This window comes from Gossypium hirsutum, chromosome D10, assembly GCF_007990345.1.
Source record: "Gossypium hirsutum isolate 1008001.06 chromosome D10, Gossypium_hirsutum_v2.1, whole genome shotgun sequence".
Classification (NCBI taxonomy): domain Eukaryota; kingdom Viridiplantae; phylum Streptophyta; class Magnoliopsida; order Malvales; family Malvaceae; genus Gossypium; species Gossypium hirsutum.
This window is the reverse complement of record NC_053446.1, coordinates 19,295,273-19,367,361: the sequence shown is the minus strand read 5'-3', so window position 1 is coordinate 19,367,361 and position 72,089 is coordinate 19,295,273. Positions and strand designations below refer to the sequence as shown.

General features: G+C 33.1%; 2 protein-coding genes and 2 non-coding genes across 4 annotated transcripts; 2 read left to right on the top strand and 2 right to left on the bottom strand.

The window, feature by feature from the left end:
- Positions 1–37,737: 37,737 nt before the first annotated feature.
- Positions 37,738–37,843, bottom strand: LOC121222784 (small nucleolar RNA R71). The gene has a single exon (XR_005920155.1). It is a non-coding gene; the product is annotated as a small nucleolar RNA R71 (small nucleolar RNA).
- A 7,059-nt stretch (positions 37,844–44,902) lies between these two features.
- Positions 44,903–45,009, top strand: LOC121222914 (small nucleolar RNA R71). The gene has a single exon (XR_005920284.1). It is a non-coding gene; the product is annotated as a small nucleolar RNA R71 (small nucleolar RNA).
- Positions 45,010–54,250: 9,241 nt separating this feature from the next.
- Positions 54,251–55,654, top strand: LOC107914544 (protein DETOXIFICATION 53). The gene has a single exon (XM_016843486.2). It carries the CDS (start codon positions 54,254–54,256, stop codon positions 55,652–55,654), a length of 1,401 nt encoding a protein of 466 aa, XP_016698975.1. The 5' UTR covers positions 54,251–54,253.
- Positions 55,655–63,566: 7,912 nt separating this feature from the next.
- Positions 63,567–64,917, bottom strand: LOC107914543 (expansin-A4-like). The gene is made up of 3 exons (NM_001327109.2): positions 64,650–64,917; positions 64,261–64,573; positions 63,567–64,184 (listed from the first exon to the last, which is right to left on the bottom strand). Exons 1-3 carry the CDS (start codon positions 64,807–64,809, stop codon positions 63,881–63,883), a joined length of 777 nt encoding a protein of 258 aa, NP_001314038.1. The 5' UTR covers positions 64,810–64,917; the 3' UTR covers positions 63,567–63,880.
- Positions 64,918–72,089: the final 7,172 nt, after the last annotated feature.

Genomic DNA, 72,089 nt, shown 5'->3' with positions numbered 1-72,089 from the left:
TTGGAACTAGAGTGCTCAGCGGGAGCTTAGTGGTGTAAATTGAGCTAAGTGGTTGTTTAGATAATTGTAATGCCCCAGAATTTGACCCAAGAAGTATTGGGCCTTGAGCAAGGGAACGGTTAGGAAACTGTACACAAAAGTATGTCTGCTTTAGTGGTTAAGGGTCCTGAGAGGAGTTGGAAAAGTCTTGGGTTCAAACCTGGGCTTTAGCAAAACTTTTGGTTTTAAGTGGATAAAACCCTGGATGTTTGGATGTTGGCCTTTTAAATTTTTGTGTTAAAAAAATATCATAATGAAGCATGTGGTCTAGTGGTTGTGGCATCATTAAGGTTACAAAGGAGCCTGGGTTCAAGTTTTGGCTCTTGCAATTTATTTTGTTCTTTCAAAGGAAACTAGACTTTGGCCTTTAGACCTTTTTATTAATTGAAGATAAAGTGTGACATAAAAGAGCTTGTGGAAAGCAGGCAAGTTGCGTGTTGATCTATTGAGGGGGGCTTGGGTTCGAATCCCATTGCAAGCAAAAAGGATATTTATTTTTCTAGTATGAGGTGGCAGAAGTTTGTGGTGGTTTCGAACTCTGTAAGATGAATTTTGAATTGGTCATGGGGTGATTGTTGGAGCAAATTATAAAGAGGATTAAGGGAGAGTTTTGTGGAGAGAATCAAGGAAGTGGAGGTGTGTGGGAGTGTTTGTGCCGGATGGGTAGAAGGGAGCCTAGGAACTTCAGCTAGGGGGTTTCTTTCCTCATTTTTGGTCAGTTCTTGTCACTATTTTTGGACATTTTTTCCCTTTTCTCTCTAGTGCCGAATTGGCAATTTACCACTCCTCATCTTTGCTTTTTAGTTTTTATAGTTCTTACTTTTGGAATTGGCCATTCCTTTCTCTATTGTATCAATCCCTGTCGAAACCCATCTCTTCTCTATTTTTCTCTAGTTTCGGCCAACTGCCTGACCATCCCTTCTTGACCATTGATTCTTTTGGTCAAACCTCTCACCCTAGTCTTGGGATTCTTTCTCTTCTTCGGTTTGTGACCGAAAGTTCTTGCCCCTCTGTTTCAATCCTGCAACGGCTCTTACAATCGGTAAGTGATCAAAGGCTACTTTCTGGTTTTCTTTTAAAATCGTATGCATCTGTGTTCTTCTTTTCTTTTCTAAAATCGAACAACCCCTTTAACCAGTTGTTATTTCATTCTTCTTGTACTGCACCCTTTGCATTCTAGGATCTTCCTCGAGGAGTGGCGAAGTGTGAACGGGTTGGAGGAGTCACACTTTTGATCTCAAACATCTGGTAAGGTAATATGTTTCCCTCTTGATTTTGAGGATGGCCGAATATGCCCTACCATTTTCTAATCGGTTTTTGACTGTACTTTAGGAGGCAGCAAAGGCGTGGCTGGTTTCTGAATAGCGAGCGTTGAGGGATTAAGGTCACCCCTATTCAAACAGGGTTAGGTGCTAGTAGATCTTAGAACAACTCCGCAAAAAGGTTTGTAATCACACTGTCTCTTCTACGAATCAGCAAAAGCTGAAAAGCCAAAAGTACGGTAATTTAGGCCACATGGGCGTACGAACACTCGTGTGGTGAACTGAGCCCACAAAACATGGTGTTGGATTATGAAGGCCACCACTAGCATTTTCGTGCTCTTGGGCCATTATGGGCCTCGTTTGGCTAAAATGGGTCATATAGGTCCAATGGGCTCGTGAGCCCCACATGGATAAAATCCACGTTAAATGATAAATACTGGATTAGACTATTTAGTTCACATAGTCGTTACTGAATTTGGGCTAAAGTGTGGGCCCACTTGGGCCCATTTGTACCGTTATGACCATTTAGGTTATTTGTGTCACTCGATGTGCCTGTAGGCTTTTAGAAAGGTTATTAAATGATCGAAATACCCTCGAAGGGTAAAATTACCATTTTACCCCTAACTGACGAAATGACCGCTACACCCCTAATGGTAGGTTGACTAATGTATGTATAAAAGTTATATGACTGATACTGAGCATGACATCTTGCATTCATGTATGTTACTATGGCATGTCATCTTACATGTGGTTGGGTTAATATTGACGGAGTAAGTGTATGGCTTGTAGTCGTTCTGTTCAAGGCTTACTGCCTTTCTGTTTATGGCTTTTATCCGTTCTATTAACTGGCAGTATTGCTGTAATATTTATGGCTTTAAGCCATTTTATCTACGGTTTCGAGCCATTCTGTTGACTTAGTGTCGCAACTAGTGCTAAGCTTGGTGTGTTGGCTGAGTGGGTCGATTTTTCCCCACATGGTGTGTTGGTTGTTACGGGTGGTGTATTGGTTGTATTGGGCTAGACTGTTGTCTGCATATCTACATCTGATACTGATTTTGTAATGGGCTTGGGTCCACCTGGTTCTGTTAATGGGTTAAGGCTCAGCTGATACTATGCATGTGATGGGCTCAGGCCCAGTCTGTTTTTGCTTACCGTTTATCTGACTGTTTGTATTATAAGGGATTATACACTGAGTTTTCACAAACTCACCCTTCTGTCTAGTTGTACAGGTAATCTTCAGCTTTAAGCGATTTGAAGCTGCGAGAGACTCGGAGGTGGCCACACAACCGCTGACGCTCTACTATAGCATTTTTATTTGAATTTTATATTTTGGGTTTTAATTTTGTTATAAATCCTTTGAGGGATTAAATTTTTAAAAGGGCTTTAGATTTCCTTATCTAAAACTGCTAAACACGAATTTTCAAAATTAACAACTATTTTTCTGAAACACTTAAAAATAGACGTTTTTACATTTCAACCTTTAGTAGCTTTCGCGATTGGAGTAACCTAAAGTATCAACGCCAAACATTAAGTAAACATTTTTGACAAGGTGATTTGCTAAACTTGAGCAAAAGGTTTTAAACATAGAAATAAACTTTTAATGACAAACTCAGTTATTTAGCCAAAATGTTTGGGCCGGGTTTGGGGTGCTACAAGTATCATGTATGTATGTGGTTATTATGTATGCATTTTGGAATGTCCGCATTGTGGTTATTTCACTCATTCCCTGATCTTGTTTAAGCTCACCCACTCTTTTTAACATTTGTATATTAGTAACGGCTCTGTGTGAGCAGTGTGGTTGTCCTAGGAGGTGATCCAAGGAAGACTCATTTATTCTCGTAGGTATTCTTTTAGTTATTTTTGTATTGGGAAATAAGGCAATCTGGTAGACTTGTTTAGTGCCATGATTCTTTTGGATTATTTACCGACTTTGTTTGATTTTAGTTTTGGAAGTTTGTGAGTTTATATGTTTTCTTATATTCATGAACTTTAATAATGGCTTATGTATCCTGTTTGGTCACATTCTGACGATTTGAACTGTTAAATTTAGTCGTTGAATGATTATTTATTGAAGTAAGTGATGCATGGTGCTTAGAATCTATTTTAGAATGAGTTAATTGCGTATGTATGCTACATTTTTATGTCCAGGGGCAACGGTATCGATATTAAAGATTTAAAATCGATACCTTTGTGTTTTAAGATGTGCAGAGAGTCAGAATGGAGATTTGGTAGTGTTATCTTTGCTTAAGTATCGATACTCTAGGTCAAAGTATTGATATTTCATTACAGGTACTGATAATTTTCAAGACTTTGAGATTTAGTCGAGAAACAAACTGCAAGTTTGGTATTATTTTTCTAGGTGGTACTGATACCACACAAAGAAAATATCGATACCCTAGTGCCTGTATTGATACCTATAGACACATTCTAAGAATTTTGCTAAATAGACCTTATGCATGTTAACGCTCGTTTTTAGGATTATTTATGGTATGACTTGCATGTAACATTGATAACTAACAAGTATAAAAGGCTTTTCATTTAGAACGAGCTTTTACTTTTTATATGACATGAGATTTTGTGTGACATCCCGTATTCAGGCTTGGCGACTAGGCCAGATATAGGGTGTTATATTTGGTGGTATCAGAGCTATAAGTTTAATAATACTCGGACCTAAGTAATTTTTTTATGTTGTGGGGTTACGAAACCCAAGTGATTATATTATTTCATTTACTTGTATTACATGAGATATCTTTAGTTGTGATGCATGTGGGGCAGGAATGGGAACACATTGCCTTAAATCCTAAATTTTGCTGACAGCAACGTGACTTGGATCATTTCCCACCACTCACACTATTTATTTGTTTTTTATGTGCTAGATTATTAGAATATGCCTCCTAGACGTGTTAATGTGAGAACTACTGCTCAAAAGGATGATACATCTTCTACACCTCCTATGCCGCTGTGTAGAGTAAACATACCTGACGAGGGTGTAAGCCCTTTGATGGAAGCTATGATAGGAGCGTTTCAGCGGATTGCTGGTGCTAACCCTGCTCCTGCACCTGTTAATCCTGCGCTAGTTAATCATGGGTTGCCTCTAGAACGTCTCAGGGCGTTAAGTGGTAAAGTGTTTTCTTGAGTTGAAGGTACCGATCCAACTGTAGCTGAGTACTAGTTGGAAGAAGTTGAAAGGATCCTCGAGAAGATGTCATCTACTGACGAGGAAAAGTTGGGGTGTGTTGTGTCCTTACTCGACGCTGAGGCTCATTCTCGGTGGATTACGGTTAGGAGTGGTACTATTACTTATAGATTAACTTGGAGTTACTTTCTCAAGGTTTTTAAGAGGAATTTTATGGGCGAGCAGTATATGGAGGCTCGTAAGCGGGAGTTTGTGGATTTGGTTCATGGTAATCTATCTATGGTTAATTTTGAGGCTAATTTTGTACGACTTAGTCAGTATGCACCTAAGTTGATTCTTTCTAAAAGGGACTTTTGTAAGAGGTTTCGTTTTGGGCTAAATTGTGAGATTCAAGTTTATCTGGTAGCTCGAGTGTGGAGATGTTTGATGAGTTGGTTGAGGGAGTTAAGACAGTTGAGAAGACCTTAGCTGAGCCACCTTGTTCTATTGTTGCTGATTCTGGCAAGAGAACTTCTGATGGTGCATCAAGATGACTTCCTAAGAGAGGGCATAATATTCATAGTTCTGGTAGGGGTGCAAGACGTGGATCTCAATCGTGCCATTCCAAGCAGCAGAGTAGCACTATGGTTAGTGCTAGTGGTTCAGCGGGTAGTTCTAGTTGGCCACTTTGTGCACACTGTGAGCGTAGGCATTCTGAAGAGTGTCGTAAGTTAATAAGTGGATGATTTAAATGTGGTTTAAAGGAACATTTTCTAAGATATTGTTCGTATAAGGTTGAGGTTTTACAGACTCAGAGTTCGGCACCTATTTTTGCACCTGTTAGCGGTCGTGGTCGTGGTAGAAGTAATGGGAGACCATTTAAGCATCGAATTGTTGCTCATACTGTGGCTACACAGGTTGAGTCCGGAGGTCCACCTTGAGTTTATGCTCTTAAGGGGCTGGAGGGTCAGGATTCGAATGACGTCATTGTAGGTACTTTCACTTTGCAGTCTACTCCATTGTTTTCCTTAGTTGATTTTGGATCGATGCATTCGTATATTTTTAGTGAGTTGGCATGTAAGTTAGCAATCCTTGTTGAAACTATTGGTTTTGGCATGATTGTCATTAGTTCTTTTGGTGATAGTGTAGTAGTGAATAAAGTTTACTGTAGATGCCCTCTTATGATTCAATGACATTTTTTTCTCTATTTATCTTATGGAATTTTCGTTTTATGGATTTGATGTGATACATGGTATGGATTGGTTAATTGAACATAAGGCTAAGTTTGATTGTAAGACTAAGCAGATTACTTTGAGAAATAACGATGGGTTGCAAATTGTTGTTGGTGGTGAAAGACTGGGTTCTATGTCTAATGTGGTTTCAGCTATGAACGCTGAAAAGATTATGGGAAAAGGTTGTAAGGCTTATTTCGCCTATGTGATGAATTCTATTAGTAAGGAGTTAAGAGTTCAAGATATTCGCACTATTAGGGATTTTCCTGACGTGTTTCTAAAAGAGTTACCTGGTTTACCACTGGATTGAGAAGTTGAGTTTAGAATTGAGTTTTATCCTGGTATTGCACCCGTTTCCATTGTGCCCTATCCCATGGTACCAAAAGAGCTTAAGGAATTGAGGATTCAGTTGCAATAGTTGCTTGATAGGGGGTTTATTCAACCAAGATCTCCGTAGGGTGCACCAATGTTGTTTTTAAAAAAGAAAGATGGTATGATATGGATGTGTTTTGATTATAGGCAGTTGAATAAGTTGACAATTAAGAATAAGTATCTTTTTCCTTAAACTGGTAATTGTTTGATCAGTTCCAATGTGGAACAGTGTTTTCAAAGATTGATCTTAGATCCGGGTATCACCAGTTGAAGGTGAAGGAGTCTAATGTGTTGAAAACTACTTTTAGGACTCGGTATGGGCATTATAAGTTATTGGTAATGCCATTTGGATTAACTAATGCTCCTATGGAGTTCATGGATTTGATGAATCGAGTGCTCCATTCGTACTTGGATCATTTTGTAGTTGTCTTTATATATAATATTCTGGTGTATTCTCATTTTATGGAGGATACGACCAGCATTTAAGGGTTGTTTTACAAATTCTACAAGATAAGCATTTGTATGCGAAGTTAAGTAATTGTGAATTTTAACTTAAGGAAGTGGCATTCTTAGGTTATATTGTATCGGTAGAAGGGATTCGAGTAGATCTTAAGAAGATTGAGGTGATCTTAGAGTGGAAGTCGCCTAGGAGTGTTACTGAAGTTAGGAGTTTCTTGGGTTTAGCTGGTTCTTATCGTAGTTTGTTGAAGGGTTTTCTCTTATTGCTACACCCTTACCGAAACTACTTAAAAAAGACGTGGTGTTTGAATGGACTGAGGCTAGGCAGAAGCGTTTTGAGCAGCCTAAGAAAGTTGTGACTAAAGCACCAGTGTTGATTCCCGAAACCTGGAAAGAATTTTGTGGTTTATAATGATGTCTCGTATTTGGGTCTTGATTGTGTGTTGATGCATGAGGGAAAAGTTGTGGCTTATGCTTTAAGGCAGTTGAAGAAGCATGAGTAAAACTACCCTACTCATGATTTGGAGTTAGCAGCTGTTATTTTTTGCATTTAAGATTTAGCATCATTATTTGTATGAGGAAAGGTGTTTTATCTACACGGGTCATAAGAGCCTAAGTACCTCCTCACTCAAAAGGAGTTGAATTTAAAGCAAAGGCATTAGATTGAATTGTTAAAGGATTGTGATTGTGTGATAGAGTATCATCCTAGCAAGGTGAATGTAGTTGCTGATGCTTTGAGCAGAAAGTCGATGGCAGAGTTGAGAGCTATGTTTGCACGCTTAAGCTTGGGTAGTGATAGTGGTTTGCTAGCTGAACTTCAAGTGAGGGAAACTTTATTGCAACAAATTAAGAAGAAGTAGCCTTTAGATGGAAAGTTATTGCAGAGGATTCAATGGGTTGAGCAAGGTATTAAGGGAGATTTTGATGTTGATGGTAATGGTATCTTTAACTTTTAAGGTAGGTTATGTGTGCCGCATTATGTATGATTAAGGCAAGTGATTCTTATTGAGGTGCATAGTAGCCCTAACGCTATGCATCCCGGTAATAAGAAGATGTATCATGATTTTAGAGAAGTATATTGGTGGCCTGGTTTGAAGAGGGATGTTACGGATTTTGTAACTTAATGTTTGGTTTGTCAAAAGGTGAAATCTGAACATTAGCTTCCTTTGGGTTTGTTGCAACCGATTATGATTCCTGAATGGAAGTGGGGAAGCATCACTATGGATTTTGTTTCGGATTTTCCTTTGACTCCATCAAAGAAGGATTCAGTTTGGGTTGTAGTTAATCATTTTTCGAAGAGTGAGCACTTCTTATTTGTGCATACTAGTTATTTTGTTGAGATTGTTCGTCTTCATAGGGTTCCAGTTTCAATTATTACAAATAAGGATCCACAGTTTACTTTGAGGTTTTGGAAGAGTTTGTAAGAAGCTTTAAGATCGAAACTTAGTTTTAGTACGGCTTACCATCCCCAAACAGATGGTCAGACTGAAAGGGTAATTAAGTTTTAGAAGATATGTTGTAAAGCTGTGTGGTCGAGTTCAGTGGTAGCTGGGATCGGTATTTGCAGTTGGCAGAATTCACTTACAATAATAGTTTTCAAGCGAGTATTCGTATGACATATTTTGAGGCATTGTATGGGAGAAACTGTAGAAATCTTATGTGCTGGACAAAATTATATGAGAGGCGAGTTGCTGAACAAGAGTTAGTTCATGAAACTGAAGAGAAGGTAAAGCTAATTTGCAGTCGATTAAAAGCAACGTCTGATAGGTAGAAATCCTACGCAAATTTGAAACGAAGAGATATAGAGTTTCAATTTGGTGATAAGGTGTTTTTGAAAGTGTCACCTTGGAAGAAAGTTTTGAGGTTTGGTTAGAAGGGTAAGTTCAGTCCAACATACATTGGACCTTATGAAGTTTTTGAGAGGGTTGGTTCGGTAGCTTATCATCTCAAGTTGCAGCCAGAACTTGAGTGAATTCACGATGTTTTTCATGTGTCGATGTTGCAGAAGTATCATTCAGATCCGTCGCATATTGTGCCAATTGAGGAAGTTGAAATTTGAGATGATGTTACGTATGAAAAAGAACCAGTAAAGATTTTAGCTCCTAAGGAGAAGGTCTTGTGTAATAAAAGAGTTTCGTTGGTTAAGGTTTGGTGCCAAACCACAAGACTGTAGTGGCTACTTGGGAAGCTGAAGAGGTAATGAGGCAGCAATATCCTTATTTGTTTAGTTTAAGTAATTTCGAGGACAAATTTTTTTTTTAGAGAGGGAGAATTGTAACACCCCAAAATAGGGCCTAGGAGTTTTAGGTGTATTTTAGGAATTTTAGCTCTAGAGTGCTAGGAATTTTGTAGCATGGTAAATAAAGATTACATTCCACTATGGCATCTTAACTATTAAATCAATTTTTGAAAATGTGCTCTAGAAATCTTTAATTTTAGGAAAATGACTGAATTCAAATATAGTAAAAACTGTGAGTTTTTAAGAAGCAATTAGCCCAGATTTTTAAAATTCAGCCTATTTCTTCCCCAACACAAGCTTTTTCGTCCCTTGCTAATCCCTTGCCCACCCATTTGTTTTTACTTCCCAAACCATGGCACTTTGATTTCCTCACATTCCCAAGCCAATTACCTTCATAAATCCCTAACAAAAACACTCAAAATATCCATAGATTCCATCATCTTCTCCAAGTGTGGATTTTTTGGATTTGAGTCAAAACTCGTCTAATCTTCCATCGAAGGTAATATTTCGAATTCTTAAAATTAAAGTAGTAGCCATTGAATCACAAGTTTCTAATAAAAGCCGAAAATGGAGTCATTAATGGTGGATTGAGAGATTTTGGGTAAAACTGTGATTTTAAAATGTTATCTATTACTTTCAATGTGATTAAGAGGTTTTTAAACTTCCATTGAAGTTTTGTTAATGATTTCTTATGTTTTAATAAAGTTTGTGAAAATTGCCTAAAAGTTGTCGAAAAATGTTGATACCAAGAACTGAGCATTTTAGTGTAATTCAAAGGTTGGGAATTAGGTGTAGACGATTAATACGATGAACATAATTCGTTTTAGGCAAAATGATTAAGTGTAGACCGAGTTATGAGTATTTTAAGTTTGTTATGTTAATGGTTTTGAGCTCATTGGTAACTCAACTTAGGCTTGTGTTTTGTTTGGTTTGAGTTAATCCTTTGTTGTTATTTGACTGTGTTTATTTCATATGTATGCTGCATTTTTATGTCCAAAGGCAGAGGTATTGATATTTGGGATTTAAAATCGATACCTCTTTGTTTTAAAGTGTGCAGGGAGTTAGAATAGAGATTTGGTATCGATACCTTTTCTCAAAGATCGATACTTAGGGTCAAAGTATTGATATTTCATGACAGGTATTAATAATTTTTAAGACTTTAGGATTTAGTCGAGAAACAAAATGCAAGTTTGGTTTTGTTTTTTGTAGGTGGTATCGATACCAAAAAGAGAAAATATCGATACCCTAATGTCAATATCGATACCTACGACATCAAACTTCCCGAGTTGCAACACAGTAACTAGTATCAAGTTTCTATGCCCTTGAATGGTCTCCTACACACTCACTAAGTACATTAGCCCACCTTTAGGCCTCATTCAGCCCCTAAGGTCAATAAAAGACTTAAAATACACTTTTTATTGGATTTAAACTAAACTAAGAAAACAGAACTAAAATATCATGAAAATGTTTGTATTCAAGCTCCTCAAGTACAAAAACTAGTTTAATTTGCTACACTAAATTATAGCAAATCAAACTCCCCCTTACTTAAAGTAATTACTTATCCTCAAGCAAAGCAAAATAAAAACAGAAACATAAAAGACGACCCTTAAACAAGTATGGTACAAAGATTGGTTTTAGAGTACATAACGAGGTATGTTCATGTTTACACATAATCCTGGTATGATATATAAACAACATACAACTTTCAATATCAAACACATAGGTTCAGCATATTACAAAGTATATAGGTATTAAGGTTTTCAATTATATATATCCATCAATATATCTTATAGGTAATTTGATTATCATAGTAGAATACAAACATTCATAAACGCAATCACTTAATATGATGTCAATTTATGAATAAGTCTACCTAGGTCACATAGGGCTTTTCGGCTTGCAACGTTCTGAGGCTTAGGATAGGTATGGAGTTCAAGAATAGGAAGCATCAAAATAGTTTCAAGCATGAAAATAGTTTGACACATCGTATTTGTAACAGCCCGATTTTGGGGCTAGATGGAACAGTCCTCGAAAATCCCTAAAGGGGGGAGAGTTGTAACAGCCCGATTTTGGGGCTAGATGGAACAGTGGTTTCGGGACCACAAATCCGACAAGGAAAAATTTATTTTAAAGTTATGACATGGGTTGCATTATGATAGGAAGGTTGCATGAAAATACTGATATGGTAAAATAAGGAAATAAAGTGATAAAAAGGGTAATTGAGTTATGTCAACATTGGAAAGTATATTTATGACATATTAATCCAAGAAAGGATTAAATTGGAAAAGTGAGAAAAATTTTATTACCCAAGAGTAAATACTCAAAAATTGAGGGGTTAAAGTGTAAATATGAAAAATTTGAAGGACCAATAGTGTAAATATTTTAAGGGTGGAATAATCTAGAAACTAAGAAAAATGGATGGATTAGGACCAAATTGAAAAAGGTAAAGAAGTTTGAGGGACTAAATCACAATTTTACCAAATTAAGTGATGACTCAAGGATGGAATTTTAAAAGATCATAAAGGGCAAAATGGTCAATTAGAAGAGAGAGAATCTAGAAGATAATGATGATGTTGGAGATATTTTAGATTAATAAATAAATAAATATTAGTTTATTAATATTTTAATTTGATTTTTTTAATGATATTATTTTATTATTATTAATTTATTTAGTATATATAAATTTGGAAAGAAGGATGAAAACCATCCATCCATTCCCACCATTTTTGCATGCATTAACGTGAGAAGAAGAGGGGAAGAAAGAAAGCTTTGCTTTCTTTACAATTTGGTCCTTTCACCAAAAATCTACCATTTTCGCTTAGAAATCAAAAGAATTTCCATATCCATCAAGAGATAAAGATAACAAGGAGACTATGGGGAGCTAGAATATCAAGTTAGATTCAAGAAATAGAAGCTGGAGAAGGGAGAAAATCAAGTTAAAGATTGAAATCAATGGCATAAGGTAAGAACATCAAGATTTTTATATACTTTTGAGTTTGATATTATTGAAAAAGTAGGAAATTAATGTTAAGGTAAAGTTTCATTATATAAGGTTCTATATTCTTGTTATGTTAGTAAAGGGAAATAAGAGAAAGTGATGGAAAATATTGAAGAGAAAGGAAAGGAAAGTGTTATAAATTTAGTTATCAACATTTTACACTAAAATAGTTTTGAAACAGCAGCAGTAGTTTGACTTTGAAAATCAACCAAAAATCGTATAAATTGAATTAGAGGATGAAAAAAATATGAAATTAAATCTTATTGAGTCTAGTTTCTCATAAAAGAAACGTTGGAAGTAATGAAATTGTAAATTATGAGATATAATAGGTTTTGTGAGATAAGGTCAGAATGATTTCGGGTTCCCCTGTACTGACTTTAGAAAATCATCAAAAATTGTAGAAACATAATTAGAGGATTAAATTAATATTTTTAAATCCTTGATAAGTCTATTTTCAATATAAATAAATGGTAACATCGTTTGAATTCTGTACGAGGAGATAATTAATTTTTAGTGAAGAAGGGTCGGAACTGTCAGACAGCAGAACAAGGATGACTTTAAAGAATAAACTATACTTATTGGCTAAACCAAAAATTATGAAAATTTTATGGTAAGAATATATGTGAGTCTAGTTCTAGATAAAATTAACGGATATTAATTTTGAGTTATGTAGCTCAAGATATAAATAATTTAGTAACTATGACTCTAGTTGACAGCTTTAAATGAATATATAAGTAAATGGTGAAATTATAGATAATGTTATCTATAAGCATGTTATATACATTAAGGATGTGGAATGCAGAGGAGAAGGAGGAAAAATATATGATTATTCAACTAGCATGAGTTTTTATTAAAAATGACCAATTTATATGTTTCAAGGACTAAATTGAATAAAGGTGAAAATTTAAGGGTAAATTTGTAAAAATGTCAAAAAGTGACCAAATTGCATAAAATGATTTTTTTATTATTTAAATTAGTAAATTGAATAAAATTTTAATTTAGATCAAGATTGGGTAGAAATTCGAGAAAAATAGAAAATTTCTAAAATGTTCCTAAATTTTGGTATTTCTGCAATTTAGCCTGGTAAGTTCGTACGAACTATATTTTGTTTAATTTCAATTGAATTGAACGCTATTTGGTAATGAATATAATATATATGTGTGTTTTATATTGGAACTGAATTATTATTGGTAATATGTATAGTTATTAGATGCTTTGAAATGATTATCGGAAGCTTGTTGGAGATATATCACATTATCCATTGGTTCTATCAGTAATTTTGGATGATTTGATTCTGGTTATTATGGCGTGTATAAGTTAATTTGGTTAACGTTAGCTCATTAATGTTTTGATTTTGATTGGTTATAAATATGATGTTAGATAAAAATGAAATGTCTGAAAATTAATTAGTAAACTCCGGTAATGCCTCGTACCCTATTTCGGTGTCGAATACGGGTAAGGGGTGTTATAGTATTGTTCCCTATTCTTCCCCCTTAGTAACCCTTGTCTGCTCACCGCCTTATTTCTCCTCTCGCCTTTTTTATTCCTCCACATAGGAAGTTACAACATAATATAGCAATTACGGCTAGCTCGTGAGATTTTGTGCATAAATGACTAATTTTTTTCTACTTCTGTGACTTTATCACTTTTTAATCTTTTCATACATCTCACTCGCAATGCTTTTGTTTTTGACATACTTTTTCTACTCGTTTTGACTATTCTTTTTGAAATTTTCTTTTGTATTGCGCATATTGGATAACCTATAATAACTATATCACTCTGTTTCTTCCTATTTCACTCTGCTTTCACAAAATCCATCGTGATATATCTACTTAACCCTCAATACATACAGCTAGAAGTCTAGTTGTGAAGTTCAAGACCAAAGAAAAAAGGTAAACACAAATTAACATTTTTGGCTTGGGTTTTGTATGAAGGTTCATGTAACGATATATTTTTTAGTGGTGTCAAAAACAATGGTTTTGGGTTCAAAATTTCGATGTGTCAGTTCATAAATATTAATTATTTAATATTTACGAGGTCCTTAGGATCATATTAAATTATGGTTAAGAAATTTTAACGTTTAGCCAGGCAATTAATGAAAAATAACTAAATCATAAAATATACAATAGTTAGTTTATATTAGTTAAAGGAGTTAAATAGTTATAGAATAAGGAAATGGTGGACTTTTATAGTAAATAAACCATATAGAAACATAGTGGACAAATTTGAGCATAGCTTTATGATTTATTAAGTTATAAGGGCAAAATAGTAAAATAGAAATTAAGGAAAACATAAACTAAAATCAAAACAAAAATGATCACCATCTTCAAGCTTCTCATCGATTTTAGAAGGAAAAACACCATTTTTAAAGAGCAAGGTTCGACCGAGCTAGGTTTAATACATGTAAGTCCATTTTTCATTTGTTTCTTATAATTTCCATGTTTTTCAGATTGTTGCAACTAGGTATAGCTAACCCATACTTTTGTTTTTGAAATTGTTAAATATTTTAGAATGTGCCATGGATAAGTTTAAGGTGTTTATGAAAGTTTGTGATAGATTATTAAGCTTGGTTGTCAAATAGGACTATTTTGAAAAGTATTTTTTGTTGATTTTAATGCTAAAGGATTAAATTTTTTAAATGATAATATGTAAGGAAATTATTATGAAATTATGGTATATAGAAGGTTGTATAGGGGCTTTAGATATTCGGTTGGTATAAGTTGTGTTCAAATGAGGTTAATTTTTTAATTTTTGGATTTTGGATTAAATTCTATAAAATGTAAATGTTTAGGGGAAAATCTGTAAAATTGTAAATAAGAAGTTATATGTATTAAATTTAATAGTATATGAAATTGAGATTAATAATACAAATAAATCATACTATAGATCAAGAACAAGTTGGTAACCAAGGAAAAAGGAAGGTTGTTGAATAGTCCCTGGACTTTTGCCATTACTATAGTTTAGCCCTGGTAAGTTCGTTTGGTTTAGTTTAATTTATTTTGAAATGTAATTGAATGAGAATTTGGTTGTTGAAAACTTAATTGATTTTTTGATGTTAAATTAGAGTGAATTGAAGAAGTAAATTCTTGGAGCGCTAATTAGCTATGATATCTTTTGAGCTAGATGAATGTAGGATAGGGTATGATTGGTATACCAATAGTTTATAATGTGCACAGTACGAGATTTTTGTGTGATGAGGAGATGATACCCGAGTAGTGTTTATTCACAGAGTATACCAAGGTTCAGTATTTGTTGCAAACTATCAGGTTATACTACAATGTTTCTAGCGTGTTACTGAGGGCAAAAGTAAAGCCTTCGGGTTTGGTACTTCGTGTCTAGACGTGTTTTCGAAGGGATGTTAGCCTACGAACTAGGCACTTGCTGCCAAGGTGTGTTTTCAGTTGGATTAGCTTAATTGAGTGTTTGGCGTATTTCGGGTGGATAACTGTGTTCTCATATCCGTATATCGTTCATTGGGAAATATTTTCCAGTGTTAAATGATTTGTTATCGAATTTTTGGAAAGTTATTCATGAATTCTTTATATCAGTGTGGCTTGATTATGAATAGCCTCACATGATTATATTTGAATGTATCTCATACTTGATTGTGTGTAACTCACCTGTTATGGATTGTGGTTGACTGGAAACATTGATTATTATTCTTGTTATTAAAATTTTTATGTTGTTTTGGTAAGTTTTATTTTTTTAATTATCGAACTTACTAAGCTCTATAAAAGCTTACTCATGTTATTTATTTTGTTTCCTACTAGATAGCATTTTTTGGAAATCGGGCGATCGGATCAACCCTAAGAAATCACACTATCCAGAGATCTTTTGGTAGTTTTTGGACATTTACTTTTTGCTTATATGGCATGTAATAGATGAAATTGTATAAGTTTTTATTGTGTCATATATGTGGTAATTGTTAGAATTATGAAATGATGTTTATGTTTTGTAATAGCTATATGTGATCATGTTCTAGACATTGTGTGGTTATGGTATTGTTTTGCTATTTGGTCACTTGGTATAAATCTTATATAGGTCGTTAAGTTATGGTATATTTGAATGTGAATGGATGAGTAGAGAAACGGTAAGTTTTGACTTGAATGTAAGGTAGTTTATGAGCTTAAGTGCAACTAATTGATATATGCTTCTGACATGATAACATAGCTTTAATTTTGGATTCTTTAGGTGTTTGAATTGTGGTGTCAATGATTGCACATTGATTAGGCACATAGGTTGATTGTTTTGAGATGTTTTGAGTATATTTGATTGTGTTTTGAAGACTTGTAAACATGTGTTTTTGGTATATCTTGAAACCTAAGCAAATGAATAGAAAGTGGCTTGTTTTAGGGGTAACCTAGGCAGCACATGGCCTGGGCATTGGCTGTCACACGACTGTGTGCCATACATGGCCAACCCACACAAATGTGTCATTATTTTTTTAAGTGTTGGTTTCACACGGTCTGAGACAAGGTTTGTGGCATGGCTGTGTGTCTCAAGTTAGTATGTAACACGGCCTGGTACACGGCCGCATGACCCAACATCGAATACACACATGGGCTGGCACACAGCCTGCGACACGGCCACGTGACCATAATTTGAATATGCACACTATTTGGCACACAACCCGCGACACAGCTGTTTGGCCCTATTTTGAATACCCACACTGGTGGACACATAGACTGGGACACGGCCGTATGTCCATACTTTGAGTACTCACACGGTTTAGGCCGATGACCCTTTTTTTCCAATTTTTTCCAGATTTTTCTGTTTTGTTTCAAAATGACCCTTGATTGTTTTCAAATTATTTTTAGGACCCCGCAGGTTCAATTTAAGTTTCATAAATGTATTCCACACTTGATGAAATTAAGTTATTGAATGTTATTAGATAATTTATATAATTGTTTCTATTTGATTTTAAATGTTCTGAATTGTACTGTAATATTTCGTAACCCTAATCCGACAACGAAAACAGGTTAGGGGTGTTACAGTTCATCAAGAAGTGTTTTTTAGCTCAAAATAGGTACTAAAGATTGATAAACAATGTTAGCTTTTTGGCTCTGGGTGTATTCCAAACAATACCTTTAGTCATCCCTACGTATCTCAATTTCACAAATTTAATCAATCAAACAATCACAAATTCAACTATTTATCATACATACTAGCATGCTCATTTTCTTGTATTCTCTATATCATTTGGTATATTCAATTAGTCACTACCTAGTTACAGTGTAATATATAGAACTTAGTAGTCTAATAATAAAAAATTTAAAGTCATTTACCATCATGTCAAATTTATAGAAAACATAATCAACCCATATACATAATCCTAACTAATCACTTGTATTTCTACAAGCTCAAGCATAGATTTGACAATAAAAAATAAAAGGAAAACATGAAAATAAAAACAAATTTCCTATGTTACCCCCACACTTTAGAGAACACATTGTCCTCAATGTGTAGTTCAAAAAAGATAAGGAGAGAGGTTACCTAATTGATTATGACATTTCTTAAATCTACTGGTGGGTGCTTCCTTCTTTTTTTTTGTTGTTAGCTCGAAAATTGTGCTTCTATCATTTGGGGTTCCTATATAGAAAACTTAAAACAGAAAAGAAAACAAGTAAACATTTATTGTTAATCTTACTCCTAAAATATAAAATTAACTAAAATTTAATACAGTCCAAAAATAAAAACTAAAGTTTAGTTTAGTCGGCATCTGAATCATCAAAATGGGGCAATTGCCCCTCTCCATAGGTGCCTTTCCCTTTCTAGAGATGTATCTTTGAGAACTGCCATAACCGGACAGATGTGTATGCTGGATCGGGCTACGGATGATGGGCCCCTTTGGCATGGAATACAACGGTTGGAATGCCGCCTCATAACTCCCTTTGGAAGCTTCACTCAATAACCTCGTCCCCCTCTTCTTTGTCATCTTCACTCTTTTTGTCATCAAATCTTGTGTTGAATGATCCGAATGTATCCAATTTTGGCGGGTAGTTTGGTTCTCTGCTATTATTTTGTCATGCAAACTCTTGGTTGATGAGTCCCGATTCTTCCATCCAGTAGATCATCCAATCTATCTTCTTGGTGTCACTCATTATTTCTTTTCAAGCATTTGTTCTTTCTTTCTTTAATGATGCGGGGACGTCCATTTTATAATTTGTTCTTTGGTTCCAGCCTATAATTTTCTTTCTTTGAAGCTCAACATATTGAGTGTATATGGAATATTCGATCAAACTCTTTTTTGGCTTCATGAATTCTTATTATCTTCCATTGGAACTTTAGTCTTTCTGCATAAGGCTGTCACAAGGTGACAAAAGAAAACCCCAACCTTTTGGCCACTAATGCATCGCTTCATGTTTCGATGCATCCATCTCCTGACACATATTTGTTTTCTCTAAAAAATTTCATACAACAAGATAGCTGAAAAGGTGTTTACGTTAGAGGCATTCAATGCAAGTGTTATTCTAGTACAAATAAGTTGCATCCATATCTTAGCTATCGAGAACATAATTGCCTGATTAAAATTAGTCGATAATTCAGTATCCAGTCTATGGTTCCATATGCCTCTTCCTTAAGTTCAATATTTTACAACGTCATACATTTCTATGCTCCTAAATGTGTTTAGAATAATATTATCTAGGAAGTCATTTGCATAATATGAGGCGTTGTAAAATTTACATATTTCTTGAGGAGTAAACTGTATTTCCTTACCTCTTACAGGAATGGTTTCCCATATTTCATCATACGGTCTCCTCATCACTTGCTCTCTAAAAGAGGCATAGAACTCTTGAACTATCGGGATAACCGCATTTTCTTTAAGAGTGACACAAAATCACTCTAATGATACCGGACTAATGTCCAAATCCCATTGTACAGAACCATCATTGGCTCGAACCCCTTTTTTTGATTTTTTTTCCTTGTAAATCGAGAAAATAATTCTCAACATTTGGGTTTTGAAATTTTAAGGGGTTTGAAATCACCAGTGGTTCTTGTACCATAGTCTTTCTAGATTTGAAACTAGAATAACTAACAGAGATCTAGCAATATTTAATGAAATAGTAAAACTGAGTTAAGAACCCTTAACCTCAATTGATTGTTATGGATTCCATGAAGAACTTTGTTGTTATTTCCTTGAGCAATATGAACTGTACCAAATGAAAAAACAAGAAGAATAAAAAGGATTTCAGTAGAAAATCAAAGAGGGGCTTCAAGGAAAGGAAAGGTTTCGGGGTTTATGAAATTTAAGGGTTTTAGAGAGGATTAATATGTTAAGATGAGTTGGATTGATACTTAATATGTTTTGAGGTTTAAAATAGGGTTTAAAGGTTAAAAACCTAGTAAAATTAAGTTCAAAAATGGTGGTTTCCGCATCGAGTCGACCCTACAAAAAATTTTAGCGATGTTGCTACACAAGGGTTCCCTGTCATGACACCCCTAGCAGTTTGCCAATGTTGTGACAGCAGGGTTTGATGTCATGAAACACTTCGAAATTTTTGAACCCTAGCATATACTATCTGCATTGTCGTGACACAGAGGTGTCGTGTCGCAACATCGGGCAAATTGGCTTGATTTGTTGATTCTATCATCAGTGTTGCAACACAGAGATGTCGTATTGTGAGACCAACACTGATTTAGCCCCGATTCTCATTTCTCAAAATGTTTCGGTTTATAATGAGAAACAATTTAAATAAAAACCATATTCCAAACTACTTGTTAGTTAACAATACAATAGTATACATAAAATTTTTAATTTAGTTCAAAAATGTTAAGTTTTGCTGTTGAATTCGTCCGTCAGCTCTGTTAGTGTACACGTGGACTCTTTTTTGGTTTCGTTTCTGTTGATATCGGTCCAACATCCATCGTGCCATTCAAATTTTCTTCATTTATCTCGCTCCTTAAATTTCCTTTTTCATACTGCGTTTAGCATAGAAAATACTTTTCGCAAATCGAAGTTGTTAGCCACATTTTTAAGTATTCTATAACCTCGTGGTCCTAAATACTTTTGAAAGGTCTATTTCTGTGGAGTATTCTCGTATATGTTTCACATACACTTTCAATTTTTCTCCTCTTAAAGTTATTAAAAATCCTTGTAGTACCTAAAAAATCTTCCAACACTAGGGATTTTTCAAAATTTACCTCAAAATCTAGAGTTATGTATTCATCCCACATCTTATACTTAAGTTGTTCGATTAAGCCCTCTTTCAATAGTTGTATTAACTAAGTGTTGATTTTATCATACAATAAAAAGTAGGTATTGTTTAATTCCCTTTACTCTAGCTCTTTGTTTCTTGGTAGGGTCATTTGGTTAAAATTAACCTTTAAGTTACTCAAAATTTATCAATACTTATGGTCCCTAACTTGATTAATATTGTAAAATTCCCTAGTTTTTTGAATTTTTGAGGTTCTTGATTAAGGATTATTATTTTATAAAGTTTATCCATGTTGAATGGGTCTTCCTTTATATAATTCCCAATTTCTTCTACAAGATTTGAAAGCTTTAGTGATCTCTTTATCGATTCCATAAAAGTTAACATCTCACAAAAAGTTTAAAATAGGGGTGAGGCACTTACCTCGTCATTTAGAGCTTGATGTTGTTTATCCTTTAATTTTGATGAAACCGGTGTTGTCATAAGATAAAATTCAATATTTGAATCAGTTGTTTGTTCCCCTATTGACTATGTTTTACGTTGGACACACTTTGTAGCATTGTTTCTTCTTTGAACTCACTGGGCTCCTTTTATTCTCCTAGCTTAGGGTTTCTTTACTACTCAAGATTCTACCTTCCCCAAGAACTCTTGTTGTTGGGTTTTCCTTTTCATCTCTTCTTTCACCCGAATTTTGTTTCGACCGGTGTCAAATTATATTTATGTTCATGCCCCTATCACAGTCTTGTAGGCCTGTTGAGACTTCACCTCTGATTTGGCTCACTTCTAACATCAACAATCTCTGATTTTCCTAAATTTCCCATTCTTCGTAGGCTCATTCTTCATAAATTTCATCATCATAATTTATTTCATCATCAGACCACATGTAATCGAATTCATCCATGATTGGTTTTGGTGGCTACTTCTGCAAGAATCTTTACTCTTTTTAAGTGTATGGACTAGGAATTCTTTTGAAGAAAAGAAGAGTGTTAGTAAAATTAAATTAATGGCAAGAGAAAAGAATTTAGACTTCATATCTATAATTTATTAATTTTCTAATTATTCTATTAGAACGTAAAAATTAAAATCAATTCAGTAATGTTGCCTCCCCAACAATGGCGCCTACAACTTGACAGCCTCCGGACGTACCAACATCCGGAGTGTGAAAACTGCAACTAAAATATATGAAATCAAGGCAATGACCACAAGTATATAGGTTAGGTTGTAATATTGGTTTTACAACTAAATAGGTGAGTACTCCGAGAATCCTACCTAAGAGAGGTAAATTATTAGATTAATTCTAAGTTAAACGTATATAGATCTAATTATTATTTTAAACAAATTACATTATGATAAAACAGAAGATAAAAAGTTTTGGATTTTTATAAATAATGAAATAGAAATAACAAAATCCTAAACAAAAAGGACTTTGAAAAACTTATTTATAGACTTAATCATTCTAGGCATAAGTGATTAGCTCGCTTCGATGGTCATAACTAATTCTTATTTTGTGTTTCTACTTCATCAACTAGTCATTACCCTAGTAGGATCTCTCGATCTTCTACTAAACTAATGAGTCGGTTGGAACTACTTACCTCTCGACCTCACAGTCCAAACCAGTTTGTGGATAAGGTGTTCAAACCTAGATAATGAAATAGAAAAAACAAAAACCTAAATAAAAAGGACTTCGAAAAACTAATGAGTCGGCAAGAACTACTTATCTCTCGATCTTCCTCTCCCAAATAGTTGATCTACTAAGAAAATCCTACATAATAAGCAATTAATCACACTTCCACAAACTAATCCCCATAAGAAAATTAGTTCCTCATGGATCTCATGAACACAATAAACTTGATGATAAAGATAAACATAAATAGCAAACCAAGAGAAAGGTTTAAGAGAATCCTATTTGTAATTGATAGATGAAGTACAAAAAATCCACTAGAGTTATCGCGTTTATAAACCACATTCTCCAAAGAACACAAATAAAAATAAGCCTAAATCCTAAAAGAAAGAAAAACTGAAAACTAAAGTTACGAAGAAAACTTAAAGTATGAAAAAGGTTGTCTTTCACGAGTGCTAAATGAGCCTATTTATAGAATTAGGGTAGCCATCATCCTCAAACTTGATCAGCTAACGTCCTTGTGTTCAATTTCTATTAAGCAAACCAAAACACCTCTGAGTCATAATTATTCTCGTACAGGATTAGTGTCGCGACACCCTAATGTTTGTGTTGCGACATCGAAGGCAATAAATGCTCAGGTTCAAGGTAACTTCATGCGTATGTCACGACATTCCTTGGCTATGTAGCAACACCAAAGGCATTATAGCAATTCTATCACACTGCTCCCTATGTTGTGACATCAAACTTCCCGTGTTGCAACACAGCAACTAGTATTGAGTTTCTATGCCTTTGAATGGTCTTTTGCACACTCACTAAGTACATTTGCCCACCTTTAGGCCTAATTTGGCCCCTAAGGTCAATAAAAGACTCAAAATACACTTTTTATTTGATTTAAACTAAACTAAAAACACATAACTAAAATATCATGAAAATTCTTGTATTCGAGCTCCTCAAATACGAAAACTAGTTTAATTTGTTACATCGAATTACAACAAATCAGTAATGCTGTAATAAAATTTCCAAAACAAGACCTATATGTATAAATTCTACAATACTATTTTCAAACCTTGTGAAATAGAGTTTGCCAACATTTTACTACATTATGACTTAGATCTAACTATATGTTTTTAAACAAAATAAAATTTTAAGTCCTTACAAATATAGCCTTTAAAAATATCTTATGGCATGCATGTATGTTTAATTGAAGCTTTCGAAGTATCTGTTTGTTATATATCAAGTTTAATCTTGTTGTTGATTTGATGATCAAAGTAGCACAATGGAAGTATGATTTTAGGATTTTAAATATTTAATGAATAATTGTTTCAATTGGTTGGTTGATGTGTTTTGTAGTGTTTTAAATGGAGAGTCACTTCGGTGGCTAATGTGACGTTCAAAATTCGGGTTAGATTGTCCTAGTCAGGTTTGGTGTGCCAAAATAACCCCTAAACATGTTTCTAAACATCCTAAATATCATATTATTATAGACCTAAGTCATCAAAAACATCTAATTTTTTAGATCTAACATTTCTAGAAAATTGAGCTTACATGAACAATCAAAGAGGGAAAGCTCTCAATTCCTAAAAAGTCTGATCTATAAAATTGATTTTACAAACATTCTAATTAGTTCAAAAAAAATTAAAAATAATTTAAAACTATGATTTCACCATTTTTTAGCTAAATTTCAATTCAAAACTTTAGATCTATATAATTCTCAACATAATTGATTAAATCTTGAATTGTAACAACAACAAGCTTAGATTTATCATTAGAAATTAGAATATTACATCAATTGAAGAAGAACGGTGAATTTTAGACCTAATTCGAGGAAAAACATTTCAACAGAACTGAAAAAATTGATGATGAAAACATAAATTTTCTTTGAAATTGAAAGATGAATTGTTATTTAGAAGGTAAGAAAATCATTTAGGTTTTGTTAATTTGAGAGAAAAAGCTCTGATTTGGATTTTGAGAAAATTTTGAATGATATGAGAAGAGAGGGAACATGGGAGGGGTTTAAATATCCATTTTAAAAAAAAGGGATATTGTTTTTCGACCACTGTCAGTTTTTACCCTTTTTCAAATCAACCCCTTTTTAATTAAAACACTTTTTCCTAATTATTTTTCAATTCCAATTTTATTTTTAAAATCTATTTGAAGGTAATTAATAGCCGAACACTTAATTCTACTTTTCCACCTAAATGCTTAGATCCAATAATTATTATAATATTTTATTTATTAATCATTATGAACCTAATTTTGAGATCCAAATCGAATTTTCGGTTCCCTAACTCGATACTATTTGATCGATTTTTGGGATGTAACAACCCTCCCCCTTTAAAAATAAGTTCGTCCTCGAAATTTATGTGAACCAAAAAAATAAGGATATTGATGTCTCATCGCGTCCTCAGCTTAAATAGCAAATTCAAATAAAAAGGGATATTGATGTCTCATTATTTAACCTAGAGACATGCATGCCGTCAACATACAACTTAAACCAGCAACCATGCATATTCAAATCATTCATCACAAGCATATTCAATAGCAATTTCAAAGTTCAAAATCCTTTAAACAATTCATTCAAGTCCATTTACAAACCAGCAAAAATGAAGTCTATTTCCCAACAAAACTAATCCTACATTGCCTTTATTTTGGGAGTTGAAAAACACATCACAAACTCAAGTGGATTGCCTTTTTCTGGATCACTTAGTTCACACACTCCTCCTCCTCATTAAAGTTATTTCGCTACAAAATTAATTAACATAAGTGTGAGCTTATTCAAGCTCAGTGAGTACTCACGAAAGCCACAAGTAAACACACAATCCATGGTTGAGAGAAAGAATAATTTGTCAATCATCCATGGAATTGCATTAAACATAACTCATAGCATTTCTAGTTGATATATTGGCATTTTGTAACTATGAAACTTGTATGAAAACATAATGCATTAGATAATCGGATCTCTAAACACTCCAAATGACTCAAAGAGTCTACCACGGTCCCATATAAGTGTAGCATAAAGCAAGCACTCTCCAAACACACCAACCAGTCCAAATGAATGGAGCTAAGCTCAACATTCCCTTATCTCTCCAAACTAGTCCCAGGGCCTCAATGCCCAAACATAAACAAATGGTGGTGAGTACTTAGAATCCTATGGCATGTCAATGATATCCAATGGTTCCAAGAGATCGCAATGCCAATATATCCACTTATACACACATTTACTTACTGTTTTATGCACACTTTCAAAAATACTTTTAATGCACTCTCAAGTGCTATCAAAACTGCTCAAAGAGCCATATTCACTTTATATCACTTAGGTGTGCATAAAACCAGCAAATTGTTTATCATTCACTGTCATATACACATAGCACAAGCTTAAATATCTCACATGTATCACATATCACACAATATACAAACATCACATGTAAAATAACATAGGTCTAGTAAGAAAACTTACACTCAGAACTTAGGATAGGTGTTTAGGCTAACCTAAGCTCACAATTAACTCAGTGAATTGTGCTTAGAAGCATCGATTTCCAATCACTTGCCGATTCGCTTTCGCTCGTATGTCAAAAGCCCAAATTGACTTTCCTTTGCCCTTCGCTTTACTCATAGAGGTTCCCGATGGATCCGACACTTTTCATACTTATTAAACACAATATATACATATCATTTACAGTCTTAAACACATTCAAACAGAAACAAACTCATAGATCTATGCTTTTCCATTATTAATATCGAAAACTTATCTAGTTAACTGAAATAAGTGATTTTATTACTCAATTTTCATTTTTAATCGCTAAACATATTTCTAAAGATCCTAAATATTATATTATTATAGACCTAAGCCATCAAGAACACCTAATTTTTTAATCTAATATTTTCAGAAAATTGAGCTTACATGAACAACCAAAGAGGGAAAACTCTCAATTCTTAAAAATCCTTTACCGATCTATAAAATTGAGTTTGCAAGTCTTCTAATTAGTTCAAAACAAATTGAAAATAATTTAAAACCTTTTATTTAACTTAGAATTTCAGTTGCACCATTTTTTAGCTAAATTTTAATTCAAAACTTTAAATTTATTCAATTCTCAACATAATTGATTAAATCTCGAATTGTAAAAACAACAAGCTTAGAAAATTGAAATTTTATAAATAAAATTACAGATTTAAATAGGATAAAATTTTCAATTTTAAAAATTTAAAGGATAATAACGTTATTCACATATAGTAGCTTTGAAATTAACACTTATATTAATATAATAATAAATAATAAGATAATTATATATACGATAGATTAATAGATATATGAAGATCGGTTAAAACAATTGTCTAAACCATATATAAACCATAAATCAAGTGTAGATACATCCATAACGTAAACCTAAAAAAATTAAGGAATATGGTTTTATTTGTGACGTGATTTAAGGTTATGAAGGGGTACCTAATAGTAACAAATGAAGGGTCGGGTTGTCCTTATATATTGTCCTTTTCGTTGAATCTAAGGTTGTCTTCCCTCTTTAACATTTAATTACTTTTTAGGGTAAATTTCCTAGTTGGTCATCCAACTTCTAATACATTTTTATTTTGGTCACCAACTTTTAGAGTGCTTTCATTTTAGTTACCCATGCATTAAATCACTAATGGCAGTTAATTGTACGCACCAAATTATGTCCAGATCATGTTTACACTTTCATTTGAATTACTTAATTTCTAAGATGCTTTCATTTCAGTTAGTGAAAAAAATCTATTTTTTAAGTCTTGATCCAAGTTAAAAAGAATTAACGATTAAAATAAAAAATTAGTATAAACTAAAATAGTGAATTAATGTCAACCTATTCATTACTATACTATTGAAATTAATATAATTAATTTAACATATGGCACATCTTAATTGGAATCTATTAGCTTTAATTATATATATATATTGAGATACCTGTCGACGTGTGTTCACGTGGTCTCTTTCATACATACAACTAAACTTCCAAAACAAAATTCATTCTTTCTGTTTCTATTACATGTTTGTGTGTGTTTGTGTTTGTGTTCGCCCATTTCTTAATCCATAATGTTTATTGTTTAATGACAAAATCATAGTTCACTATCAACCGTCAATGTAAATCATAATAGAAAAATCGAATCCGGAATTTGAATTTTAGAAATGCAGATGTTGTAATCACTTCCAAACTTTCGATGAAGAATTAAAGAGTGAACCAACTCAAAACATTCAACTTTGTTTTAAGAGAGTATAATTAGTAAAGTTATATAATTACTATCATAATCAATATTATAAAATATAATTAAATTGATAATTAAAATATATTCGAACACGAATCAATATAAATTTAAATAAAGTCTATATATTAAGTGACTTGAATAAATCTAAATTTAAAATCTACACCTTCTTTACCCATGATAAATTAAAATTTAGAATTTCAAAATTTTCAGAATATCAATCTTATTAAGCCAATGCATCATTGACAACTCAAAAAGTACATTTATAAAGTACCATGTACATTTGGGATTTAAATTTATTCCGGTTTAATTTCCGTGGTAAATCTGGAATTTTTCAAAATTTATTCAAATATATATTTAGATATATTTTAATTCTCAATTCATCATGCTTTATAATAATTGGTTTCTATTACAATTAATGGGATTATATTATTTGCAAGTACAATTATGATTATACTAATAATTTTAAAAAAGGGTAAGATATTAAAAGGAAGCGGTCCAGTGAGTGAGTGAGTTGAGGCAAGGAGAGAATCAAAGAATTTGGTGAAAAGGATGGGAGTGCGTGCATGTTTCCTGGTTCGACACTAATAGCATCATATCTAACACGACATGCGTCAAATAACCACGGTTTTAATTATTACTTTTGTCTTAATTAATCATACTAATCTCTTATGTCTCAATTACTTATTCCATTATTCCCTAAAGACGCATAATTATTATAAAAACAAAAAACTTAATTAATGTCAATGTTATGCTTAAAACGTCACACATTGCGTAAAAATTTGTACTAATTAATTAACAAATTCTGTTAGACTGATAGGCAATTATGATACCAAAACCACTAAACACTACAAATTGATCCATAATAATAATATTATTATTAATCGACAAGATCATGATCATACAGGTTTAAATCACTTTTGTTGTATTGCTAGGTTCAAGCAAAAGAAATTCAACCTCACTTTTTGACCTTTATCAATAACATATATATTGTTGGACCAAAAAAAAAAAAAAGAGAGAGAACATCTATATTTTTCCTTTAAAATATTTTTTTCTTTAATTAAAATCGCTATATTTATTTAATTATAACTATTAATCTCTATATTTATTTGGAACATATTACACGGGTCCAAGCTTTCCTTGCGCATTTTAGAGACTATTTCGATGTTAAGGTATGATACCAAGGACAATTGCATACTTTCACATTTATATTTTAGGTATAATAAATTATTTGTCCCTCCAACATAAAAAAAATCATTTTAACCTTTTATTTAATTTTTCATCTTTTTTAGTTCTTAAATTAGTCTCTCTTTTTTTCTGTTAAATAACCCCTAAAATGTATGAAGGAATTAACATTTTTTAACTTTGCTTATATGATATACTCATGGATTGCCACAAGGATGACACATCAGTATTTAATTAATTTTTTAAAATCTTAAAATCTCAAAAATTCAAAAAATTGTTTTTAAAAATTAAAACTCATTAAAATCATTAAAAAATTATAGAACTTATAAAAAGGTATTTTTTAAAGTTTAAAAAGTTAATTAAATGTTGACATATTATCCACATGACAATTCATGTGTATGTCACATCAATAAAGTTAATAAACATTAATTTTCTATACTTTTTATGGTAATTTGACAAAAAAAAACAAATTTAAAAGCTAAAAAAGCGAAAAAATTATTGAGATACTAAAATAACATTTTTTATAAAGTTTAAGTGAAAACCATTATTATACCTAAATTTTAATAATTTACCCGTACTTGGACTTTTTCCCCTTCCCTTCTTCTTTATATCTACTTCATTTTTTTCCTTTGCTTAAAATAAAGAAATTGTATTTTGGTCCTAGTTAGTTAAAAATTTTAGTTTTGATTTGAAAATTTTATAATTTCATTTTGATTTTCTATTCTAAAATTCTTAACTTCACTCATGATAATTATATACATGTTTCTAGTATATATAAAATTATATATCTTGTGAGAAGACATCTAATTTATGATTAGAAAGATTTGAAGCACAAAACATAAATTACAAATGAAAATAAATAGCAATAGACAAGAGTTAAAAGTTTATTCTAAAAGGACTAAATTAATATTTGCAAGTAAACTTGAATAGTGTGAGAACTAATGCTTAAGACCAGAGCGAACTGCTTCATGCACTGAGAATGAACAAGGCAGAAAAACAGAAAATGCATGATATGTTTACGCAATTCAGTTTCCTTACATTAGTGAGGTCTTACCCACAGAGATAATCCACTATCTTAGCAACTCGTACAACAAGTGATATAAACCTCATACAACAAGTGATATAAACCTCTAACACTCATTAAACTAGACTCATCACTTTTGCACCTGAGATCTAGACAACTCTCCTCTAAGTTTTCCCATGAAAACTTAGGGTATAAACTAAGAAACTCGCTTGATTTTACACTTAATTCACTCATAAGAAACATTTCTTAATGAACAAAAATAAGTGCTCTTGCATCAGTAGATCACCTATACAAGTCTCCTTAATTTATAAAGAATTGAGATTTGCTAGCATGCTATATCAATTACAACCAATCCAACCATAAAACCAATAGGATAATAAGCATAAATAATATCTTTAATGAACTCAAATAAGCCTTTAATCTTCAAGATATACTTCTAAGTATCAACTGATTCAAACCAATTTCACCAAAGTTGGGAAGTTGATTTCCTTTATCCAAATCCAAGACATATCTCCAGGATATGTTGCTATAGACAGTTTGGATCTCATAGATGGGCTTGCAGTCGTCCAAAGTATCAACAATAATCAAAGTCCAAGGAATTTTTTGTCAAAATTTGCAAACTTAAACATGACAAGTTTCTAAGTTGAGCAATGCCAGAACGAGTAGGCATTGCTCAAAAATTGTTTGAATAATATCCCCATTTGAAAAATTTGTGAACAGAACCATAACAGGAGAGCTACTCAACAAAAGATACAAATGATTCCCTTAAGAATTCCCCCTTAATCAATCATACTTAACTATTAACATAATCAAGGAAGTCAATCAGTAATGTAAAAGAAATGAGGATCACATTAATAATCAAAATACTAATATTTATATTACCGTAAGAAAATTTAAAAAAGGTTCACAATTATAACAACCAAGGTAGAAGAAATTTAGTTCAAAGTTCCCAGCAATAAAAAATATGAAAAAAATAAAGTAATAGCAACAATGCATCATCCTACCCCCTTTTTGTTCAATAAGTTTGCTAAGAAGTTACTAGAGTTGCTTTGCTAGAAGACCTTTCCTCACAAACTTAGCAAATTGAAAATTGGCTTAAATTTGTTGAATGACCCTTTATTGTAAGGAAATTTTAGCATCTAGATGTTGTAGTATCCTCTGTTCAAAGGCTGAAAGTTGCCCAGGAATTCCTATCTCAATCTCAATTGGTATAGGCATTACATCCACAAGTTAAGGTTCACCGAAAGGAATGACTCCAAGATTGGCCTTACAATACTTCCCTTCAAGCCACTTGTAATAAAACTTTAATTCTATAGGATTTCTTTCATGTTTTTCAATTGCAAGAACAAGTTTAGAATTTTGTTTATAAAGTATCTGAAAAATAAGAGAAAGGAAAGGAAGACATAGCTTGGGGAGCACTCGGTCTATATGTTTGATGATCTTTTAAAAGATGAGGTCCCCTAGATTAAACTGAATAACATCACAAATCCTTCTCAATAGAGTGACCTTATTCTTGGTGATTGTATTCCTCTAGTTGCTAGGAATCTGATTCCTTGTAGCAACGGCAAACATGCCAACATATGTGGGCTTCAATGTAAAGGCTTGAAGATTAGTTGCTTATGGCCGAGTTAGATGCACTCCATTTGTGATGGTTTTGACCATAGAGTCATAGGATTCCTCAAGTTCCACATCTATTGAAAAGAGATGAAGAAAATTTTCCCTGATTGTTCAGTACCAAACCTGTACCACTTTCTTCAAGCATAAGCTTTATGGTACAGTTTGCTTGTAACATCCATCGTCTCAATCGACGAGTTTGAGCTATGAAATGTTAAATTTTTTGCCAAAGTAACTATAATCAAGTCTACAGAAAAGTAATCAATCACACGTACAATGTAAAGTGAACCACATTCATTTTAGGTTTAATAAACAATTATAAGTCCTAATCGAGCTTACGAAAACACTTTTGTTAACCCTAGTACTAAATATGAACAAATTGAAAAGCTTTATAAATTCAGGGTTGGTGTCGCGACGTCATCACCTCCACTTCGTGATGTCACAAAAAATTTTGTCACGTCGTGGCCTCAGGCCACTCGACATCGCAATGTGACTCACTATAAGCCAATGTTGCAATGAGATAATTTGGTTGTTGAGATGTAAACCCTATTTTTGGGAAAAATAAACCATTTGATGCCTATTTCAAAGTTTCCAACCAAACCTATCAACATGTTCAGCAAATACCAATTTCAATTGAATAAAAAATAAGCAAGCTGAACATCTATATTTATCATCTTCTCAAGGCAATTACAATCTAAACATCAAATAACCTAGCATTTTATGTCGTACTTTTAAAACTAAACAAGTCATTCCATTATCATTATTTACCTATGCTAAATGTCCTTTAAAAATACCAATTCATTACCATTTCAAACATTTGTGTGCACATATACACATCTAGAGCTTATAAGCATTAAAAATAACCAACAACTAATAAGGTTAGGTCAAATTATTCAAGCATGTTACAAGCATAAATGTTCACATACATTTTCATCTCATTCATCAATCAAGCAAGTTGCCAATCCTATCTCAGTTCATACCATTCTATATATCATTCATATAGTTATAAAACATCACATCTTTAAGCACGAAATGCATTTATATTCATCTCCATATATGAATCAAAATACCAAATCATCACAAGTTACCAAAATCATCAAGACATTTTATATATCAAGGTATATACCAAAACACTTATATACATGCCACAATTCCTTGACTCAAGATGACCAAATAGCTATTGAAATGAGGATAATGTGAGCTTCGGGATGATCTGGCTTGATGTGTTCTACAAGGTTTCAATCTACATGGAAAAAGTAAAACAAACTAGGTAAACATATAAAATGTTTAGTAAGTTCATAGGAGTTAAACAAAACTTACCTTATCTTTCAATTAAACACAATAAGCTATTATAATTTGGCATAGTTTGGCTAGACATGGCAAATCACAACATCAACAAGGTGAGGTTTAGCATATAATCAAACCATGTAATATCACAAATGTTTAACATGCAATTTCAAGTCACAATAGGTAGCAAACATCAATCTCATTCAATCCAAGGATAATTTAATAACATATATATCAAAAGCTTTATATTCAAATCATTAAATAATCTTCCGTTTCAACATCGAGTTCATTTCATCTCATTTTAATTTCTCATTTTGTATAAATTGTTTCACCCGATGAACCCTAGTAAATGGACTCGGATACACAAGTAAATACACCACACAAGTTGCTCGTCCGAGCTGAAAATATTTGTGTTAGATTACCCATTCGGGTTAAACATTTAAAATGACACATCCAAATGTTGATCCAAACTAAACATACATACATGTCAAGTTACCCGTTCGGGCTAAACTTTTAAAACTACATTAGGTTACTGTCTGAGCTAAAACTGTATCACATGTATTTGAGTATCTGCAACAAATGTTGGACCTCAATAATAATCTGTAATCACTCTCGTAAAAGCATGCAAAAAATCCTATTGGCATGCCAAACGTAATGTAACACCCTACGTCTAACCCGTCCACTGGATCTGGGTACAGAACGTCACAAATGGACCAGGTTCACAATACTTCATTAGATTATGCAAAGTTAACTATTATAAAGAAGACTAACGTAAAATAATCCAAAAATAAAACAACAATACTTCTTACAGTAAAAGCCTCGACTTTACTCAAAACTTGGTCTCTCGAGGTTTCTATCCTTATACAAATTATTGGTTTATAAGTTAATACCTTAAATTTGGTTAAGGGCTAACTAATTCAGATTCTAGACTCTAAGTATGTCATCTGGTTACACCATAATAAATCCTCACGCGAAGCCTCCATTAGTACCCCTCCCAATGTGCATGAATCTAATTGTTCGCGATCCCTAATCTTGTCAATGTTTAGCGGGGTCCCTCCTCTGAGTCCTCGATCAACCTCGTAATCCTACGAACATTAGACAAACGTTTGTAAGTTCAAATGAAATTAGTAAGTTCCTTTACTTCACCATAATTAAGCTCACATGAGAGTAACGAATGTAAAATAATCTAAACATAAATTTAACTCCATTCTCACTCAAAGCGAGCTTTCTTTGTCAGGGAGGGAAAAAATAGAGGGTAGCTGCTGAGCAGAGATGGAAAGAGGGACACAAAGGCAATCCCTCTCAGCCACTGCAGGACACTCTGCCACTGGATTGTGAACTGGACACGTGAAAGCTATCTTCTCGAAGTTTTTCCGTATTTCTTACTTTGTTCATCCGTGAATTGATTTGATAAAAATGATATTGGATGATGTTTTGTTTTGGAATTTTATTCGCCAACCCATGAGTTAAATCTCATAGGGTTGGGATTACATGATGAAACTTTTATTTTCTTTAATGGTTGAAGCATAGATCCGAATCAATTTACTGTTTCATTTAATTGTTTTATTTTTAATTGTATGCTTGCAATCTCTAGACATAGATGACTGTTCAACGTGCCCATAAACTAAATCTAATTCTAAAAAGGTTGGATTAGTTGGATTGAAATTGAATGGTATGAGCAAGTACTCGACCGATACTTGCAGTAGACCCTAGACATAGACTAGCGTTCATATAGAAGGAAAGCAATGCAAGGTAACACATTAATGCCTATAGACACAGGCAAGGTAACTTGAGGCTTTTGCTCTCGAAAGAAGTAGACCATTTTAGAACTCTTCTAAGCAGTAAACTGAGTATGATTTTGCTGAGGCATTATTGACAGTAAGTGTAGATTCTTAGTATTCCCGACCTTTCAAATCAACATCATATATCATTTATTTTTTTTGTTGTATCTTTACCATATCATTATTAGTTATTTACTTGATCGTTTACATAATATCCCCTTAGTAATTTTCATAATTTCCATTACATTTCTACTCTCATTTTACCATAGCATTTCCAAGTATTCATTAATTCCACATATTGCATACATCATTATTCCTTTTAATTGCCACTGCATACTTACCATAGCTTTACCATAACATTAATCGTATTTTATTATAATAACTTCACCACTTTTGTACCTCAATTGATCCTCATAGGAACGATACTCACTCATCACTTTATTACTTGATATGCCGTGTATACTTGCACAATTCACATATCATTTCACGTGCGACAGTGGGTGATCTACCAGCAACAATTAAATGGCCTCCAATCGTGCAACAAGGGAAAATGTTTCATTGAATTCAATTTTCTCAACTTGTTTGTACCCTTAAGCCACCATTCATGTCTTATTGCGAGTTATGATCACATTCTTGTTTGTCTTGTTCTTAAAAATTCATTTGCTAGACTTCATTTCAATCAAACTTCTAGAGTTCTTCCTACATACCCTAGATGCAATCCTTATCTTTTACTACTTTTTATACCTTCTTTGGTTCAACTTGATACATGTAACAAGAAAACCTCAATATATCCTTATATTTTGGTCATTGGTTTTCCTCTAGCCTTGACCTCATCATTGAGATCACCAATCACATCACTAATAGAATGGTTCTTCCTAAATTTTGAATGTGGTCATAACTACTCAACATCATGGTTTGGATCTTCCTCTCTACTGGATTCCTCAACCTCATGACTTCCTCCTTCAAGTTTACCAGTTGTTTGCTCAGTGTTTGGAGTAATGGGCACTAGTTCAAGCATTAGTTGTGCCACACATTCATCTTCAATTTTTCATCATTCTTAACATATTCATTATTAATAACAACATTAATAAACTCCATTAACTTCTAAATTTTATTTTTGTATACTCAAAAAGTGTTGAATCTGAGTAGCCTAGGAAAATCTCTTCATCACTCATAGAGCTAAACTTTTCTTGATACTTTCTATCTTTAAAAATATAGCAAATACTCCTAAATGCATGAAAGTACTTGATATTTGGCTTCCTCCTTTTCCACATTTCATAGTGAGTCATGTATATCTTAAGTCTCAAGTGAACTCTATTAATAACATACACAATTGTGTTGACAACCTTAGCCTAGAATTTATGTGGAATGTTCTTACTGTTCAATAGAACTCGAGCCATTTCTTGAATAGTTCTATTCTTTCTCTCGACTACACCATTTTGCTATGGAGTTTTTACAATATAAAATTCATGCTTTATGCCTTCTTCATCATAAAATTCTAAAAACTCATCATTTTCAACTTCTCCACCATGATCACTTCTAATCCTCATATTTGTACCAATGGTGCTTCCTTTCTAATTTATCAGCCTTCTACTTAAATTTTTTAACTCTCCAAAAGCATTTGATTTTTTTTCCTAAGAAATCTCACCGAGATAATTGATACGTCTAATTTATATAGGTTTATTTCACACATTTTTTTACTTATAAATCATCCAAATTCTGAGCATGTGGATAGCTAATTGAGTCATTTTAGTTCATATTTAGACATTGGGCATAATTTAGTAAAGTTTGTAATTTTATATATTTAGTATTAATTTTACATAATTTTACTATTTTATGCTACATGTTAATTTTTACTCCATTTGTCGTAGTTGGACCACTGAATTAATTTATGTGGGAGTCAATAAAAATTCACATACAAATGAGCTTTAGTCTACTTCATGTGGACAGCTAGAGGAAGAATTGAGCTAAAAAATATTGCCTTGACCCAGCTTGAAGATTGTTGTTGAAAAGAATTAATATGCTTATAAATAGGGTTGCAAAACCATCCAATAAGGGGAAGAGAAGCCCAAATTTGGAAAAGGCATGAAAGAGCAGCCCAAACCAGCTTTGGAAAAATTAAAAGAAGTCCCCTACATGTGTGAAAAAATTACAAATCAACCCAACAAAATCCCTTTGATTGTTGTTTAACCCATGCCACAAATCAAGCAAAAAATTAAGAAAAAAATTAACTTATTCTCTATAATTCATGGCCAGCCATGCATGAGAGGAATTCAAGGGATGTTTATGCTATTTTTAGCAAACTCCCAAGCTCTCCCTTTACTATAAATACCACATTCATTTCACTTCTCATCTGATCCCCTCATCATTCATACATCCCTCAACTCTTATCTTTCTCTCATCTCTTCCATGCATAAGTCATCCATTTCCCCACTTCGTTTTAGCTAACATTTCCCTTCAGGAAAACCACTTTTGGTTGGCAGCCTTAAGGAACAATTTTTGAAGGAGCGATCACGAGGATTGGAGGAAGCCACCATGATCGGTCTTTAGAAAACTGCCAAAATCATCAAGAGTTTCTTCTTCCCTATTCTTTAAATTTGTTCTTAGTTATTCAAATTTTTTGCAAATTGTTTTGATGTTTTTCTGTTGACAATGATAACTTAATTTTATTTTAACTAGAATGATAGCATTAATTTGATGAAGTTCATTTTATTCATGTTTATGATGTTTTATGCCTCAATTGTTAATTCTTTCTATTAAAATAATTTATGTATTTCATGCATTAAAATATTTGTGAATGAATTAGAATTAGTCAATGAATCCTAACCAGATGGCGATTAATGGATGCAATAATTGGAAGGTTCATGCTTAATTTAGATCCTAACTGGATTAAATTAAAGGTTCGTAATAACTCGAAAGAGCTCTATTATCTAACATAATTTTTAGATTTGTGTGATTAAATTGTTTCAAACCTAACCCGTCCTTGTTACTTTACATAAATTCTAAGGAATCCTTATTTAAATATGGACATAGAAATATACATGTTTTTCTAAGTATAAGATTTTAAAAGAACTTATATTAGATTCCAAGCTAATGAATGATCGACTTGCCATGGAATTTTTCCATAACATTGTCAGCATGATGAAAAATGAATTAAGTCAAGTGTTGTAATTATTCTAGCTTATTTATGTTATTGTTGATAACTTGTGAAATTGCTGCTAAACCATCTCACTTCATTTTTTGCATTTCACTGCATTTAGGTTAATTTACATTTAGTTAATTAATTTAATTTAACATTCATCACCCCAAGATATTGTGTCTTTCTTATCAATTTGTAAATTCATAATTTTGCAATTATTTGATTAACAGATATAGTCCATGTGGAGACGATAACTCTTTTACTTACTTATTACTTGATAACGACTGTGTATACTTACACATTCCGTCGTAAACCAAGTTTTTGGAGTCGTTGTTATTGCCTTAATCATTTTTTTGTGAAATTATTTCTTTCAACTTTATTTGTTTATTTTTATTTTTTAATTGATTATTTTTTTCTTTTCAGGTGTTTATGAGCATTGATCGAATCATCAATTTACTCTCTATAAACCTTGAAATTGAACGAACATTTAGACAAAGGAGACGAGAAAGAGTAGCCCAAAGACAAGCCGTAGAAATGGACCTTGAAAATCAAAATGATGTTCAAAGGAATGGAGCCATTAATGTGTGTAATCCAATCCTTATTGCTTATGATAGGGATTCAGCTATAAGGCAGTACGTTGTGCCACTTTTTAATAAGTTAAATTCGGGAAGTAGGAGATCGAGGATCGAGGAGCGACAATTTGAATTGAAGCCTGTGATGTTTCAAATGCTTCAAATAATGGGCCAATTTAGTGGAATGGCCACAGAAGATCCACACCATAACCTTCGACTGTTCATGGAAGTGAGTGATTCCTTCAATATAGTCAGTGTAACTAAAGACGCATTAAGGTTGAAGTTGCTTCCATACTTGTTGCGAGACAGAGCTCGAGCATGGCTTAATTCGTTGCCACCAAGCTCAATTTTTTCTTCACAAGAATTAGTTGAACAATTTCTAGTTAAGTATTTCTCACCTAGCAAAAATGATAAGTTGCAGAATAAGATCACTACTTTTCAGCAAATGGATGATGAATCCTTATACGAGGCATGAGAAAGATTTAAAGAGCTACTACGTAAATGCCCTCACCACAAGATTTCTTATTGCATTCAACTGGACACATTGCCAAAGGTAATAATTAAAACCAGTGACTAAGGTATGGTTTTCCTTTATTCGATATAGTTTCATGCTTATCTCACATAGTTCCACCATCTCGATTGAACGAATGCTTTTGTTATATACAATTATGGCAAAGAAGTCAATCGATTTTGGGAAAATTATTCTCAAGGAAATCTAAGACTATGCGAGGAAAAAGGCAAGAAGTGCTTATGTTCTATCATTGATTACTTCACTTTGCATAAGGGCCCAATTTAAATCAAAAGCAAACCTGAATGGTCGTTATGTTCAAGGTTGCATAACAATACATAATCTTGAAAGGTTAATAGGGAATGTTAAACAGTTGAACCAGATCGAGCCGAATGAACCAGAATATGATGAGCCATCAACCAAATCTTAACCAAAAACTGACTCGTTGAATGAAGTAGAGGAAGCAGAACTTGAAGGTGAACCAAAAGCCTTAAATTGAGAATGGAACCAAATATTTCTGAACCAGTTGAGCCAAATGTTAATCTTGATTTGACCATTCTGATGACCACTTCTTCAAACACTATGAATAAGTCAGAATTTTGTGGAAATTTATGTATAACCAACAATAGGCTTATTAGGAATATGCAAAAATTAGAGATGATTCCATAAAGAATACTTTTAAGAATATCTCTAACAGGTTTATTCCTGAGTTCCCAGATCATATCTTCGATTCATGGCAAAAAGAGGTCATGAATACAAGCGAGAACGAGAAGGAAAAGGAGCAAGACAAATGGGATGATACAGATGAATTAAAGGGGGATTTCTTTTTCTTTAGTATTACTTTTAAGACATTTATTTATTTTAGGAATATGTTATTTTATGTACAATAAAGTTGAATAATTTGCAATTAATGAATAAACTAAGCCAATGTTCTTCCATTAATTTTTGTTCTCTCTTAAAGAGTATATTACATGGTAGTGTGGCAATATGAATGTACATGTCTAAGGATTGGATTTTTCAAGAAAGACTTGGTATTTAAGCAGTTTTTATGACTTGCCTCTCTTTTTTGAGTCGTACCTGGTGTATAGTTTTTATTCACTACTTTGTTATTTTGCAATAAGGACATTGCTTCTTTTTAAAGGGGAGGTAATGGCCAATCTTGTATGATTTTTAAAATTTTTCAATTTTCACACATAAGTATGCTGAAATTAAGTGATGCTCAGGAAAAATTTTTCTAATACGCTAGCCCATATGCTAGTATAATTTCTGATTTTATTTAAGTTCTTGTTACATGTTAGCTTAGTTATGATATGCTTGTATTTTTCATTAGTCTTATATAGTCTTTGCCATGAAAATTTACTTTCCTTCGAAATAGAAATGCATGAAGGTTTAAGTCTTTAGAATTGTCTTAGTAACTTTCTTGAGGCGAAATCTTAGGAGGCATAAGAATCTAAATATGATTTAGGTACATTTTCTTTGGATCGTTTGAACCTTTCAATTCTATCATATGAGTTTAATCCTTAAAACCTTAGTTTGAGCCATATAGCCTATTTTATTGTTATTTACCTACATAACAAGCTACCATATTATCATCTTTTAAATTTTTACCCTATCTTGCACTACTATGAACTATATTGTCTTAGTGAGTAAAATTCGGGGAAAAATTCATAAAGATGTACATGTTTCGATAAAAAAAAGAGAAAAATATCTATTCAAGTGTTGAAATGTATTGTTGAGCATAAGTTTCAAATTAAGTTTAGGGGTGTTAAACCCCATTAATAGAAAGACTGTACCCCAAAAAGATTTTGAAATAGTATCTGCATGTGAGAAATTTAGTAGCAAAAAGAGATTGTGAGCATAGATTTGTTGTTGTATGATTATGTGAAAAGTTGATTCTTTGTAAGTATTGTGCAAGATTGCCCTAGATTTTTGTTTTGCATGAAACATTACTCGGGACAACCAATGTATTAGTTTGGGGGTGTAATACGTCCAATTTATATAGGTTTATTTAACACAGTTTTACTCATAATTCATGAAAATTCTGAGCATGTGGATAGCAAATTGAGTCATTTTAGTTCATATTTAGACATTGGGCTTAATTTTAGTAAAGTTTGTAATTTTAGATAATTTAGTATTAATTTTACATAATTTTACTATTTTATGCTACATGTTAATTTTTACTCAATTTGTTGCAGTTAGACCACTGAATTAATTCACGTGGGAGTCAATAAAAATTCACATGCAAATGAGCTATAGTCTACTTCATGTGGATGGCTAGAGGAAGAATTGGGCTAAAAAATATTACCTTGACCCAGCTTAAAGATTGTTGTTGAAAAGAATTAATCTGGTTGAAAATTGGGTTGCCAAACTTGATTAAATTAAATGTTTGTAATAACTTGAAAGAGCTCTATTACCTAACATAATTTTTAGATTTGTGTGATTAAATTGTTTCAAACCTAACTCATCCTTGTTACTTCACATAAATTCTAAGGAATCCTTATTTAAAAACGGACATAGAAATATACATGTTTTTCTAAGTATAAGATTTTGAAAGAACTTATATTAGATTCCAAGTTAATGAACGATCGAGTTGCCATGGAATTTTCCAGAACATTGTTAGAATGATGAAAAATGAATTGAGTCAAATGTTGTAATTATTCTAGCTTATTTATGTTATTGTTGTTAACTTGTGAAATTGCTACTAAACCATCTCATTGCATTTGTTGCATTTTATTGCATTTAGGTTAATTTAGATTTAGTTAATTAATTTAATTTAAAATCCATCACCCTAAAATATTGTGCTTTTCCTACCAACTTGTAAATTCATAATTTTGCAATTATTTGATTAACAGATACAGTCCTTGCGTAGACGATAACTCTTTTACTTATTACTTGATAACGGTTGTGTACACTTGCACATTCCGTTGTGAACTAATAATCTAAAATAATCATCGATATAGACAAGAATGTATTGCTTACCATCTACTTTAAGTTTGCATTGGTTCAATTAGGTCCATATGGAGAAACTCTAATGGAGTAGTGCTTTGGACCAACTTTAACTACTTGTGGGACTCCCTATGTTGCTTTCCTTTGAGAAACTTTTCACAAACCTTTGGTACTGTTCCCCCTAACTTGGTCATTCCTTGTACTACTCCATATCTAACTAGGCATTTGAAACACCTTGAACTGAATGTGCCTAAGCTTTTCATGCCACAATTCTATTTTAGAGATACCAACTTTACTGTATCATGGTGGTTGAATAAACTATAGCAATTTTCCAGGGTTCATGCTCCTTTCATGACATTATCTCCTTGTTTAAAGGTAACAAAACACTTGTCTTTGGTGAAGTTGACAATCATTTGTTGATCAGATAACTGGCTGATGCTTATCAAATTTTCCTTTAATTCATCAACAAGAAATACATTTTTCAATTCAAGTAATCCAAGAACATTAAAAATCCCATTGCCAAGAAATTTACCTTTCTTTCAGTCACCAAATGTTACATGACCTCCATGGCATTCATCAAACGCAGAAAGACAAGTAGCATTACTAATCATATGGCAAGAACATCCATTGGTGAAATACCATGCATGATCTACAGTGGTCTTTAAAGATTAATGAGCAACAAACAAATTTATTTATCATTCTTTCTCTAGACAAGATTTCTTTTTCTTCTTCGAAGTAGTGCTGAGACTAGTGGCCACTTGATATTGCATTTTTACTTTCTTTTTAAATCATGAAGCATCTTAAAGCATCTTGTCTGATGTGACCTAATGTACCATGATAATCACAGATGACGTTGTGTTTAAAGTATACCATCTTATCAACAATGATAACAGTAGGTCATTTTAAGAATTCTCCCTAACAATCATTTGTAGTTTTGACAAAAACAGTAGGACCTCCAAAAAAAATTTTAGATTTTTCCTCAACATAACTCAATCCTCCTCTTTTCTAGGGCACCGCCTTCTTGCAACTATATTTTGATCAAGTTTTACACTTTTGGCATTGAATTTCTTGAACATATTCTTTATTGAATCAAACTCTTTCTAAGTCTTCTCTGAACTTACTATTCTAATAACAAGTTGAGACTCCTTCGCTTCCACTTGGTTGATCAACTTTGAATTTTATTCTTTTAACTAGTTGTTCTCAATGATCATTCTATAGTTGACATTACACACCATTTCCAACTTAACAAATATTTTTTATAGGTCTTCAAGAACTCAACATTTTATTTTGCTTCAGATGCTTCATCAATGTCACTCTAAGATGCAGCAACTATGTCCACCTTAGAGGTGAACTCAACGTAATTACTTAGGTGTTCTTCATTGAAATTGAAGTTACTCGTGGAATCTTTTTTTCCATGTAACACAAAAGGACATCTTTTTATTCAAAGTGTTTGCAAACTCAGCTTATATATTTCTAAAACCATGACATTCATGATATTAGATCCCCTTCTTCATTTCCTTGGCTACTTCTTCATTGATGACAACTCTTATGGACTTTATTTTTTTGTATTCCTAAAAGTTTCAAACTTTTGGTTTCTTATAAAATGCTTTATTTAAAAGCCTTGTGGAAGTTTCAAGTCAACAACTTGACCACCTCTGGACGTACCAACATCCAGAGTAAAGATCTTGCACAAAATATATGGAAAAATGGTATCCACAAGTATACAGGTCAAGTTGTAATATAGTTACAATAGAGTAGATGAGTACCCCGAAGATCATACCCAAGGGAGGCAAGTATTTAAATTAATCTTAACTTAAACATAAATAGATCTAATTAATACTCTAATCAGTTTATAGTTCGAAGAGATAAAAGAGGAGTTCTTGGATTATAATAAAAGAATAATAAAATGAACTAAATGAATGGAAAGCAAGAAACCAAATAAGGAAGTAAATATCAAATTTGGACAAGGGTGGTTAGCTTGCTTTGGTAATCATAATCAACTGTCAAATTACCGTTGTTGTGGTATTGAGGTCGATGCCGCGATACATTCTAGTCTTTTGGATTCTTGAGTACACTGGGTTCGATGTCGCGACACACAAAGTCCATGTCGCGACCTCAAAATAATTTCCTAAATTTCATCGATTTTGCCTTTGGTGTTGCAACACGGGGCTACTGTGTTGCGACACTGGCTCTGGTTTCTTCCAAAATTCCAATTTATAAAGTGTTACAGTTTCTATAAAACATAAAGTTAATGAAAATTAAAATCTATGCTAAAAATTTAGCTAAAAATACAATAATTTACAAAATTTAAACATCAATTCAAATAATTTAAGTCTTACTATGTATTCATTTGACAGTATCATTAATTCATAGGTGGACGATTATTCAATTCTATTAGTATTAGCCCATTATCTGTCCTGTCATTCCATCTTTTCCTATTTATTCCTTTCCTTAAACCTATTTTTTGGACCTACATGCATTAAAGGAATTATGTCCCTCGACTTAGGAGTGTTAGAAACAAATAATTCCTTGTACTGCACCCCTAATTTCATCCAACTTTCCTAGCTTGGTTGATGACCACATTCAAAAGATTCAATCTCACCATTAATTTTCATGGTCAATTCATTTTCTTCTAAATCAATGGTGGACCTAAAGGTGGCTAGAAAAGGTCTACCTAGTAAGATCAGTATCTTTCAATCTTCTTCAAAATCTACTAGGATAATAAAGCTGTGCACTTTGACTAACACATCTTCTAGTACTCCTTTTGGATGTACTGAAGATTTATCGGCCAGTTGCATTGTTATCTGGGTATTTTTTGAGGTCCCTTAACCCGAGTTTTTCAAAAATGGATAGAGGCATTAAATTAATAGTAGCTCCTAGGTTACATAGAGCTCTATTAAAACGAATGCTCCCTATCTCTATGGGAATATTAAAACTTCTTAGGTCTTTTAGTTTTTGGGGAACTTGTCTTGAGATAACCATAATACAAGAAACACTTATATTAACCTATTTGTCTACCTTAATTTTTGTATGTTTAGACATAATTTCCTTTAAAAACTTGGTGTATTTAGGAACTTTCTCATTTAATTCAATTAAAGGCAAGTTAACATTTAACATTTTGAACAAGTTCAGGAACCTTACAAATTCGTCCTCATCCCACTTTTACTTTTTTCTAGTCTTGAAAGGGAATGGTATCTTTACAACGGAAAAATCTTTAGTTTTTTTTTACTCAACTGTAGGTGTAATTACCTCCTCTGTATTTGATTCATCTTTAGCCACTAAGGGTCTTTCTTGAATATCATCAGTATTCTCCATATTTACCTCATGAGTAGGATTTTCTGGGCTACTCAATACTTTGCCTAATCAGAGCACTTTTGCTTTCACGTTCTCCTTCCCTTCCCTACGAGGATTATTTTTTGTATTGCTAAGAATATCTATGTCAATTTGTCTTTTGATGTCACCCATCATGCTCATCAATTGTTTCATTTGATCTTCAAGTTTAGTCAATATTCTTGTTAAGTTGGTGCACTTAGCCTACACTTACTTTATGTCCATCCTTATTGACTACATCTCCTCCTCGATTCTATCCAAATGTTGACTACATACAATATGGTCACTACAGTTTGCCCTATCCTGAGGTTTCTACAAATAGGGAGGTTGAAAATTATTGTTTTTAACTTGATTCAAGTTATTACCTCCTCCTTGGTTTCCTCCCCATCTCAGGTTCGAGTGATCTCTCCATTCGGGATTGTATGTATTTGAATAGGGGTTTCTACCCCTATTTTCAATGTAGTTCACATCCTCGGTATGATTATTAATATAGGGGAAGAGCGGTTCCTCCATAGATATTTGATATACCCTTTTTAACCTCTATTCAGCTGATTTTGTCCAATAATTGTTGTTATTTGTCATCTTCTTGGACAACCTTCACTGTAGATAGTCTTTGGTCATATGTATAATCTTCAATTGGACACTAGCAAGAGTTCATTGCCGTACTCTCTATTAATTCGTACGCGTCCTCGTACGTTCTGTTCATCAAGGCTCCTCTTACTGCTCCATCTAATCCTGACCTCGAATGCATATAAAACCCATTATAAAAAGTTTGTTGTCATAACCATTTAGGTTATTCATGGTGTGGGCACTTCTGAATCAGCATCTTGAAACACTCACATGCTTTATGAAGGCTTTCTCCTTCTAATTTCTTGAACATCAAAATTTCCCTTCTTATCTAAACCATTTTGCTGATAGGGAAGAAATTTTGTAGGAATTTCCCTACAATTTCATCCCATGTCGTGATTGATCCTCGTGCCTGGCAATCTAGCCAGGAAAAGGAGTTATCGATTAATGAAAAGGGGAACAACCAAAGACGAATAGCGTCATCAGTGACCCTTTTGTATTTGAAGGTATCACAAATCTGGAGGAATAGTTTTAAATACCGACTCAGATCCTCTGTCAGTGTTCTGCAAAACTACAAATTATTCTAGATCATAGCTGGCTTAATCTTGAAATTATTTGTCATGATAGCTAGCCTCGTTATTCTCCTTTGAACCATATCTAGATTTTAAAGTGCATATTGTCTTAAAGTCCTCTCGTTACATGGCATGCTTAGATTTACGGGTAACTGTGGTGGTGGTGGTGGTAAGTCTGGTTGGCTAACATTGGCTTTTTCAAATAGCAGAGTTTCACGAGGTACGTTTCCTACAGCAGGTGGTGGGTTCTGCATCTATTGCTACTGTTGCTATCAACGATTCTTTCGGATAATTCTTTCTAGATCAGTGGCTAGCTCTATAGGTGTCCTCTTACTACGAGTCATATATGAACCCAAAAAGATAGAATTAGTAGAAAAGAAAATTAAATTTGTAACTATAACCTAAAAATTTCCTACTTATTCTATTAAAATGCAAAAACTAAAACTAATATAGTGACATTGCCTCCCCTACAATAGCACCAACAACTAGACCGCCTCCGGACATACCAATGTCCAAAGTAAAAATCCTACAAAATAGAAATGAAAAAACAGTATTCGCAAGTATATGTGTTAGGTTGTAATATAGTTACAGTGGAGTAGGTGAGTACCCCGAGGGTCATACCCAAAGATGGCAAGTATATAAATTAATCTTAACTTAAACATAAATAGATCTAATTAATACTCTAACCAATTTATAGTATGAAGAGATAAAAGAGGATTTTTTTGGATTATAATAAAATAATAATAAAAGAAATAAAAGTAACTAAATGAATGGAAAACAAGAAATCAAATAAGACAGTAAATATCAAATTTGGACATAGGTGATTAGCTCGCTTTGGTAATCATAATCAACTTTTTTCTCGGGCTTTTTTGTTCAATCAACTACTCAATACCCTATAAGGATCTTCCGGTACGTCCACTAAAATACTCAGCCAAAAATGATTACTTATCTTCTAGCCTCACTGTCTAGATCAGTTTAGGGTTAAGGTGTTCACGGATAGGCCATACCAATTTTGGGTTAATTCCTAAGGTTTTCATGCCTAAGGTTTAGGTTCTTCCATTCTTGGACAGCTGATACACTAAGGAATCCCTACAAAATAGTTAATTATTCATACCTTCTGGATCTTATAAATCCTATAAACTTGAATGAAAGAATAAATAAGAAACTTAGAATCCTCATAGAGTTTGAGAATAACTTTAGAATCTGATTTCTTCCCGAAAGTAAATAACAAGAATGAAAATAAAGTCTAAAACCTAAGATAAAGGAAAAACTAAAGACTAAAACTAAAATGAAAATTATATAATAGAAAAATGTATAAATAACATGTGTTAGCTAAGCCTAATTATAGACTTAGGATGGTCATCGTCCTTAACCCTAGGTCCGCTGACGTTTCTTAGCTTAAAGTTGGATTGTGCAGACCTAAACATCTCTGGATCATATTAATTTCCCGTGCAGAGGGGATGTCGCAACACACCAGGTCTTGTGTCACGACATCAAAAGTAGTATGCTCAACTTCAGGGTGTCTTCAGGGATATGTCATGATATCCTCAGGCTGTGTTGTGAAATTAAAGGTATTCTTAAACATTTCTTATCCTACTCCCTATGTTATGGCATCACTTGCTCCGTGTTGCAACCTAGCGACCAATGTTGAGTTAATAAGCATTCTAATGGTCTCATGCACACTCACAAAGTATATTAGCTCCCCCTTAGGCCTCATTCGGCCTCTAAGGTTAATAAAAGACTCGAATAAAACATTTTATTACACTTAACTAAACTTGTTGAAATGTAATTAAAACATAAGTAAAATGTTTATGTTCAAACTCCTAAAGTGCGAAAACTAGTTTAATCTACTAGACTGAATTACGGTAGATCAAACACTACCTGTCCCTACAGCTTTTCTATAGCAGTGTTGTGATTAATGGGTACTGCTTCTATTACTTGTAAGGCAATGCTCTTTTCTTCTTTGTTCTTGATCCTATTTGTTTCATCTAGATCAATCTCAAAGGTTTGTTAATCTAATCAGCTCATTAATATGCATTATATCAATGTCTTTTGCCTCCTCAATATCTATTACTTTGATAATGAATCTTTCAGGCCAGGATTGGAGAATCTTTCTGACCAGTTTTGAATTTGAGTACTCATCTCCAAGGCAAAAGCCTAATTGGATTTATATTGTAGAGTTTTACATAAAACTCTTCAATTGTATCATTCTCTTACATCTTCTAGTTTCAAGGTTAGTTGTGAGCATCTGTAGCTTCGATTGGTTCACAATATTAGTGCCTTTATGAGCTACTTCAAGGATATCCCAGGCTTCCTTGGCAATAGTGCATTTGGAGATTCTTTTGAACTCTTGAGCATCTATTCCACAAAAAAATTACATAGAGAGCCTTTAAGTTAGCATTGGCAAGCTTCTTCTCTTTAATTGTCCAATTCAAGTTAGACTTAGGCATCTTGATTCCATCAACTTTAGTGAAAGGATACTCCCATCCAAATAGAACTACTTTCCAAGATTTTTCATCAAATGACTTTGTAACACCTAGACTTGGCAGGTCCTAAGTCTGGGCGAGTAGCCCAAAGGAAATCTGATTAGTGCGATCCTATCCACTCAATTTTTATCTCTAACGCGCTCATAGGGCACATAGGTAACAACATAATTTAAAGTGAGGTATGTCTTTCCAGAAGAGTGTGTATGCATAGAAGGAAAGGTTGGCAAGGATATTAAAGAATTCTTAGGTTGTAAGAGACCTCGCATAAGTTAAGGTATGCCTACTTTGTCTAGTTTACATATAAGTTACGTATTAACAAAATAGTTAGGTTAGAACAACGGGTCAAATCAAAGATATGAAAAGATTTTGGATTTTAGAATACCCTTCTCTACAGTTGTAAGCCACCAATAAGAGTAGCCTTGAAAGTTAATGACAAGTGTTAAGTTCTTCTAAGAGAGCATGGGTTTTCTTTACAAAATATTGCAACTTAGTTTAGAAGGAAAGTATGTTATCTCCTCACTTCTTGAAAATAAAACTATTGTTGCCTTGCTCTAGAGGCTAATCAGAAATTTCTTAATATCATAAAACTACAGACCAGAGTTCATGAATGAGGTTGTTTCACCCGTGTGACTTATAAGGGTTCACAAATAGATGTACAAACTTTGGGATCAAGCTGCTATTCATGAAAGTTATGTGAGTCAGTAAACTAACTCTTATATGCATTGCATGCCTTCAACATATTTTTGTGCTAAGCGACCTAAAGCATAAAGAGTAAAGACCTATGAACTTGCATGTATGGAAAACATGTTTCTTGAAGGTTAAAAGCTTAGGACATGAGTCTGAAGATTAATAAGTAATGGTTATGTAAGTGTACGTGTCATGAAAATATGTTAAGAAATGTGTCTGGTAAGCATAAAAGTGTCTATCATGAGTGAGTCGATGCATGATGAGTCTATGCCTATCTCTGGAATCATCAAAAGGGTTCGTTGAGACTAAAAACATGAATCTCTAAAAAGACAAGTCCATAGCCATGGCACTGAAGGACCATATCGTGTAAGACCATAACTGGTGGTTTATGGCATCATATGGAAGAAAGATTATATTGTGTAAGACCATAACTGGTGCGTTATGGCATCATATACAAGAATTTAAAAAAAGCTATTACTTAATGTGGTCCCTTGTGTGTGCCAAGACGATGAAGGGCAAACCTTACTAAGTGTGAGTCTAAGCAAATCCCTATCGTCTAAATCACTAGGAAAGGAAAAGCCTTGTGGAAAAACTCTGGATGAGAAAGCCTTGGTGGCGAGTTCTGGATATTAAGGAATGCCTTTGTGGAACAACTCTGGATAAGAAAGCATTTGTGGCGAGTACTAGATATTAAAGAATACCTTTGTGACACAACTCTGGATAGTAAAGCCTTTGTGGTGAGTACTGGATATTAAGGAATACCTTTATGGCACAACTATGGACAGGAAAGCCTTTGTGGCAAGTACTGGATATTACGGAATGCCTTTGTGGCACAACTCTGGACAGGAAAGCCTTTGTGGCGAGTACTAGATATTAAGGAATGCCTTTGTGGCACAACACTGGTTAGGAAAGCCTTTGTAGCGAGTATTGGATATTAAAGAATGTCTTTACGACACAACTCTAGATAGGTAAGCCTTTGTGGCGAGTATTGGATATTGAGGAAAGCCTTTATGGCACAACTCTGGACAAGAAAACCTTTATGGCAAGTATTGAATATTAAGGAATGCCTTTTTGGCACAATTCTAGATAGGAAAGCCTTTGTGGCGAGTACTGGATTCAAAGTATACCTTTGTGAGAAAACTTCGAAAGGGTAAGCTTTTGTGGCTAATATTTTAAAAGACACCTTTGTGGCAAGGCTCTGAAAAGAAAGCTTTTGTGGAAGTACTTCATGAAAATGATGTCTTTGTGGCAATTTTTGGATAAGGAAGCCCTTGAGGCTATCTCTAAAAAAGAAAGCCTTTATAGAAAACTCTGAATGAAAAGAATGGAACCTATGGCAAACTCTAATAAATGATGTACGAAGTCTTTTAAAGGTATGGTGAGTATAGCGAAATCTGAAAGAAAGGCTCCGTAAGAGGTGTTGTGGTGAACCCAATATAGTAACATGGTAAGAAAAATGAAATGAGAATGAACTAGCGTGAGTGGCAAACAAAAGTTATTTTGTCTGTAAGGCCCTTTGTAACAGAAATAATTGAGAAATCACAAAAGAACAAGTGAAGAATGCAATTATGGTAACGATGATAGGTAATGCATGTTATGATCTCAGAATGAAATTTGACACCTACAGTAAAATGAATAGAATCCAATGGACATTTTCGTCAGAGTCAAGTTGAAGAATAAAAGCAATGAGATGATATTCTCGAACAAGATTCAGGTCAATTAGGCTTTACTCACTAAGTTCTATCGAACTTACCTCTGTGTCTTCTTGTCACATGTAAGCAGATTAAGGGCTACGCCAAGAGGGACAACGCCAGGGCTATGCCAAAGGAGTGGCGAAATGGGTTGTTATGGATACAGAGCAAGGGGAGCAGTGTATTCAAGTCTAATAGAAATATTGTGAATAAGTTATGAAAATTGTCGATAAGCCTTGCGGCGTGTACAGAATGTGTTAGTATTATAAACGCTACCAGTAATATTGTTTAGAGGTAAAATAAGTGGAGTAATGTAAATAAGTGGGATATATGTACTTGTAAGTCCTCATCAAGTGAAAAGTCTTACCTAATGGTTGTAAGTACACTTTGTACGCCTAGACATAAATTAGTTGGGCAACGTTTCTAAATAAGATGTATTGTTGAAAGTTGTATACTTTGGTTAAGTATAAGTTTCTGTTAGAGTGGTAACACCTGAGATACGGATCCAGTGAATCGGATCGAGTTAAGGGCATTAAAGACTTTATGAAATTTGTATTCTTGTCTTCCAACAGTCATAGTTTGCACCATTGAGCATAGGGGGTCAAGAAATTAATGAACCTTCCATTTTAGGCAAATATCAACACCAGGAAATCCAGAAAATGTGTTAAGTTGTAGGCTCTGATACCAATTGAAGGACTAAATCAATATTTGAAAGCAAACTTAAGAAGTGCAAAAAACAGTGCTTAAGACCAACACCAACTACTTTAAGCACTAGTGATAAACAAAACAAAAAGGAAAGAACAAATTATATGTTTGAGCAATTCAGTTTCCCTACGTTTGCGAGATTTTGTCTAGAGAGATAATATGCTATCTTAGCAACTCACACAACAAGTGATTTCAACCTCTAACACACACCATATTAGATTCATCATTTTTGTACCTAAGATCTAGACAACTGTCCCATGATTTTTCCCCTGAAAACTTAAGACATAAACTAAGTAACTCACTTGATTTTGCATTCAATGCACTCACAAAAAATGTTCATTAATGAACAAAAATAAGTGTTATTAGATCAGTATATCACCTATACAAGTCTCCTAAATTTATGAGGATTTGGCACTTGCTAACATGTTATATCAATTACAATCAACCTTCCCGTAAAACCATCAGGATAATAAGCATAAAAAAATATCTTAATGAACTCAGGATAAGTTTTGAATCTTCAAGACATTTTTCCATGTTTCACTCAAATTGATTCAATCTTACCAATTTAGTTGGGAAGTTGATTTTCTTAATCCAAATCCAAATCTAAATCAATCTTCAGGATATGTTACTATAAACAGTTTGGATATCATAGATAGGTTTACAATCGTCTATAGCATGAACAAGAATCAAAGTCCAAAAATTTAGCAACTTAAACATGTAAAATTTTTTAACTAAGCAATTACCAATGCTCTTTGGCACAGCTAAAAAAATGGCCTCACATTCGAATTAAATATATTGTGAAATCTAGTGAAATTCTATTAAAATTATAGTTACTCTTTGAGATTTATTGACTTCACTATCGAAATTTAGAAATTATCTTGTTTTTATAGTCTTCGAAGTCTTCCCCTAATACTACTCTTAAAAAAAAAAAAAGTCCCCACTTCGTCACTCTACCAACTATATGTTTTAATTGACGACTCAGCATACCATATATTTAATTCATCTAATTAAATTATTTCATAAAGATCAAACCAATAAGCTAATCACAAACCTGCAAAAAAAAAATTGTACGGACTAATCTTTATATATATATATATAAGACATAGACCTTCTTCTCAAACAGACAGATAGCACATAAACGAAGAGTAATTAAGTTAACGCAGCCTTGAAAAGCTAATTAGGTAACTTAATTAATTGCATATAAGAAAATAAAAAAGAGATTAAGGACCAAAAAATAGCTTATTAATGTATATTTAATAGATTACACCATAAAACTAGCTAGGGTATTTTTTAATTTAAAGAAAAGAAAAAGATATAGTGCCCTACTTGGAGCTAGCTCTGTTTCTGCATTAGTTGAAGCAATCCTTTCTTCATAAGCTCATTGGCATTGCATATATAAGTGAGCCAATAAACTAGATAGTCCTGGATCAAGCGAAGAAGCTAGTGGAAATATCATTCATCAACTCAGTTTCGAAGAAGAGTATGTGTGCGTTTGTATATATTATTATATAATTTAAGTTAAAGCTGAAGGGATTAATTAGTATTTGTCTTGTTTTCTACAGTATATCGACAGTACTCTATATATTCAGTGTCCATAACCACTTAACCAGGAACAAACTCCAACAACAAAATAAGAGCAGTGAAAGGTGTTAAAGATCTGGGAATATCAAGGTATATATTTTTATATATGTGAACACTTACTTCTGCATGCCATTTGCCTATAAAAATATGTAAAAACTGAGTGCATTTTCTTCACGTTTCACTTGTTGGTTCTGAGTTTGAGGATTAAGTTCTCAGGTATTTTTCATTTTGTAGGTTTGGTAAAAACAAACATGTGCCCAGGAAGTGATCTTGAATCTCGGGGAAGTACTTTAAACGGTGATCACCAGAACCAGCTTTTGAAGAGCTACAATGAGGAAACAGGTGATGGGGATAAATTCATTCATGGGTTTTTGCGGAAGATTCAAGTCAGACAACTACTCAGCAGGTTGCCATTGAACGAGACAAGAGAACCTCTGAACCAGGCAAGCCTTCCACTCTCTCTCTCTCTCTCTCTCTCTCTCCATGTTTTCTTTTTTTACTCAGATTAGTGTGAGAATTTAATTAATTTCTATTCAGATTAGTTGTTATTCTTTTTCAGTTCAACTTTGAATGTCTTTTGGCTGTAAAATCACTTTTGTTTGAATTCCTTTTTTGGGGCTTCATATGAAAGAGATGTTTAGCCTTTTTATAGAAACCATTTACGTACAATATAAACAGCATTTGCATTTTTCAGACTTTTGATTTGAGAGTGTACTGTACAATCAAAGCGACCACACCAGCTTTGCAAATATTCCCTTCTTTTCTTATCATTTTTCTCCTTTCTAAATAAATTCTAGGTTAAAATATGATGTTATCCCCTTTGATAAAATTTGAGATTTAATGTTTTTACTTAAAAAAGATAAAACTGAACTCCTCTTACTTTTTTTTATTTAAAAATCACAATCAAATCATTAAAATAGTAAGTATTTAACATCAAAATTTATTAATTCTATAAACATGTTAGATTGATAAGTTTCAACGAAAAATACCAATGACAATAATAATTAGACTAGGATTTTTAAATTGAAAAATTAAAAATAAAAGAAAAAATCTAAAATTTTATAAAAATACAACCACTAACAGCATATTCTAACCTAAATTCTAAGATAATCGGGAGTTGACCCTTAGCATTCATATTGTATTTTCTTCATATTCATTGGTTTAGTTAAAAAAAATTCTTTAAAAAAGGATATCTTTCTATAGCTAATCTTGGGTGCCAATTGGATAATAATATTCTTCATTCTCAATTTCAAATGCACATATAAATGTTGTGTAGTTATATATTTCTTTAGAAACTATTCTCACTTAAAAATTTAGCACCACAAACGTTTGCTATGCCTGGAGGTATGGGGGCCTATAGCTAATTCCTTGGAATCAATTTTGTAGCTTATTTTAAGAATATAAAACACCAGCTTTTTTGTTTCATACAAGTAATTTTGTGCTGAGAATTTTGAACATTAAAATAAGGTGTATAGTGGAACCCTTTAATTAATTGACAGTCTAAAATTTGTGTTATAGGGAATTTATCTTTCCTTTTCCTTAAAAGACTTCACTTTTCAATAAAGTTGATGTACTGAAATTTTGTTGTATAGAATAGAAAAATACTTAATAAAACTTCATTTTTTTCGCTTCACTTTTTGGCCACTTGCACTTTTTAATAATAACCAAAAGTTCAAAAGTGGTTCTTAATTTCTTTTAATTTTCTTTTCCTTTTCCTCATTTCCCTAAGCTGGCCATGTGAAATTAAAAAGAAAAAAAAAACATCTTCTTTTCATTTTTGAGAGGAAGCTTAATTCTTTTGAGAATATGGGACATAATATTTGTGAAAAGCTAGCCAATGAGTGGACTTGAATTCCATGCAGGTGGGAGATGAAATGCTGTCAATTGGAAAGATTGCAGGCCCAATCATAATGACAACATTGCTAATACATTCCAGATCAATTATTTCTATGCTTTTCCTTAGCCATTTAGGCAAAGAAGAGCTTGCTGGAGGATCCCTTGCAATGGGGTTTGGAAACATTACAGGGCTCTCTGTCATCAAAGGCCTCGCCATTGGGATGGATCCCATCTGTGGTCAGGCCTATGGAGCCAGAAGATATTCAGTCCTCAGCCAAACTTTCTATAGAGCATTATGTCTATTGCTACTTATATCCATACCCATCTCGATTCTTTGGCTAAATGTTGAGCCCATATTTTTACGCTTAGGCCAAGATCCTGATGCTACAAAAGTCGCCAAGGTTTACTTGGTTGCCTTCATTCCTGAACTGCTAGCTCAGTCATTTCTCCATCCAGTGAGGACTTTTCTAAGAGCCCAAGGCATAAACACTCCTCTTACTATCGCTGCTATATGTGCAGTCCTCCTCCACCCTTTGATCAACTACATTTTCACAATATATTTTGAGTTAGGGGTGAAAGGGGTTGCATTAGCGCTTGCTTGTAATACGTTCAATCTAAACCTGGGATTGATAATTTATATGGTGATGTCAGAAACTCCTTTGAAACCTTGGCATGATGTTACGATTGTGTCAGTCTTTCAAGGCTGGCGGCCATTGTTAGCGCTAGCACTGCCTAGCCTCCTTTCGGTGTGCTTGGAATGGTGGTGGTATGAGATCATGTTGTTCCTTTGTGGCTTACTCGACAACCCAAAGGCTAGCGTTGCAGCAATGGGCATCCTTATTCAAACAACAGGCTTATTATATAATTTCCCATTCTCACTAAGCAACAGCATTTGTACGAGAGTGAGTCAGGCTTTGGGTGCTGGCCGACCGTCCTGTGCCCATCGGGCCGCCACCATCGGTCTCCTCATGGCCTTTGCGTTTGGCCTCTCGGCCTTTGCTGTGATGACAGTCCTGAGATCATGGTGGGGAAGGTTGTTCACTGATGAACCACAAATCCTTGATTTAATCTACACTGTGCTTCCAATTCTGGGGTTATGTGAAGTTGGCAACTCTCCACAAACAGCAGCTTGTGGTGTCTTAACAGGAACTGCACGTCCCAAAGATGGTGTTCGCATAAATTTATGTTCTTTTTACCTTGTTGGATTGCCGGTTGCAATTCTCACCACTTTCACATTCAAAATCGGGTTCGAGGGTCTATGGTTTGGGCTTCTAGCAGCACAGATATCATGTGTGTGCATGATGGTGTACACATTGGTTCGAACCGATTGGAAGCACCAGGCTAAGCGGGCTAACGAGCTCACCATAGCTGCAGCAGGCAAAGATGATTTGGAAGCCACCCTACTTACCTCTGATCATTGACTTTAGAATAGAAAATTGATTGATAGACCGCTTTTTAACATTTTTTGTAGACCAGTAGAGTTAATATATCCATTTTATTGAGAGATTGCAGAGCACTGACAACTTAAAGACTAAAACAAATGCCAAATTTCTATGGCACTGCTCGATTGTTAAATTATTTATTGATCTAATTATCCAAAATAATTAAATAAATGAGTCATTAAGGTGGTTAAGCACTCTTCTATGTTATATTGTTTTTGTAAGTTGAATAAGAAAAACTGGCTCTGAAAGTAGCTAACATATATTGCACTTAGAATGATAAACAGTTTGCCAAATTACCAAAAAAAAAAGGGTTACAACTCTATGTTAATAGCAATGCGAAAAAACGAACCTCCTCTTAGTTACTAAAGTGTGTCATGTGACAAACTTGAAAAGTCACCACAAGTTCGGTTGATATGTTTGAGATGAGCAAATGGCTGCAAGATCCTCGGAGTCATTGGTTAGTTGTAACACCTTTTTTCTTTGGTAATTTGCCCTACTCTTTAACATATCAAGTGTAATATTTAGGGTTTTTTACTCAAATAGGTTAAAAAAAATTTTAATACTGAAATAGGTCGTCAAAAAGATTATTTACGAAAATGGTACATTTTTTGTAATGGCGCCTATCTCAAAGGCGCCAATGAATTAAAAAATATTAAAATTTTTTTCTAATGGCGCCTATTATATAAGCGTCAATGTATATTTTATATTAATTTTTTTAATAAAATATAATTAATTTTTTCCCAGGTCAGTATATGACCCAGTATAATACAAAGTAGTGGCGCCTATCTCAGAGGCACCAATGGTGGTGCCTATCTGATAGGCGCCATTAGTGGTGCCATATTGAGAGGCGTCAATAGTCTTATTTTTCCCTATATATACCCCCGTAACACAGACATAATTTTTAGCAGAGGAACGAAAATAAGAAGGAAGGGAGAAGAAAAAAAGAAAGGAAAAGAAGAAGAAGGATAAGGTATTTTGGTTTATTTCTTTTTAAATAGAATGTAGAGTCTTGTTAGTAATTTTATTATTTGAAAGTTATTTTGTTAGGTTATTAATTTTGTTAGCTTCTGAATGAAAAATTCTGCATTAAAAATTTTATGTAATATTTTTACATTTCGAAACTGTTTTAAGAAATTTGAAATTTTTTTTAACAGATCTAGTATTGAAGATGGAGAATCAGTTTTTTGTATGCGTTTATTTCGATGGAGAAATTTTGACAACAACCGTGGGATGTATATTTGAATGTCGCAAACAAGTAGCAATGAGATTTAATAGAAATATCTCGTTTGATGATATGAAGGAAAAAATTAGTGAAAAAATTTATAGACGTTGTGAGAGAAGGATATCAAAAGTTTTCTACAAGTTTCTAGTTTCGATAGATCCAATAAAATTTACTGAAATGGAACTTGTAGACGATGAAGACGTGGAGACAATGGTCGCTCTTTATTGTGGGACTCGGAGCAACCAAAATGTACCGATTCAGTTATTTGCTGAGTTAGCCAGTGTGGAGGCAACTGAAGATCCCACACCATTAGGTGAAGAAGATGGAGTTCAAACACCGTGTATGGTGGTTCCGGTATCGTATGTTGATATTCAATCAACTGAAGATCCCATTCCATTACACGGGATCGATATTAATCTTAATTCTGCAGCCGAGACAGATGTGGTTGGTGATGATGTATACTATAGTAGTGATCCTGTTGATTACGAAGTTGATAGTGAGAGTGATCTCGACGTGGACAAGGTCCCGGATGGTATTGACGACGAAGGCGTGAATGAGGATGAAAACATTAACGCGTCTTCAATCGGAAACCAGATTCATCGTATTGTGATACACAATAATCCTGGGGCACACGTGTCTCGAATAGATCCCGATGTGGCACAGGCAACCGAGTTTTCAGAGTACCCTGAAATACTACCTGCTAACTGAATGGCCGTATATTCTGATCCAGAGGAGTTGTTCGTGGGCCAGAGATTTGAAAGTGAGGAAGAATGCATATTTTCCATTAAGCTGTATAGCATGAATATATCAGTAGATTACAAAGTCATCGTGTCTAAACCAACATTATGTATTGGAGAGTGTTGGAGGTCGACAGAAGGCTGCAATTGGCGGATACGAGCTGTATTTATCCAAAGGTCGTAGATGTGGGAGATACGAAAATTGGTTGGGCCTCACACCTGCACTTCAACACATATGACAGAAGACCATCGAAAACTTGACTCCAAAACTATCTGTACGTGCATCATGCCAATGGGAAAAGACATGCCGACCATTAAATTTTTTGTACTGATTGCCGAAATACAAGCACGATTCCAGTATCGAGTATCATACCGGAAGGCATGGATAGCTAAACAGATGGCAATGGAGCAATTGTACGGAGATTTCGATGCATCGTACAATGAGTTACAGGGATGGATATTCGCTATGAGGGAACACGTGCTGGGGACTGTAGTTGAGTTGCAGCACGATCTTATTACGGGCAGGATGACCAACTACAATCGAGAAAAAGAATTTTCCATCGGATGTTCTAGACGTTTGATCAATGTGTGGCGTATTTGCCCACTGCAAACCGTTTGTGCAAGTAGATAGAACCTGGCTATATGGAAAATACACAGATCCTACTTCTTGCGGTTGCTGGAGACGGTAACAAGAACGTGCTCCCAATAGCATTTTCCATCGTCGATACGGAGAACATGGAATAGTGGTAGTTCTTCCTTGCCAACCTACGGAGGTATGTTATTAGCAACAATAATATTTGCATCATCTCCGATAGAGGGAAAGGATTAATTGCAGCCATTAGGCGTTCCGGTGTACCATAGAGATCTGTTTACTGCATCCGGCACATCGCGGCTAACTTTCAGCTAGATTATAAGAATGCAGACTGGAAGAGACAAGTTGTAAGAATGGGTAAAGAATTACCTTATCTTTTCAATATAAGTTTTAATGTTTTAGAGCAATACTGTAACTTAAATTTTCTTAATACATATGCAGCGCATGAACTAGAGCCACACATTTTTCGCCAAAGAATGGCTCGACTTGAGAGTGACATGGAGGGTCAAACCAACACATCTTTTCAGCAGTGGTTGAGTACCATGGAGCCGTGGCAATGGGCTCAAAGTTTTGACAAGGGCTTTCATTATAGTCAAATGACCACAAACTTGGTGGAGGGGATCAACGCTGTGTTATTAAAAACACAGCATCTTCTAATTTCATTTGTCTTCTCGGCTACGTTCTACAGGTTGGCTACCTTGATGCCAAGAATGGGTCAGCAACAAGTGAACCAGATGGAGGCGGGACACGTTTTTTTTTTAAATGTTAGGGATGCAATGGTTGTAAACCCTTGGATAGCGAGGTCGATGACAGTAGAAGTATATTCACGACATAAAGAAACATTTCGAGTTACAGAGACCATCGGTCGTCGACCCGATATACCACCTAAGTCCTACAGAGTTGATCTCTGAAACAGACGGTGCGACTGCAGGAGGTTTCAAACACTTCATTATCCATGTGCACATATCGTGGCAGCTTGTGCTAAAGTTGGGCTCAATGTAGAACAATTTATCGATGAAGTGTACACCATCGAACGCACGTTGCGTGTATGGGAAAATGAGTTCTCCGTGCTTCCTGACCTATCTACTTCGGAGATACCTCCAACGACCTTCGAGCTTGTCCCAAACAAAAGGTTGCATAGGAACCCAAAAGGTCATCCGCAATCATCCAGAATCCATAACGAAATGAACATTAGGGAGAAATCTGACAGGAAGCTGTGTGGCATATTCAGATTAGCCGGTCATAATCGGAGTAAATGCCCGCTCTGAAACTATCATGTTGGACAATCGTCTCAATCGGGTAGAAATTGATATGTAGTTCATTACATAAATTGATGGTTTGAATCACAAATTTGTCTACAATTTGTTACAGTTATGGAGCAATTTGAAATTGCAAAATAAAAAAAAAACTATAAAATTTTATTTACATAAAAGGCAAAAAGTCATTATATAAATACACAGTTGACTATTTAAATTGCAAACGTAAAAAAATTATCTCCATCTGATAAATAAAATGCCAACAAAATTCATTACATAAATATGATGTTGTTTATATTACAAAACCCCCTAAAATTGATGGTTTGATGGTGTGGTTCTAAGGGTATATTTTTGTGGAGCTCGACACTCACGTTGCGGTCGATTATGGTGATCAACATTCTCCTCAGCCATATGTTGGGGTATGTGAAACATAGATAAAAAATCATATGTCTCAAATTCCATCAATGAACTTGAGCCGGGAGGAGAGGAGTACGACGGCAGATACAGGTCGGAATAAGCGGAATACTGATGTGGATACGAGCCCCCGAAATCTGGATGATAAGAACTATCCCTAGAATATAGTTCCGTCTCTGGCACTAGCTCTAGCTCTGGTGCATGATGTGGATCTGGAAGGGGCTGCGTAATTGGTGTCGTATACGGAGGGACTACCATCGAACGCCCACCAAACAAAAATGGTTTCCCTATCTCACAGTACCACTGTATGTACTCAGACGAGGCTGCAGATTCCGAGCACGATCTATCTGAGGTATCCTTCCGAACCGGTTGTTCCACATCGTAATATATTCTCCATACACTTCTCCCCAATTATCTTTATACCTCCCCCTTTTGCTCATCCCATGGATCTCCCCCAATTGCACTGGCAGTGTCGGGATATACTGTATGCAACCGAACTGCCGGAGTACTCGATTACCATGATACCACTCCACTACGTTAAAATTGATAACAGGTGTGCTAATGCACCATAGGTTTGATGTGGACAGATGAGGGGATAACTGCCATAATTTCTGGAACAGAATATGGCATCCAAATGAACTGCACAGTTAATAACATTGTTATATAACGCGGGTCGAGTGAGATAAAATAATAAAATTAAGTTTATATTGGAAAAACTTACCCCCTCTCCAGCATGATTCTCAATCATTATACGGTATATCGAAACCGTGTATGACCTCCCAATACCCGGATTAGTAGTTGATCTACAAAAACAAATTGTTAGAATAATATAATATAAAAAAAGTCAACTAATTATTATAACGAGTAAAAATTCATCACCTATTAACGACTGGAAATATATATGATTGGTGACTAATGGGTGCCAAGAATGGCATCCGGTAAAGTGCCCACGACTACAGTAGTATGAGGCATCCGCCTATGTCAATCGCAGAAGGATCTGTCATCCGACAAAGTTCGCGATACAGCATGGCTAAAACTGCAGACCCGCAACTGTATGAACGAGTGTTATGCAAATTGGATAATAGGGGTAAGTACATCAAGTGGACCTTACTGGCGTTTGCATCTGGCATGAGTACACCTCCTATAAGGTGTATAATGTAAGCTCGAACGGCCTGCATCACCTCCCATTCATTGGCAGTACTTGCCAAATGTTCAAAATTGGCCTTTAGCCATGAAAATCTCAAACTGGTAAATTTCCCCTTACTTGGCGAGCGTCCAAGTAATTCATAGCAAAGGGTAGCCGGCCTAGAGAATGAACTTACGCCCGTGACCACATTCCCGTCTATGGGAAGCCCGAGCTGTACTGCAACATCCTCTAGAGTGATGGTACACTCTCCGCACGGCAAATGAAATGTGTGGGTCTCCGGACACCATCACTCGACTAAAGCGGAAATCAAGTCGTATCGCAGATCAAAAGTTCGGATCAATGCCGCTGATCCGAACTCGGCTAACTCTAAGTGTGATATTAGGCGTTCATCTGGCAGAAACCCTACACTATTAACACGACCCCTCAATACGCGGTACGGACCCTGACATTATTAAATTAGCAAAATAGTTAATACAATATAATTTAATTCAGCAAATAACATGAGTATCAAATAAAAATTTTATTACCATCTCATTAATAATACTTGATATGTGATTATCATTATTAATCAGATAACCTATTTCCTGCAAATCTACAATTAAAAAAATGAATTCATTTAATTTGTTTAAATAAATCAATAAATACTGTTAAATAAATAAAAAATCAAATAAAATTACATTATATAAAAATTAAATGAGTTAACAGCAACTATATGATTAAAAAAGTTAGTTATAATTAAGCTTTTAATAAAATGATTTTTAATTTTTTTATAAACTTATATGTTAAACTCACCAAATACTAAACTAAACACAACAATTTATAGATTAATCCTAAATTACTAATAAATTAAATTTAAAATAATTACAAACACAAAAATTTATAACATAATCCTAAATTACTAACAAATTAATTATAAAATAATTACAATATTCATACAAAAAATTACAATATTATAATATTCATACAAAAAATTACAATATTCATACAAAATTACAATGTTCATACAAAAAATGACAATATTCATACAAAATACTAATCCAAAACTATAAATACAAAATTAATTATAAAATAATTACAATATTCATACAAAATTACAATATTCATACAAAAAATTACAATATTCATACAAAATACTAATCCAAAAACTATAAACACTAAACATAAATAATTTATAATTTATAATTAATAACAAAAAATTCACCATATCTTAATTAAACACTTTAAATTATAAACAAAATTATTTACTAAAATAATACATTACCTTTTTTTTCTTTCTTTCTTCTTCTTCTCTTCTTCTCTTCTTCTCTTTTCTCTCTTCTTTTTCTCTCTACCGTCCATGCAATGGCTTGGGGACCATTTACTTATAGGCTAGAAAATTATGGTGTCGAAGGGACAACACTATGCTGCTTTTGCAGCAGTGCAGCGGTAGGCAGAAGGCGGTGCTGCCATGCCATGCAATTGGCGCCTCCCTATGAGGCACTTTTAATGGCGCCTCCCTATGAGGCACAATTAGTGGCGCCTACCTGATAGGCGCCACCCAAAAACCCATTTTCTCTGTATTTTGACCAGTTGACCATATTTTGACTCATATTTATATTTAAATATTTTTTAAAAAATAAAAAAAAAATATTTTATTCAAAAAAATTTAATATTTTTTAATTCATTGGCGTCTCTGAGATAGGCGCCATTACAAAAAATGTACTATTTTCGTAAATAATCTTTATGACGACTTATTTCAATACTAAATTTTTTTTAACCTATTCCAGTAAAAAACCCGTATTATTTACTACTTTCACAGTCGGGTTTTCTTTTGCAAATTACAAAGTGAGATAAAACATGTGGCTCCAGTTATCACATGACACAACTCTCATGAGTATGTATGCAAATCTATTGCCCCTATACCTTGTGCTGGCCTCCCAAGCTTGTACTATAGGTCCATATCATCATTTGTAGATTGGTTCCGTGGTGGATTTTGGGCTTTGGCATTAAGTTTTTTGGGATGTAACTAAATTTTCTAAGATTTTGAGAGTTTTTATACGAATTTTCAAAAATTAACTAAATCTAATTAAAATTTTAAAAAATTTTGAATGCTTAATGAGAATTAAAAAAGAAAAGTTAGAGGAGTCCAATTAAAATATTTGAAAATTTAGAAAAACTTGAAGGAGGGACTAATTAAAATTTTGGGAGTCCCGACCCCAATGACTATCTTGGCCATGAAATCCATTGCATGGTTTGGCTCCCTAAAGTATGACAAATGTGCAACTCCCGCTCTCTGCTACATAGCACCTTGGGCAAAATTATTTGCCTCACAACAAAGTTACCATTCAACATATGCACTACTGAAATACTATCTTTTATTAGGAGATTAATTTTATTGTATGAGTACTCAACCTAAAAAAGATGATACATCTTTTATATCTTATATGATGTCTCAATAATTCATTTATACATTCTTGATTCAATATTGCATCCTAATTTTGATTAATAATATTAGCTGACAAATCATAAAATATGTCGAAAATATTTGTAAAAAGAAATGACTCATTATTTATAAATTATAATAAAAAAGTATTTCAATAATGAAAACCATAAATATCATGGTCAATCATCAACAATCAAATTTCAGACATTATGGATATCACCTCTAGAGTTCAAACTTAATAGTTTGGTTCACTATAGGAAATGTGTATATTATAGGCTAATGGCACTTGCTCGCCTATTTCACACATAAAGCCAGCGGGCGCCACTTTGCTACCTCGGCATAAAACGCTCATGTGCCTTATATAAGTAATATGTCAATTCCAGTTTTAATATTAGACGGACACTATAATATTGTCTTAAAACTGGCCTCCTTCAAAAGTTTGTCCGAATTGCCAACCAGCGGGCACTACATTGTAGTTTGTGATAGTCCTGCTATCGCTGGCAGTCACTTTGAAAGAGAGGCTTTGGCCGTTAAGGTAAGCATTGCTCTGCCAGTTTTGGCCCCAATTTCTGGACATAGGTAGCCATCCTGTTTTGGAACCCTTGATGGACACTGACGTTATATCCCCTGCCCCTCCCACGTTGGTTATCAACACCATGTTGAAGTACGAATGTCCATTCATGGTGTACCTGATGCCTCCTTTCTTCACACATGACACCCTGCAAAAGGTTAAACACCCAACAGTTTAACATACCTTAAAGAGTGTGATGATTTGAATTGAGTTTTATTCACCACCTTCTGAACATAACAGGGACGATCCCAGCTCGATATTCCGCGATCTGCAAGAATGCCGGTTCGGCCAAATCAAAGTGTTCTCGTGGGGGATTGCACCACCCGCCATTGTCACTAGATAAAGCATAGTTAGGGGGACAAAAGTTGGTGGCTGTCACGGTTATGGTTCGACTAATGCACCATTGAGGATCATTGTTGCACCGGAGCTCGTAGCAGGCACCGCAGCTCAAGCCATTGTTGAAAAGTGCAGTGCTCAAAGCTGCTGTGCTCGTTCCATACCCTTGACTGTACAGGTTTCCATAACCACAAGCTCCCCCTATAGAAACATCACAAATTAAGAACATAGCCTAGAGATTTTTATGTAGGTAATGGTTTGAAAGTTTGAAACTCACCCATTGTGCCGGTAGCATCAGCACCACCGTAGAAGGTGGCATGGGCAGTTTGCCAACCACCATTGTCATCTCCATTAGCACCAAGGAAAATGGAGTTGCAGATACTGAACAAAAAGAAGAAAAGTGAAAATATTTGCAACATCATCGTTTTGGTTGCCATTTGAGTAAGAGCTAGCTAGCTCAAACAATTGGCTGACCTAACCTTATTGATTTGAGGAGAGAAAAAGTGTATAGCTATTTATACAAAAAGAGAAAGAGTTTGTAGTACAGAAGATGACGACAAGCAAAGCTAAGTAACGTACGTAGCTAATTAGTGGTGAAAGAGTACAAATTTGGAGGATAATTAAGCTATACATTAAAAGGGCACATGCAAAATTTTAATCATAGATATGATGGTATCCAGTATCCATTATTTGCTCAACGACTTGTTTTAATGGATATAAATATAGATGGATGGAAACATAATGTTTAATTAAACCATAACAATGGCGGAAGGTTGAGCAAGGAGTTGTTCCAGCGCAGTATCCTAATTGCTTGCAATTGAAGCCACTTAAAACAAAACTAAAAAAAATCTCATTTAACTCCAGCCAACCACCTCAACCATCGGTGGAGTTACACTTTACCAGTTAATTCCCCTATCATTTGAAGTTGGTAATAGTGAATGGTGATGAGTAGGTTCATTTTCAGTCAGCCAATCAGACTCAGGTTTTTCGTTTTTCACAAGCGCTGATCAGGGAAGGACTGAAGGTGAAGAAGTCGCCATTTTTTAGAATACAATTTTCTTGACTTTGTGAAAATAGAAATTGTTCTATATAAGATGATACTAAAAGTTTCTATTACTTCATGAAAGTTATGTTAACAGGGGTAACTAACTCTTAGTAAGTTTTCCTCACCTAACTTGAAAATATTATAAAATGGTCATTAAATTATTGAAAACTTTACATTTAAATTACTAAGTTATTAAAATCGTTGTTGTGCGGTCTTCTTTATTCGCACCACTTGCGCCAATCAAAAGCTTTTCTTCCCCTTTCCTCCTACACTTTAGTTCTTTTTTATGAACCAACTTTCAAGTCATGAATTTACGAATCAAAATCCAAATAGCTTTCTTTTCGATTTTCGACACTGACTGTCATATCAACTTGGACCTAATGTATGTTCTACTCGTCAATAAGTACTAATCCATTGTACCAATTATCAAATCGTGGCTTGGGACTTGCTAACCGAACTTTTAAAAAAAAACTTAACAACCCAGTGACTTAAATAAAAACTTTTAAATATTCCAATAACTTAAATGAAAACTTTCGAATAGTTCAAAGACCATTTTTTAACTTTTTAAAATTAAGTGATCAAAACGTAAACTTACTAATAGTTGAGTGTAAGTTACACTTTTAATAGTAATAAAATAATAAAATAATTAAAATTTAATTAACTAAAATTAGAAAGTTAGTATAATTTTTTTTTAAGAAATTTTTTTATGATTTTCTAATTTTTTGAAGTGTCGTTAGTCGAAAATTGATAAATCGTTCAACGTATGGATATTATTTTTGAGGATTGTTTTCTAATTTTATTGAAAATTTAAGAATTTGAGTGAGTGAAGAAATTGTATGAAAAAATGAAGAGTTTATCAAATGCCTAAAAAGAGACATCATGTGTCCATGCATGATCATCACTAAAGAAACCTCAGTATTTGTACTTTATGGGATTCAAAGCTAAACCCATGATCCATATGCTATAAAGCACTTATGGGTTGTAGTATTGTTACCCGCTACCTAGTCACTACTCAGGCCGCGTCTCTTGAGACATTTGAGTTTTTGGTAGGGTTAAAAACATAACTTTCATTGGGAATAATATCTATTCATTGAGGGGTGCATTGACTGTCTAATCTCTCACCAATAAATTTACTTTTATATATTTTTCTAGAGTTTCAAAATATTTTTTTAATATGTTAAATATGACCTCATTTAATTTAGGGGTGATATTGGTTTGATGGGATATTTTAGATTTTTTGAACTTCTAATCATAATTTAATTTGATTTGGTTCTTAATTTTTTTTCATATTCATTTTTGGATTTTTATTTCTAAACTTATGTTGACAAAATGAGCTTTATTTTATGAATTTTAAATATTATTTGACAAAATTTTAAAGTATTTTTCATATATTTCTAGAAAACAATAATTTTCCAAGAACGAATTTCTGAAAATTTTAAAATGTTAGGATTTTTAATTTCTTTATTTATATAAATAAGTTATTTATAAAAATAATTAGGTTAATGGAAATTTAAAATTTTTAAAATAATTAAAAAAGAATAATTATATTAAAAATAAATAATATAAAAATGTAATATGGATATCATTATATTTGTAAAAAAAATTTAAATATTTTTAATAAAATAAATTTTAAAAATATATATTATAATTAAAAAAATGAATTTTGAAGTTTAAATTTTTACCTTATAGTGAGATCATGTGTATTAATCAAATAAAATTGTGGGAAATTTTGAAAACCATCTATTTAAATGGAATATGAAAAAAAAATTGAACTATTAAAATTCTCTCTTGAAATTACTCACAAATTTTAAAATTTTCAAATATATTTACCCAAACAAGTAGATTTATTTTTAAAATTTCGAAAACTTTGGTACAAATGAATTTCATCCTACAAATTTCTCACCCAAACACACCTAAGAGTATTTTTATTATTTTAAATATAAAATATTTATTTGTATGTCATAAAAAATTAAAATTAATTATACATTAAATAAAAATAAAATTTAATCCAACTTCGAATAATCAAAATTTTTGAAATTACATTTTGTAAACCGTTCGAACACCGCGATTTGTTTTTCCATTTTTTTTTACTCAACTCTAACTTAACCATTTACACTTTACAGGCCCAAAAAGCAAGTTTGGCATTTACAAACTTTGAAATGGATCCTATATTATCTCATAGCCCAAACATTTAAACTTGGGATATAATTTGAGTGGTGGTGGGCCAATGATAGTTTCATGAAATCTGGGCTCTAAACATAACTCAAGCCTCACCCAAATGTACTGCAAGCTCATATATCATGTTAACAAATTTAGGGTAAATATATTATTTGCCCCCCAAAGTTGTACCTAATTATTACTTTGATACTTAAAGAAATTTTTTATTGGTTTGGTATGTAAAGTTTCAACCATGTATCACTTTACCCCAATCCTTAACAACATTAGAAAGAAGATGGCATGGCGAGCCACATCACTCAATTCCTATTTTCTTAATTCAAAAAATGGGGAAAAAAAACAAAAACAAAAACATTCTAAAAAAATTTAAATTCTGTAAAACATATAAAATTACAAGAAATTAAAAATATTATATTTTTATTTAAAAAAACATGAAATACAAAAAATACTTCCTCTTTAATTATATAAAAGAATGTACGAGAGTATATATAAAAACTTTTAATTCTTGGATAGTTCTTTAACTTTCAAAATACTTCCGAGTCTCGTTTTTTAAATTATGTTTTAAATATGGTTTTCATGTCATTGATAATAATAATGTTTTAAATAATAAATAACTTTAAACATCATGCATTAAATTATAACTAAAATTAAAATATCAACACAAATCATAAAATAATATAATTAAATCCAACAATCAGATATAATATCTTTTTTCAAAAAATCTTATAAAAACATCTTTTAAATATAAATATTTGGTATGAACATACGAAAGAAAGAGTAATATTTTTTAAAACTTTTATGTAAAATAAAGAAGTTGAATTTTTTTTAATCCAATAATAATTTTTGCTACACCAGAAACTGTGTATCGATCACTATCGAAAACATCTTGTTTTAATTTTTCCGTTAGAAACTACATCATTACTGACAACCTATAATATTTCCGATATTGAAAACCGAAAATATTTAAAATTTTCTGCATTGGGTTACAAGTGAACCTAAAACACAACAAAATAAAACTAGGAAAAAAGAAGAAGAAAACTCAGGTTTTTAATTTTATTTTCCAACTACCCCGGTACACATAAGAATAAAGGAAAGAAAATGTCTTTTATATATGGGAAATGAGGATGGGTTATTTGTAACATAAACCCCTCAGTATTTATTTTATAAAGGGCTTTCACCTTTCTAATTTTCTCATTTAGTCCCCATAATTTAAAATATTATCTAATTTTAGAAATATGGTCATATTATTAACTATGTTACTCCCTACAATATTTTCACTTTTAATTTCTAATATCATGTTTGAAATTAGATAATTGTTTTAATCTTTATTATTTTTTCTAAAAAAAATTACATATGAATGAATACAAATATTCTTTTTATATATATAATAAATTATATTTATTTAAGTATTAATAAAGTAAGTTTTTTTCACATAAATTATTTTAGAAAACTTATTAAAAATGATAATAGTTGTCTGAATTATTTTAATATTATAGTGTCTAAATTTTATATTTTATATAGTGTTTTAATTTATTTAAGCATTGTTTGATTGAAATTAAATAATTTTCTAATATAGAACTTACTATTAATTTTTTGCTTAAACTTTATATAAATCTATTTATTTTGTAACTTATATATGTTATTCGTACAAACAAGCATTTAATACTATTTAAATCTTAGTGTTTTCAAAAATTTTACATGAAATTTAAAGAATATTATGGTTTTTTTTTTACAATACTTTCCTAATTTTTATTGTAAATAAAACTATGATCATATTTGTCTCGCATTAAATCATTTGTTTATATTTTTATTAAAATATTAATAAAAATGAAATATATTTTAATTAGCATTAGGGGTGAGCAAAACTCGATTCGACTCGAAAAAATAGAAAAAAAATTTAAATTTCGAGTTAAACGAATCGAGTTATTCGTTTATTCTTCAAAATTTTTTATTTTCCCCCTAAACTTTTACTTCTAAGTCTGTACTCTCAAATAAAAAATCAAAATTATCCAAAAAAAATCACTAAACATAAATAGTAATAATTTTATTTATATCTACTATTTATATTATTAAGTTAAATTCCACATTTTATATTATTTATATTATTGAATATTTATATTAAAATTGAATTATTAATTATACCATAAAATATTCGTGTTAAAATTTTATATTGGTATCAATTTCACATTTTATTTTTAAAATAACTTTTATTAAAAAATCATATTTTTATATTTAATATATTTTTAATTCCAAAATACATAGTGACAAGAATCTAAAGATAATTTAAACAACAAAGCAAGCAAAGAAGCTAACCAATATATAAAAAATTAATAAATAAATTATGAGGCGATGAAAGTTAATAAAAATTTTGATTAAGGCGGACAAATTTTATTACGATGGGTGACAGTGGTTATAAGGACCCAAAATTATTTTTTAAAATTTAACTCGAACAAATATATTCGATTCGATTCGAATTCCATCTCACTCGACTCGATTCAAAAAAACTTCAAATAAAGTTAGGATGATAAAATGAGATTCGAAAACTCGATTAACTCAAAAATTTTCGATTCGATTCGATCGAATGCTCACCCCTAATTAGCATACATGATCATCCCATGTAAAATAGATTTTAATGCTATTTAAATTTTAATATTTTCCTTGGAAAATTTATGGATGTAATATATATTATATTACAGTTAACATAGGGTAAAAAAAACCTAATATTATATATAAAAAAATTATATGAAAGCATATATGGAAACTTTTAGTTCTAGGATAATTATGAGTTCCAAAAAACTCTCGTTTTAGTTATACTTTAAAGTGACTCTCATTTTTTAAAATTTTTTTAAGAGTAATACCAAGGGCTTTATTTCAAAGTTGAAAAAATAAGTACAAAAGGAGGGTAAAGCAAGAAAGTCATTGCCCACCCCAGCTGGAACACACAAAATAAAGCATAAAAATATGCAATAACTCTCGGTGGCTTGTGGGTAAATGAAAGGACATAAAGCACACCTACAATCAAGCCAAAACACAAAAACACCAATAGAGGAAAGAAAATATCTTGCTCTAAGATAGAGCCAGAGATCTAAAAAAACGCAGCATCTAATCCCTTAGATCTGAGGAATCAGACCCGAGAGTCTCGAGCCAAAAATGCCTCTGCCACCATTGGTAATTCCTCCACCCAAAACCTGTCTTCTGGTAACGAAATCCTCTCTTTTGATATCATGTGGGCCACCATATTTGCTCGCTATTAAGTATGACTCCTATTTTCAGTCAAATTTGAAAAATAATCTTCTAGTTAAACTCTGTTTATTTATTTCAATCAAACACTGATTAGTTTAGATTATTTTATTATTATTTGACATATGAATTTAGCCTATAAATAGACTCTTTTACAACATTAGAAAATACACCCTATTTAGAGATTAGAACTCATAACACATTTATAGAATTTTCTGTTTACGTTTTAAGGGTTCTTTATTTTTTGGGGTTTGGGGTTTAGTTTTATCTCCATATTTTGTACTCTTCGTTCTTTTGCCATTATAGTAAAATTATCTTTGCCCTTATCCTCTTTGGAGGGGTTTTTTCACGTTAAATTTGTGTGTTCAATTTCTCAATTTATTCCGCTATATTTGTTACTTGTTGTTTAATCGGGCTGATTCATAACAAGTGGTATCAGAACTAGTTTAAAGATCAGCCCATTCAGATATGGCAACAACAAGGTTTGAAATTGAGAAGTTCGATGGTGAGACAAATTTCAATCTGTGGCAAGTTCGAATGATGGCAATTCTAGTTCAATCCGGTTTGAAAAAGGTTGTTATCGGGAAAAAACTTGAGAATCTAAATAAAACAGAATGGGAAGAGCTTGATGAAAAGGCCTTGTCTGCAATCCAGTTGTGCCTCGTGAATACGGTATTGAAGGAGGTATTGATGGAGAAGACCTCATCCGCCTTGTGGAAAATGTTAGAAACTCTTTATGCGACTAAGTCTTTGGCTAACCGTTTAGTGTTAAAATAACGTCTATTTACGTTTCGCGTGAATGAAGGTGAACTTCTCAGAGATCACATCAGTCAATTCATTACTCTTTTAAATGATTTAAAGAACGTTGAGGTTCATATTGATGATGAAGATCAAGCTATGCTATTATTGTGCTCTTTACCCCCTTCATACAAGTTTTTCAGGGAGGCCCTGATTTATGGCAGAGACTAAATCTCGTTCGAAGATGTGAAGGGTCATTTGTTAAGTAGAGACAGACTCGACAATAAGCTTCATTTGGATAGCAAGGCAGATAGGCAAGCTTCCATTTTGGTAGCATCAAAGAAACGAGACAAAAGGTGTCGCTATTGTAAAAAGTTAGGTCACGTCAAAGCAGATTGTTATAAACTGCGAAATAAAAGAGCTACTGTGAGTAACGAAGAAGATGTAGCTGGTGCTAATTTGGCCGATGAAAGCGATGATGATTTCTTGTTGTTGTCAACGAGCGATAACTCCAAGCTC

What these genes read in the sequence shown, in the direction of transcription:
- LOC107914544 (XM_016843486.2), top strand. Translation starts at nt 54,254, where the DNA reads ATGCAGGTGGGAGATGAAATGCTGTCAATTGGAAAGATTGCAGGCCCA.
- LOC107914543 (NM_001327109.2), bottom strand. Translation starts at nt 64,809, where the DNA reads ATGGCAACCAAAACGATGATGTTGCAAATATTTTCACTTTTCTTCTTT. An exon ending in TGATGCTACCGGCACAATGG is followed by an intron (nt 64,574 to 64,649) that starts GTGAGTTTCAAA and finishes ATGTTTCTATAG; the next exon opens with GGGGAGCTTGTGGTTATGGA. An exon ending in GTCCCTGTTATGTTCAGAAG is followed by an intron (nt 64,185 to 64,260) that starts GTGGTGAATAAA and finishes AACCTTTTGCAG; the next exon opens with GGTGTCATGTGTGAAGAAAG.